This window comes from Hibiscus syriacus, unplaced genomic scaffold, assembly GCF_006381635.1.
Source record: "Hibiscus syriacus cultivar Baekdansim isolate YM2019G1 unplaced genomic scaffold, ASM638163v2 tig00112305_pilon, whole genome shotgun sequence".
Taxonomy (NCBI): domain Eukaryota; kingdom Viridiplantae; phylum Streptophyta; class Magnoliopsida; order Malvales; family Malvaceae; genus Hibiscus; species Hibiscus syriacus.
In genome coordinates this window covers 1513533-1585621 of record NW_024063299.1, presented here as the reverse complement: position 1 = coordinate 1585621, position 72089 = coordinate 1513533, and the positions used below count along the sequence as shown (strand labels likewise).

The window sequence follows — 72089 nt, the reverse complement described above, 5'->3', positions numbered from 1 at the left end:
GCAAGCCAACTATACCCTGTCCTTCAACGACTTACTTGCTCATTCATTCATGGTATCATATGACCATGTATTTAACATTAAGGAAGTTTATACCCAAAATAACAGCCATGGTAAAATATCACATTATCCGCGATCAATGTATTATAATTTCACACTGTGACATATCAATGTCATGTTGAAGTTATAGAAATGGCATAATATCATGCTGATATAAACAAGGTAGGCTTGTCGCAAGTCTGCCTGATGATATATAAAACATCTATGTACAATGTCATGCATGTATTGCACTCACCTCGACACTTTATATCTATCAAAATATGTGCCTCACTATGATCCACAATAAGTATTTTTTTATTTGGTTTGCTTCGATCACAAAATCAATCACAATCTGTACCAAATCACAAATCGGTCGATACATATGTTAGTATTGTACTAACATAACCACATCTCCAAAACAAAATCCATAATATATTTGAAACTTATTTTCTACCAAAATACTTAACACTTAATAATTACTTTTAATATTGGCACCATCTTTTCCAATTTACCCAAAATGGTTCATCACCATTTTATCACTTAAATTGTTAATACCAAAATTCCAGCATTGAAATTATTACCATAAAAGTGCTTTTACAAATGCACAATTACCTTTAAGCAACCTAACTATACGAATATTGCATTTAAAACACCAATCATTTCAAACTTCAATGGTCATCTTTTACTTTTAAACACTCTTTTCAATTATAAAACAGTAATTTTCAGCATAGTACATCAACTATTAAATAATTATACAACCAATCATAACTTTTTCAAAATTATTGAATTGGTCCCTCAACTTTTTAAAAATTCCAAAATGGTCCCTATATTTTTTAAGGCTTGTAGCATACTTCCTACATCATTTCCATCCCTTATATAATTTTTCCATAATTTTCTCACTGAAATACATCATGGCTGAATGTTTTATCCTTTAAAACTATGTTTTCATGATTTTGCTCGATTTTGATTCGATTCAAGCATGGAATCTACTTCCAATCAACCTTAGAACATCTCTACAATCAAAGCCCTAATAAACTCTCATCAAAACACCGAGTTCTATAATTTTTCATTTGACCGAAAACTATAAAATTATTTCTAGGAATTTTGAACAAGTTTTAATCATAAATCAAGCTTAAAAATGATCTACAACCTCAAAAACATCAATATTCATCATCAATTTCATGAACCTAGCATGAACATAAACCCTAAGATTTGGGATCTTTGAAATCAAGCAAGTTGAGCAAGCATAATTGGTACCAAAAGATAGTGTTTTTCGACTAGATCATTTTCCTATTTCACGACATAACTTGAAATCCATATGAAATGGCTTAAAATGGAAAACAAATATTTTTCCTTACCTTAAGCTAACTCACGACAATGGAGAAGATGATGAACACTTTTGGCACGAAGCTTTAGATTAATTTCATGCTTATCTACCTTTAATTTAACTTTAATGAATTTTAAATTCATTTAATTAGGAAAATACCAAATTACCCTTATTGAAACTTCATAATTACCATTAAACCAAGACACCTAAACCTTATCATCTTCCAAACCAATACACCTCAACCTTATCATCTTCAATAAGTCAAAGATGAACAAATAAGATCTTAGTTTACCGAATTGCCCTTGTATTTTTCCAAAAATCACAATCTTACCACTTTAATCCAACAGTCCAAAATAAACATGGAATTAAACCCTAAAATCTAAATATTTATATTATTTTCCAACATTTAAAAATGTGAAAATAATATTTTTATGTTTAATTTATCATCCTTTAAATTTTCCTAAATTTTCTATTTGATCTGATTTACTAATTTTTTCCTCAACTTCCTTGCTTTATAACTTTTATTACAAATCTTATATTAAAATTCTGATTCCCACAGAAACATTATTCTTTAGATAAACTATTTATTTACGAGGCCAAAATATTTTTTTAAAAATTACCATTTTGATACCTGAACTTTTCCAAAGTTTATACTTTGGTCACCAAACTTTCAAAATTTTTATTTTGGGCACTATCTAAATTTTGGGGTATTACAACTCTCCCCTCCTTAAGTAAAATTCGTCCTCAACTTTTTAAGACATACCTGATATGAAGAGGTGTGGATATTGATTCCTCATGTCCTCATCTCTTTCACAAGTAGCGTCCTCGACTTTATGATTTTGCCAAAGTACTTTAACTAGAGGAATCGTCTTGCTACACAGTTCTTTGATTTCTCGAGCCAAGATCCGTATTGGTTATTCTTCATAAGGCAAATCTGGTCGATTCTCAATTTCCTTTGATGTTATGACATGTGAAGGATCTGATCGATACTTTCTAAGCATCGACACATGAAAAACAATATGTACTTTTCCAAATCTGGAGGTAATGCTAAATGATAAGCCATTGGTCGACATTCTTTAAGATCTCATAAGGTCCAATGAATCTTGGACTTAGTTTTCCTTTGTGCCCAAAACACAAAATCTTTTTCCAAGGCAATACTTTAAGAAAAACTTTATCGCCTTCCTAAAATTCAATCTCTTTTCACTTCAAGTCTGCATAAGACTTCTGCCGATCATATGCCTTGAATTATCTTCACTTTATCCTTAAACTCTTTCAGTAAATCCACGCCAACAAGATTTTGATCTTTTAAATCAACCAATTTAATGGTGTCGACATTTTCTTCCACATAAATCATCATACGGAGCCATCCTGATGCTTGATTGATAGCTGTTTTTGTAGGTAAATTCTGCTAAAGGCAAATACTTTTCCCATAATACCTTGAACTCAATCACACATGCCCTCATCATATCTTCCAATATTTAATAGTATCATCTGACTAACCATTTATCTGCGGATGAAAGGTTGTACTGAAATTCAATCGAGTACCCAAAGCTTTATGCAAAGAATTCCAAAAACTTGAAGTAAACTTTGGATCTCTGTTGAATATGATAGATATTGGAACTCCATGCAATCGAACTATCATTTTTATATATAACTCTTCATATTTATCCAATGCATAGTCCATTCGCACTGAAATGAAATGTGTCGATTTAGTTAATCGGTCAACTATCACCCAAATGGAATCTTTCTTATTTGATGTCAAAGGTAGCCCTGTAACAAAATCCATAGTGACTCTCTCCCACTTCCACTTTGGAATAGTAATCAGTTGTAATAATCCCGAAGGCACTTGATACTCAGCTTTCACTTGTTGACACGTCAGACATGTAGCAACAAACTAAAAAATGGCTCTTTTCATACCCGCACACCAAAATCGACTCTTTACATCCAGATACATCCTGCTCCCGCCTGGATGCATAATCATGTACAATTATGTGCCTCAAAAAGAATATCTTTCTTCAATTCATCATCATATGGAATGCAAATTCTTCCTCGGTAATACAGACATCCATCAACTTGACTTCAAAGTCTTTAGTCTCACCTTGTTCCACAAGTGAAATCTTTTTCAAGCATCTCACTTCTTTCCTTTGTATCTCTTTTATCCTATCTAGAAGCATCGACTTTATTTTAATTCAGCCAGCAGTGCGTCCCATTTTCTTTCAACAATAGTCTCACATCCAAAGCTCGCAAAGTTGCAAAAGTTTTTCGACTAATTGCATCTGCTACAACATTAGCCTTCCCTGGCTTATAATCAATGATAAAATCATAGTCCTTTAGGAGTTCTATCCATATCCTCTGTCTCAAGTTTTAGCTCTTTTTGAGTCAACAGGCACTTCAGACTCTTATGATCCGTGTAGATGTAGCATCGTTCACCATACAAATAATGATGCCAAATCTTTAGAGCAAAAACCACCGCTGCTAACTCAAGATCATGAGTGGAATAATTTCCCTCATGCGTCTTTAGTTGTCGTAAAATATACGCTACCACCTTACCTTCTTGCATAATTACACAACCTAAACCATTATGAGATGCATCACTGTACACCACATACTCCTTACCAGATTTCGTTTTACCAACATTGGTGCTTCCGTTAAAATTTTCTTTAGAGCTTCAAAACTTTCTTGACATTTCTCAGTCCAAGCAAATGAAACATACTTTCTCAAAAGCTTGGTCAACGGAGAAGCAATCATTGAAATTTTTCACAAACCTTCGATAATAACCAGTAAGTTCTAAGAAACTTCAGACCTCTGTAATATTCTTTGGAGGTTTCCCTCCACTATTGCTTGAACTTTCTTTGGATTAACTCTTATGCCTTCTTCCGAGACAACATGAACAAGAAAACCAACTTCTGACAACTAAAACTCACACTTTGACAGTTTGGCATATAACTTTTTATCCTTAAGTATCTCAAGCATAGTACGAAGATGAGCATCATGTTTTATCTTTGTCTTTGAGTATACCAGAATGTCATCAATAAAGACCACCAAAAATTGATCCAAGTAAGGTTGAAATACTCGATTCATCAAATCCATGAATGTTGCCGGAGCATTTTTCAAACCAAATGACGTTACTACGAACTCGTAGTGTCCATACCGTGTTCTAAAAGTTTTTTTTGGAGCATCTTCCTCTTTAATCTTTAATTGGTGATATCCTGATCGAAGATCAATCTTAGAGAAAACTGTTGCTCCCTTAAGCTGATCAAACAAGTCATCAATCCTCGGAAGAGGATACTTGTTCTTGATAGTCACCTTGTTCAACTGTCGATAATTTATGCACAAACGCATTGATCCATCTTTCTTTTTCACGAACAACACCAATGCACCCCAAGGTGAAACACTCGTCTAACGAATCCTTGATCTAGTAGTTCTTTTTATTAAACCTTTACTCTCTTAACTCAATCGCATCCATCCAATACGAACCCATAGAATCAGAATCAACGCTCTGAGAACCAAAATTCTTGAATTTCACCTCTCAATCTGGAGGTAACCCAGATAATTAATCTAAAAAATCTAGAAATTCCTGAGTTGTGGGAATATCATACAATCTTATTTTAGATACTTGAGTATCTATTACCTTAGCTAGAAAAGCTATGCATCCATCTTAAATCATTTTAATCGTAACCATTGCTGATATCACGATAGTGATTATTTCACTTTTTTCAATCACTAAAATTTCCAATTCATCCGCTGTTAGAGTATGCCAAAGACCAATCATATGATGATTGTAATAATACATTTATTTACCGATTTTATTGAATAAAGGCATTGCTAATATTATTTTCAGTAATATGTTTGTGTTTAATATAAACTGAAAGATAATAAAGTCTATATAATGACATAATTGTTATTATTAAAAGATCTCTAGTTAAGTATTATTATGGGCATGGACAATAATAATACGCTTAAGACTAACATATTACTGATTGATGACAACGAGATGTCATTGACATAGAGATGTCAAAATTGATACATGATTACATTGTTAGAGAACAATGTATTGGATTGACCCACCATGACCATATGTCTTAAATTATTATGTGACAGTCATAACATTGCTCATGATGATAATTATATGTATGATCCTTAAACTTAAGATCAATATTATCCTAACATATATTTTTGTATGTTTTGATGCAGTAAAACAAGCGCTGTAACTGGTTTCTCTATAAAGATTATTATTGAATATATCTCAATATATGTAGTGGGTGTGTTTGATTAAGATATGATTTGTCCTTCCTACATAATAGGAAATATATCACAGGCCACTTGATAGAGTGAGACTAAAAACACATGGCCATGCTCGAATAAGTTGATATGAGATATCACAAACTATTCATTAATTAAAGTCTACTCTAGATATCAAGAAACAATAGATGGGCTAAACAAGTGTGACTATTCCTAGACTTGTGCCTATTCTAGATATAAAGGACATAAGGATGTAATACATAAAAGAGTTAATCACCAAGATGATATGTCGAATCATATTTTCTTTTAGCTTAGGTGACAATGATATATTGCTAGATGTCACTCATTGTGTAATTTTAGAATTGTTCTAATAATTACTGCTAACGTTACAAGAACCTTCAGGTCACACCCTAGGATTGAATTGAGCAAAGACGTACAATTTGTTGTACGTTACTAAAATATATCTAAAGTTAAGATATGTATATTTGATATACATATGAATTTAATTATCCCAAAAATATTAAGTAAGCATTAAAAGAATGTAATTTAGATTACAACTCTTTTAATTGATATATATAATTTGAAATAATTAAATAAATTTTTTATAATTAAACATTAAAGATTCTAATTCTGATTATAAATCTTTAATGTATATTTAAGTTGAATTAATTAAAAATATTTTACTTATTAATTCGAAACAACTTTAAAAACCCTAAGATGTCAGGGTAATGAATATAAAAAGGATGTGTTAGGTATAGCAGCCGTTTTTAACAACATACATAATCTTCAGCCGTTTTTCTCAAAAACGGTTTTGGGGAAAACAAATATTGCTCTCAATCGGGTGAACTGAGTAAAGGTCAAGACGTGATTTCGTTGAGGCTTACGATTTGAATCGATCGGCACCACCATCAGCCGCTGCCGTCCTTGCTATTTTTCAAGGAACCCGTTGTAAGTATTCGCATCTCTTCCTCTCGATTTCGGTTTTTACGAAATCCATATGTCAATCGTTGACATGATGATCCGTGGGAGTACGATAGCATATCGCTTTTGGCAGTGAACAATGGTTGTTCCGATGTAGAAAATCTTAGGGATTGAAAATCCCAAAAGCACGGTTCTGTTGATAAGTGTTATCAAATCGTGAAGTTTTTCCACAGAAACAGAAGTATTGTTTTTCAAAAAATTGAAGGCCCAAAAGCATATCACCCTTGACTCCTCATTAACAGTACAAATTGAAGGCCCATATTAATATTTTTTAACAAAGGCGTAAGAACGTGTATATATATGATATGTTTGTTTTGCACGGTGTTTGAAATGCATGGTTATAGCCCTTGTTCAATTTACAATGGTTTAATTTGAAATACGGTCTGTGAGCCGTGCCTTTCTATATCTCTGTTGTATTTCTCTTCTCATCTTACTCTCTCGTATGTAAAAAGAGTTTCTTTAAAAATTGTAAACATATGAAGATTCACAAGGAGAAGAAGAATGGCGAGAAGATACCTAGAGTGCAGTCTTAGGCTTTAGGGTTTTTGGTTCTCCCATTGGCTTGGGATAGGCCACCTTAGTCATTGTTTTGGGCTATAACCATTGCATCTTATTTATTGCTATATTTGTTATGTATGCAATGCATCAAATGATAAAATAAGAATAAATATTGATGAGATCAATAAGGGCCTAATATTAACACGAACAATGATGAGATAATTACGTAAATCCCTCTTTATAATCTAAGTTAACTTAACCGTCCAATATTTACCCTCGTTAAGGCTTCGATCGATATTGCGTGGGCTTTGCCAAAGCATTGGTACATAAATCTATTTTGGTTAAACGCAAAGAATAAGCAAGTGATATTCAACGATTGAGATATTGGTAATAATTTAGCTAGGTTTTTCTAAGAGGATTAGAAACCTAGAGGTTAAATATTTGGATAAGTCATGAGATGACTTGAACAAAAGTTGTTCACCAAAATGAGGAGTTACATGAGATGTAACTAGTAAAGTGTTACTTACCTAAATAATCATTATCCTAAAAGAAAAGCCAAAGCTGATTTAGGAAATTGATGTATTATGGATCCTCACCCACTAGAAAATTTTCCTTTGAATTTTTTTGAAATTAAAACATAGAGGGTTTTTAATTTTGAATAAAATAGTGGGAGTAATTTGTAAATAAAGTCCTATTTATAAATTTTAATTCGGCAAATTTACTTACGTTAATTTTTCCATTGTTGTAGATTTAATGGAAAATAACACTTTATCAATGTGATCACTCCTTGAGAAGGATAAACTTAATGGCATAAACTTCCTTGACTGGTTTCGTAATTTAAGAATTGTTCTCAAACAGGAAAAGAAGGAATATGTCATTGAGGAACCTGTTCCTGATGAACCGGCAGATAATGCTTCAAGAGCTGACAAAGACAAATTCAAGAAACATATGGATGATATATTAGATGTTGGATGTCTAATACTTGCCACCATGACTCCTGAGCTTCAGAAGCAACATGAGGACATGGTTGCATATGAGACGATTCAAAATCTCAAAGAAATATATGAAAGTCAAGCACGTCAAGAGATATATGAGACCTTTAAAGCTTTATTTCAATGCAAAATGGCAGAGGGAACTCCTGTAGGAGCTCATGTCATCAAGATGATGGGCTACATCCAAACTTTGGAAAAGTTAGGATTTCCTCTCAAAGATGAATTGGTTACCGATGTTATCCTGCAATCGTTGTCAGATAGCTTTAGCCAATTTGCCCTTAATTTCAACATTAATGAAATTAACAAGACTTTCCACAGTTACTTGGCATGTTACGAACTGCTGAAAGTAACATGAAAAAGTTTGGACCTAAGACCATTCTGATGGTCCACAAGGACAAAGGAAAGGGAAAGAAAAAGGTAGTGGAAAAATCTAAGGGTAATGGTATGGCCAAACCAAAAGGAAAAAATGCATTGAAACCCAAAGGGGGAGTTAGCAAGGAAGGAAAATGTTTCCATTGCGAGAAGACCGGACACTGGAAAAGAAACTGTCATGTTTACCTTGAAGAGATCAAGAAGGCAAAAGCAAACGGAACATTTGTTTTAGGTATTTATGTTATTGATGTTAATTTGTCAACATCTACTTCTTGGGTATTCGATACCGGATGTGGTTCTCATATTTGTACTTCTATATAGGGACTGCAAAAGAGAAGGAATATGGTTAAAGGAGATGTATACATACGAGTGGGAAATGGAGCAAGAGTTGTTGCATTAGCTATATGGACATATGTTTTATCTTTGCCTAGTGGACTTGATTTAAATTTAGAGGATTGTTATTTTGTGCCTACTTTGACTAAGAATATTATTTCTATTTCTTGTTTGGACAAGATTAGTTTTGAGATTATTATTAAGAATAATTGTTGTTCTTTTTATCTCAATAGTGTTTTTTATGCTTCAGCACAATTGGTTAATGGTCTCTATATTTTGGATCAAGAAAACACCATTTATAACATAAATACTAAGAGATCAAAAACAAATGACTCGAATCAAACTTATCTTTGGCATTGTCGTTTAGGCCATATAAGTGAGAAATGCATATCAAAACTCCATAAAGATGGATTCTTAGATTCATTTGTTCTCGAACAATATAATGTATGCGAATCTTGCTTGTTGGGAAAAATTACTAAAGCTCCTTTTAATAGTAAAGGTGAGCAAGCAAGTGATTTATTGAGGTTAATACATAGTGATGTATGTGAACCGATAAATACACAAGCCATAGGTGGATTCCATTACTTCATTACATTCACCGATGACTTCAGACGGTATGGGTATATTTATCTTATGCGCCATAAATCTGAAACCCTTGAAAAGTTTAAGGAATTTAAAAATGAAGTACAAAATCAACTAGGCAAGAGTATTAAGGAACTTTGATCAGATCGAGGTGTAGAATACTTAAGCATATAGTTTGATGAACTCCTGAAAGAATGTGGGATTGTCTCACAACTTACACTATTTGGTACACCATAGTGGAATGGAGTTTCTGAAGGAAAGAATCGAACACTGTTAGACATGGTTCGATCAATGATGAGTCATAGTGATCTTCCGACTTCTTTTTGGGGACATACACTTGAAACAACCACTTTCACACTAAATCACGTTCCATCTAAATCGGTTCAAAAGACACCATACGAGATATGGACTGGGAAGCATCTTAGTATGTCTTTTATGAAGATTTGGGGTTATAAAGCTTATGTAAAACATCAGATGTCTACAAATCTTGAACCTAAATCTCATAAGTGTATATTTGTTGGATATCTTAAAGAAACTAAGGGATACTATTTCTTCAACCTAATGAGAACAAAGTGTTTGTTGCTCAAACAGGAGTTTTTCTCGAAAGAGAATTTCTCTCAAAGAAAGGGAAGGGTAGAAATATTGAACTTGGAGAAGTTCAAGAACAACAGATCAATGAACCTGAAGTTGACCATGTTTCACAAGTTGTTGAGGAGCATTCAACAGATTTAGAAACACAACCACTACGCAGATTCACTAGAGAACGTCGTGCACCTGAGAGATTTGGATTTCTCATTACTGCACATAGAGATGTTGTTCTTATGGATCAAGAGAGACCATGACTTATCAAGAGGCAATGTCTATCCCAGACTCTGAGAAATGGCTTAAAGCCATTAAATCTAAGATGGATTCCATGTTAGTAAACCAAGTATGTACTTTGGTTGAACCACCTGAAGAGGTCAAACCTATAGGGTATAAATGGGTTTTCAATAAGAAAACCGACATGGATGGTAATGTACAAACATACAAGGGGCGATTAGTCGCTAAAGGTTTTCGACAAGTTTATGGTGTAGACTATGACGAAACATTCTCTCCTGTAGCTATGTTTAAGTCCATCAGGATCTTGCTTGCAATAGTTGCATTCCATGATTATGAAATCTGGCAAATGGACGTCAAAATCACTTTCCTTAATGGAAAACTTGAAGAGGATGTGTATATGACACAACCAGAATGTTTTGTCATTCCAGGAAATGCTGGAAAGGTTTGTAAGCTACAAAGGTCTATTTATGGACTAAAGCAAGCTTCTCAAAGCTAAAATCTTCGTTTCAATGATGCAATCAAAGAGTTTGGTTTTATCAGAAATAACGATGAGCCTTGTATTTATAAGAAGGCTAGTGGGAGCATTGTTTCTTTCCTAATCTTGTATGTAGACGACATACTCAGCATAGGAAATGATATACCTACTTTACAGTCTGTTAAGACTTGGTTAGGTAGTTGTATTTCTATGAAATATTTGGGTAAGGTAGCATAAATCTTAGGAGTTAAGATCTATAGAGATAGATCAAGACGACTTCTAGGTCTGATTCAAAGTACATATATAGATAAAGTGCTGAAAAGGTTCAGTATGGAAGAATCCAAGAAAGGATTTTTGCCTTTAAGACATGGCATTTCTCTTTCGAAGGAAATGTGTCCTTCAACTCCACAAGGGAGAGAACGGATGAATAAGATTCCATATGCTTCGGCTATTGGTTCTATCATGTATACCATGATATGTACTCGACCAGATGTATCGTATGCTTTAAGCATGATGAGTCGGTATCAAGCAAACCCTGGTGAAAATCACTGGGTTATGGTTAAAAATATCCTTAAGTACTTAAGAAGAACTAAGGATAAATTTCTTGTCTATGGAGGGGAGGAAGAGCTTAGTGTAAAAGGTTATACTTATGTCATCTTCCAAATTGACAAGGATGACTCACAATCATAATCGGGTTTTGTGTTTTGTCTTAATGGAGGTGTTGTGAGCTAGAAAAGTTCGAAGCAAGACACGATAGTTGATTCTACAACAGAGGTTGAATACATTGCAGCCAGTGAAGCAACAAAAGAGGTTGTTTGGATCAAGAAGTTCATATTGGAATTAGGGGTTGTTCCCAACATATCAGATGTTGTAAAACTTCTTTGTGACAATAATAGAGCCATTGCACAAGCAAAGGAACCCAGATCTCATCAACGATCCAAACATATTCTAAGGCGCTTTCATCTCATTCGAGATATCATAGACTGAGGAGATGTGGAAATATCCAGAGTACACATGGATGAAAACATTGTTGATCCCTTGATGAAACCTCTTACACAGCAGAGGCATGATCGTCACACTTAGTCACTCGGTATTAGACATGTGAGTGATTGGTCTTAGTGCTAGTGGGAGATTGTTAGAGTATGCCCAAAGACCTAATCATATGATGATTGTAATAATACATTTATTTACCAATTTTATTGAATAAAGGCATTGCCAATATTATTTTCAATTATATGTCTGTGTTTAACATAAACTGAAAGATAATAAAGTCCATATAATGACATAATTATTATTATTAAAAGATCCTTAATCAAGTATTATTATGGGCATGGACAATAATAATACGCTTAAGACTAACATGTTATTGATTGATGACAACAAGTTGTCATTGACATAGAGATGTCAGAATTGATACATGATTACATTGTTAGAGAACAATGTATTGGATTGACCCACCATGAGCATATGTCTTGGATTATTATGTGATAGTCATAACATTGCTCATGATGATAACTATATGTATGATCCTCAAACTTGAGATCAATACTATCCCAACATATATTGTTGTATGTTTTGATACAATTAAACAAGCTCCGTAACTGTTTGCTCTATAAAGACTGTTATTGAATATATCTCAATATATGTAGTGGGTGTGTATGATTAAGATATGATTTCTACTTCCTACATAATATGAAATATATCACAGGCCACTTGATTGAGTGAGACTAGAAACGCATGGCCATGCTCGAATAATTTGATATGAGATATCACAAACTATTCGTTAATTAAAGTCTACTCTAGATATCAAGAAACAAAGACTTGTGCCTATTCTAGATATAAATGACATAAGGATGTAATACATAAAAGAATTAATTACCAAGATGATATGTCAAATCATATTTTCTTGTAACTTAGGTGACAATGATATATTACTAGTTGTCACTCATTGTATGTAATTTTAGAATTGTTCTAATAATTACTACTAACGTTACAAAAACCTACAGGGTCACACCCTATGATTGAAATGAGAAAAGATGTACAATTTGTTGTACGTTACTAAAATATATCTAAAGTTAAGATATGTATATTTGATATACATATGAATTTAAATATCCCGAAAATATTAAGTAAGCATTAAAAGAATATAATTTAGATTACAACTCTTTTAATTGATGTATATATAATTTAGAATAATTAAATAAGTTTTTTTAAATAAACATTAAAGATTCTAATTCTAATTATAAGTCTTTAATGTATATTTAAGTTGAATTAATTAAATAATATTTTATTTATTAATTTGAAACAACTTTAAAAACCCTAAGATGTTAGGGTAATGGATATAAAAAGAGTGTGTCAGGTCTAGCAGCCATTTTTAACAACACACATAATCTTCAGTCGTTTTCTCAAAAATAGTTTTGAGGAAAACAAATATTACTCTCAATCGGGTGAACTGAGTAGAGGCCAAGACGTGATTTCGTGGAGGCTTACGATTCAAATCGATCGACACCACCATCAGCCGCTGTCATCCTTGTTATTTTTTTAAAGGAACCCGTTGTAAGTAATCGCATCTCTTCCTCCCGATTTCGGTTTTTACGTACTTGGGTCGCTGGTGAGACCGTCGAGTTTTGTTTTCGCTGCGCCGTGGGGTGCATCGACGGTCCCAATATCCGCATCTTTCTAAATTAATCGTTTCTTGCGACCATAAACCAACCATAGAGTAGAGACAACCAATCCTTACTCAATATGACCTAAAACTCATTAAATGATAATCTCATCAGATTCATCATGAACATAAGCTCCTGAATCTTTATCGGACATTTACTGTTTGTCCTACTCACACTTAGATCATGACCCATAGGTTTTCAGCAATAATATCACTTGGTATCAAGTCGAATTGAATATCTCTACTTCAGAATTTCCTTATTTCATTCTTAAAGTAATATGTATAACTTTTCCAGATCCAAAGAAAATATTCTCGAGTAATTGAAACATTTTCCATCTCAAATGAAAATCTAAATATCCACATCATTCAATAAGAAGACTTGACAAATTTTGTAGCAATAACTTCATAGCAGTTAAAATCACACTATTAAACAAATTTACTCTTTTTTCTATCATTACAAACTTGACACTTTTCAAGTTTTTGAGAATCAATCTCAATCTAAGCAATAATTCATTATAGCATGGAAATGGTAGACAATCCATTTCACAAATTTACCTTCTCAAGTTAACTCTATCAAGTCCACAAAACTTAACATCTACTCTCATTCAAACTAGTAATCAATTGATTCATTAATAACTATGTTTTCTTTAAACTTTTAGCGGATAACTTATTTACCTCTTATTTATTTCCTCTTACTCAAATCAGCAATGCTCTAAACAATTTAATGTTTAACTTAAATATTACTCAATTATTTAAGCTTACCAGAAGAAACCTCAGAGTCATCACTAGATTCAGTAATCTCCTCTAGATCCTTATTTGATTCAACTTCTCTTGTAATCCATTTAAACTTTTTAATGGATTCATCAAATGCATAAACTTCTTTAAATGTTGGGGGCATTTCTTCCATAGAATGGAGGAAAATCCCTAACAACATCCACCCTTTGTAACACCCATATCCCGTATACCTTAAGTACACGAAATACATATATCACATCACTTTATAAAATGTTTGTCATTTGAAAACCCATTAAAAAAAATTTCAAATTGATCATTACATAATAATTATCATAGTTTAATTACCTGCCAACTAAATTCTCAAAATGAATAAGATTTTCATAATATTACTGATGAGCCAACCTTAATTTATGATATTCGCTGCTACTACTGCACTCCTTATTTGATTTGTTTTCTTTTACCTACGCGTGGAAGCAACACATGTTAAGTATTTACTTAGTAAGGCAAAATATTTTATGTAATATTTATGAATACATAAGTATGTCATACTTATTTGGTTCATACTAAATCGTATATTCTTTAAGGATCTTATAAGCCTCCTCAATTAAACCGTATTACATTCACAATTGCCTTAATGATTTCTAGTACGCCTATCATATCTATCTTCTTTTATATTTTTCTTTTCTTTTCCATTTATCTCCTTAGACATTATTCTTTATTTTTATTGAAAACATCCATTCATGCTTATAATGCGTCATTATGCATTTTCATTTATGGTATCTTTTCATGCCAATAATGCACCCATATGCATTATTCTATTATGCTGACAATGTACCCATATACATTTCAGCTATGGCATCCTTTCATGCCAATAATGCATCCATATGTATTATTTTATGCTGACAGTTTACCCACATACATTTTAGCTATGGCATTCTTTCATGCCAATAATGCACCCATATGCATTATTATTTTATGTTAACAATGTAACCATATACATTTCAGCTATGGCATCATTTCATGCCAATAATGCACCCATATGCATTATTCTTTTATACTGACAATGTACCCATATACATTTCAGCTATGGCATCCTTTCATGCCAATAGTGTACCCATATGCATTATTCTTTTATTCAACGATACTCAACCGCTCATCTAACTAGCATAATTGACATCTTTCTGTCAAATACACAGTTAGGCCTCAAATGCACTTAGCCTTTCATCTAACTGGCATAATTGACACATTTTTTTCATATGCACAGTTAGGCCTCAAAGGCACTTAGCCTTTCATCTAACTGGCATAATTGACACCTTTCTGTCATATGCACAGTTAGGCCACAAAGACACTTAGCCTTTCATCTAACTGACATAATTGGCACATTTCTATCAAATGCACATTTAGGCCTCAAATCTTTTATTTGGAATAGTTTCTACTCAAATACTTACTTTTAATATCAATTAACTCTCTTTTTAATTTATTATAACCCTTATACATTTGTACCTTTAGTGCTCACATGGTAATTTACCAACTTCTTATTCTTGTCCATTTCATTATTATGAATTTCTTATGTTTATACACATATATTTCCCACATGGAAATTCATACACTTAGGAAAATTTCTTATCATTTTAGCACACAAGGTGCCCATCTGGAAATTCATACACTTAGTATGAATTCCTTCCCATGTTAGCACACAAAGTGCCCTACATGGAAATTCATATACTTAGTATGAATTCCTTCTCATATTAGCACACAAAGTGCCCTATATGGAAATTCATACACTTAGTATGAATTCCCTTAACATTTTGCACACTTAGTGCCATTTAGTAATCACCACATATACATTAATAATTTCTTGAACTATGACTATTGTAGCATGTACGTACAATAAAATGTACTCACCTGACTTTTCTCGCTAAGTATCCAAACCGTATGGCTGACTACTCCAGTACTTTGCCTTTAACCTTAATTTTGCTTGTTTCGAGAGCTTGGTTACGATCTACTCAAGCACCTATTAAAACATGTATCATACTCAATGTTAGTATATTTCATAATCATTATACTTAAATCATACTCAAAAGAACATATCATTAACTTTCCATACCAATATCAGCCTATTTTTAACATTTCTGGCTTCATAGTACCGATATTATTACCCTGGTGTCGATACTTCTATGCTATGGTACCGATACCCCCTTTTTGGTATCGATACCAATTTTAGGTTCGATGTTTCTTGGTATCGATACCCCTTATCATGGTATCGATACTACCTCATTGGTATCGATACTGATTGAATCAGTATCGGTACTACTCATCTAATTTATCAAATTTTAGCTTATAGTATCGGTAATGTTCTTAGAAGTGCTGATACCTTTACCCAGATTTTCCAGTTTTCAACCCGATTATTAGCCAAATGGAGCTAAATTTCTTTATATTTACCCAAAAATTCTACTTAACTCTTCTCTACTTATCCATGCAAACTATCCTTCATTTAATTACTTAAAACATCTAGTATCACTCAAGAGCATTTGATTCTAAGAATCACACCAAAATTTATAACTTGTTTTTACACTCGTCCAATGCTTCTAATCTTTCATTTATCTCTATGACAAGTCAATTCTACCAATAAACCTCAATAAACACTTTTATATTTTGAAATATCATTTCAAAACCCATTTTTTAAAATTTCCCATATTTATTTCATTTCATGTTTTAACCTTATTTAATCCTTCATTAAGCTTACAAATCACTTAATGTTACCAAAGCAACCCATAATTTAAAGAAAAAATAGCTAATGGAAGTTTACCTTATACCATGGAGGAGAGTATCATTCACGTGAAGGAGAAGAAGAATGAAAGAAATGCTTTACTTTTCTCCTTTCCCTATTTAAAATCCCTAACAAGGATATATATTTAAATTCATTTATCTTCTTAAAAGACCAAAATGCCCTCTTACTTTATCAATTGATACACTCTAGTCTAAACACTATTACAAATAATTCTCATCTTTTATTATTTACTCAATTACATCCTCATATTTTTAAATCATTTCAATGAAGTCCCTAATTCAATATTTGGGGCATTACACCCTTCTAAGGCGTGATATTGAAGTCATGTCGGATTCTTTTGGATCGATTTCAATCTCGACCTTCTTTTCAACATTATCAACTTTCTTACCTTTGTCTTTAGTTTCCAACATCTAAACATAGTCAGAATCATCTTACATTAGTAAAGAGTAACTTTACTCACTAATGAGCATCATTATAGTATATATACAACCATCAATAAACTTTTGACGTCCTAGTGGCATGTATACAATCTTAACTTAATAAGACTTATTCTATGTCCAGAGACAGCTAGACCGAAAGCTCTGATACCAATAAATGTAACACTTAAAACCTGTATAATTATACCCATACAGATTATAGATGTAACATGAATTTCTTAAAATATTTTCCCATTCAAAAATGATTTAAAGTTATTTTCTTAAAATGGTAACTGATAATATAAAAATATCATATCACATTAAACTATCACATACTATTTAAAACATATATTAATATGGATTTATGATATCCATATTGAAATGGAGTAAAACAATTTAGTTTAGTCATTACAAACCAGTTCCAAAATAGTTCAACAGAGCAATTAGGACATTGATAAGTACATGCCACTAACTAACTCAAAATTACATCATATAATATCTTACTGATATGGAAATATACTCATCGATGTTTGATGTCGCTCTGATCTCTTTACTCTACTACTAACATTTTACCTACGCATGAAAATCATCACACGCTAAGTACATACTTAGTGAGGCAATTTAAAAAAATAAATAGTGCAATACAATTCATTAATTAAATTTAATGTCATTTTCAAATACCATATGATCACGTTACCTACATGACCAATGTTTTTTATCATGATCAAATTAATATAAATATTATCATTTTTACCAATAACTATAGTCCATAAGTAAATCTATGAAGACCTTGGGTATTCGAGTAATATTTGCATCGTAGTGCTTACACATAAGATCTTGCCCACCATAGCATCGAAGTGCTATACATAAGGTCGTGCTCACCATATACACTTAGTGTCCTTACACACTATAGTGCTAATATAAACATGTAGCTGTTATATTCTATGACATGCCAACTATACCATGTCCTTCAACGACTTACTTGGCATATAGTCTAATTCATTCAGCCATGGTATCATATGACCATGTATTTAACATTAGAGCAGTTCATACCCAAAATAACATCCATGGTAAAATATCACATTATTTGCGATCAATGTATTATAATTTCACACTATGACATATAAATGTCATGTCGAAGTTATAAAAATGACATAATATCATGCTGATATGAACAAGATAGACTTGTCGCAAGTCTTTCTGATGATATATAAAACATCTATGTACAATGTCATGCATGTATTGCACTCACCTCGACACCTCGACACTTTATATCTATCAAAAGATGTTCTCACTATGATCCACAATAGGTCATTTTTTACTTGATTTGCTTCGATCACAAAATCAATCACAATCTATACCAAATCACAAATCGATCGATACATATGTTAGAATTATACTAACATAACCACATCTCCATAACAAAATCCATAGTGTACCTGAAACTTATTTTCTACCAAAATACTTAACACTTAATAATTCCTGTTAATATTGGCACTAACTTTTCCAATTTACCCAAAATGGTCTTTCACCATTTTATCACTTAAATTATTAATACCAAAATTTCAACATTGAAATTATTACCAAGCAAGTGCTTTACACATGCACAATTACCTTTAAGCAACCTAAATATACGAATATTGCATTTAAATCACCAATATTTTAAAAAATTACATAATGGTCCCCATATTCTAAGGCTTGTAACATACTTCCTAGATCATTTCCATCCCTTATATAGTTTTCCATAATTTTTCTCACTCAAATACATCATGGCCGAATGTTTTATCCTTTAAAACTATGTTTTCATTATTTTGCTCAATTTTGATTCGATTCAAGCATGGAATCAACTTCCAATCAACCTAACAACATCTCTACAATCAAAGTCCTAATCAACTCTCATCAAAACACCAAGTTCAATATTTTCTTCATTTGACCGAAAATTATAGAATCATTTCTAGGAAGTTTGAACATGTTTTAATCATAAATCAAGCTTGAAAATGAATCTACAACCTCAAAAACATCAATATTCATCATCAATTTCATGAACCCTATCATGAACATAACATCTAAGATTTGGGATCTTTGAAATCAAGCAAGTTGAGCAAGCATAATTGGTACCAAAAGATAGCGTTTTTCAACTATATCACTTTCATATTTCACGACATAACTTGAAATCCATAGGAAATGGCTTAAAATGGAAAAAAAATATTTTTCCTTACCTTAAGCTAACTCACGGCAATAGAGAAGACGATGAAAACTTTTGGCATGAAACTTTAGATTAATTTCATGCTTATCTACCTTTAATTTAGCTTTAATGAATTTTAAATTCAGTAAATTAGGAAGATACCAATTTACCCTTAATGAAACTTCATAATTACCATTAAACCAAGACACCTCAACCTTATCATATTCCATAAGTCAAAGATGAACAAATAAGATGTTAGTTTATCGAATTGCCCTTGCCTTTTTCCAAAAATCACAATCTTACCACTTTAATCCAACGATCCAGAATAAACATGGAATTAAACCCTTAAATATAAAGATTTATATTATTTTCCAACATTTCAAAATGTGAAAATAATATTTTTAGGTTTAATTTATCATCCTTCAGATTTTCCTAAATTTTCTATTCGATCTGATTTATCGATTTTTTCCTCAACTTCTTTGCTTTATAACTTTTATTACAAATCTCATATTAAAATTCCGATTCCCACATAAACGTTATTCTTGAGATAAACTATTTATTTACGAGGGAAAAATGTAAATTTTTAAAATTACCATTTTGGCCCCTAAACATTTTCAAAGTTTATACTTTAGTCATCAAACTTTCAAAATTTTCATTTTGGTCACTATCTAAATTTTGGGGTATTACAGCCGTTCTGGCTACAATCGTTGCATTGATTGCAAATCCTAAAATATCATTTAACAAGCAACTTATGAATGGCTTAATACACAAATGATGCAAAATGCATGCATTGGATCTCCTGATAAATTATGTTTAGTATCCACATTTGATTTATTGATAGATAATTTAGATTAAAATAATACACAAATTATTATAATAACTTTTAAATTTATTTTATTTTAACTATAATATCAAGATTTAAACCTCTAAATCTTTTTAAAATAATGATTTTGAATGGCTTAATACTCTTTTAAGTGCCTAAACTATACTTTTGATGCCTAAAGAATTTTTTTGCTAAAAATAGGCGCTTAACATTTTTTCTGTTACACTTTTAGGTACCTATCATCATAATTTTTTTATTATTTTTAATAATAATTTTTTTAAAAAAAAAGAAAAAAAATCAAAACCTCTTCACGTCGTCTCTCTCTCCCATCCCCGACCTCCGGCGATAACGAAAAGTCATCACCTTTTGGATTTTGTTTGGAGCAAGACAAGGAACTCAATGGTGGCTGTCGTGTAATGTACGACCAGTTGTAACTGCCGGAATCGTCAAAAAACAGTGAAGGAAAACTTAGAAATCTGATAATCCTTCAGGGCGCTTTTCATGACGATTGACGCAGTTTCACGGTATGTGGGGGACTGGGTTTTGGTCGCATAGCAAAACGATTCTGATTGTATCAACGGTGATGGTCACGGAGGTCACGGACCAACGGTGGCCGATCAGCGGTGAAAGCAAGTAAATTTTGGGTTTTTTTTAAATTATAGTAATAATTTTTTAAAAAAATATATTATTTAAAAATTTATTTGCATAACACATGATAGATAACGGTCAAATTTAACGGCCGTTATGGTCCAGGCTCCTAAAAGTGTAACATTAGTTACCTAATTTTTGGTGAAAAAAATTAGGTACCTAAAATCAATTTGAGGTATAATTTAGCACTTAAAAGTGTATTAAGCCAATATAACAGTACGTTAGTTAACTAGATCTTGCTCGTTACTTTAAACATGTATTATTTTTTACGTGTGTGAATGATGATGAGGTTTAAGTTTGGTCCCCACATCCAAAATCCAACATGGTCATAGAAACTCTCTTTTTCTCAACTTTAGCTGTGCAAATTGAAGCCCCAGAATCTAATTGTCGGCAATTTTTATATGTACTCTGGACATCACATTTTACTTTCTTTTGCTTTTATGTTTCAATATATAAAATGTATTCGGATTAAGGGTGTGAAAATGAATTAGAAAGTGCAATTCAAATCGTTAAGGTTTATATAATCACGTTTTTTTGTTATTTTTTATATTAATAGAATATATTCTCGTTATATTTTAAAAATTAAATTAATCTTTTAAGTCAGTTTTTTAATTTTTTATTTTGAATGAAAAGGAAAAGCTAAGATAATAGTTCAGCCTCTAATACATAAGTACGAGGATCCATGAACGTCTCTGTGAAGGATACAGCGAAGATCGAGATGGGGCTCCTCGTGGATGTAAAGGGAGTCATCAGCAATGGAGACACTTTTGGTCATATAATCAGCTGCTTTGTTTACTTCTCTTGCGATCCAATGGAAATCAACAAACCATGCTTTCCTACAGAGTTCGGCAATGGCTCTAACTTGGAAGAAGGGACTCTTATTGGATGGCTTCGAGAAGAGCTTGATTACATCTCTATTGTCCGATTGAACCGTCACTCGCTCAAAGCCATAATGCCAAGCTCTTTTAAGTAGACTTTCTTCTCCATGGTCTCTATTTGTACATATTTAACTCTAATAAAAAATGGATGTAGAATCTTATATTAAGGGTGAAATTATAACATTTTAGGAGTAACGGACTTATAAAATATTAGAAAGATGAAAACAAATTATCAATAAAAAAATCTAAAATATAAGAAAATTTAAAATTTTCAAGAAACGACCATCCTGTCAACCTCCCTCTATCTATCCATAACTTGAACACAACACTAAGTAATTTAGTTAAGCAACTGAGGTAATTAATAAGAGTTTTCATGACACAAACTTTAAAATTTAAAATTACATTGGTCATTTCTTTGCTAAATTCTTGCACCGTGGCAGCCAATTGTGATGTTTTCATGAGGTTGTTTAAGAGTTTCATAACTTGAGCACTCTTCGACAGATGACCAACAGTGCTGGCAATTGATTCAAATCAATTCAAATAAAAGAGCATTTAGAAATAAAGCACAGTAAAGGTCAGAAGAGATCTATGGCAAGCAGTTTCAGAAGATGTAAAAAAGAACACACAGAAGGCAGATGATTTTGATCGACAAAGAAGCTTACAGTGAAGGTGTTTTAAAATGCTAAAACAAAAGATAATTTTACACTGGAAGTTTATAATTAACTTGAAATAGCATAAATCTTTCATTAAGATTCAGCAATCAACCATCCTTGTCCTTCACACAGAAGCATAAACAATGTTCCATAATATGCACGAACCTGCTGATGTATTGAGTCTAATATTGGAAATCAGATTTTAGGTTGCAACCCAGAATTTTAAGTTGGAAACCAGATATTATGTTGCAATCCAGATTATATATTGGAAATCAGATTTTTCTTGTATGTCAGCTGTAATGATGTCTATTAGCCGTTTTGAGTCTGTTTTAAGTTTAAGTGTTTCTTTGACACTAATGTTTGACATATGTACATTTCAGACTATTGTGTTTCGTAATCCTAATGTTTGACATATGTACATTTCAGACTATTGTGTTTCGTAATCATGTTTAAAATGTGTTATAGATTGAGGAGAAATAGAGAAGAAATAGAGATAGTAGATGACGAGAGAATTTAGAGAAAAGGAAAGTTCAATCATTCATTTCATAACCATTTTCCATTACATTGATGTTTTATTTACATACAAGAAAATAGAGAATCTGTTATGCCAGCTGGTCTGTCCTTGCTAACCAATTCTGTTATCTCCTTAGGACTTGGGCTTTACTGGGCCACCCGTGTATCACCTGGATCTCCTGGACCAAGCATCTGAATCTGCTGGATCAACTGTTTTGGTGTTTTAATAATTCCCGTGCACCTCACACTCTCAGGTAATTGCTTCCCAACTCAATCTCAATCCCTAACCCTTGTTTCTCCATTTCCCCCAATTCTCCCCATTCTTCTTCGATACCCTTCTCTCGCCCTTCGTCTTCTCCCTCTCACCTTCCAACTGTGACAATACCCGCCCCATGAGTCGATCCTTGTCCCCAAGGATCAAACAATGAAAACTGTCCTCGAAGCACTGAATAATCTTCCCAGGTGTCGTGCGTCTCGTCCAGGTTAGTCTAGCGAACCAATAACTGTGTAATTGGTTTATTCTGTCTATTAATAATCCTTCTGCCTAATATTCTACTGGGTTCAATTTTGAACTGACCTTCATCATCAATAACAGGAGGATCAGTAGAAGTTGCTGATGTGTCTCCAACATGCTTCTTCAATAGGCTAACATGAAAGACTGGGTGCAAACACGAGGTATCTGGTAAATCCAATTTATAGGCTACTTCTCCAATTTTTTTAATAATTTTATAAGGACCATAAAACCTTGCTGCCAGTTTCAAATGTTTTCGCAAGGCAAGAGAAGATTGTCGATATGGTTGCAACTTCAAGTAAACTAAATCTCCTACCTGAAAAACTCATTCTGACCTATTTTTGTCTACTCTCTGTTTCATTTTATTATTGGCTTGCTCTAACTGGACTTTGACCAATTGTTTGATTTCTTCCCTGCTACACATTAATTCTGCTACTGCATGTACATTAGTCTCTGTATGCCAAACCATTGTAGGAGCTTTGTAGCCATAGAGAGCCTGAAAAGGTGTTAACTTTAAGGCTGTGTGGTAGGTGGTATTGTACCACCACTCAGCATGTGGCAACCATTTAGCCCATTGCTTGGGTTGATAAAAACAAAGACCCCTTAGGTACTATTCTAAATATTGGTTCACCCTCTCTGTTTGTCCATCAGTTTCAGGATGGTAGGCAGTGCTAAATAGGTCTTAGTTCCTAAGAGTTTCATTAGTTCTCTCCAAAAGAGACTAGTGAAAGTCTTATATCTGTCTGAAATGGCCATTTTAGGCTGTCCATGAAGCTTATAAATATGGTCCAAATATAATCTAGCCACCTCAGCTGCTGAGTAAGGATGTGACAGAGCCAAAAAATGACTATACTTAGTAAACTTATCAACCACTACTAAAATACAGTTTTTCCTCAATAATGTAGGCAACCCCTCTATAAAATCCATAGTGATGACCTCCCAAGCTTGTTGAGGAATAGGTAGTGGTTGTAGCAGTCCTGGTTTAGCAACATGTTCCACCTTAGTTTGCTGACAAACTGTACAAGCTCTGACATAGGTTGCCACCATAGCCTTAAGTCTAGGCCAATAAAAATAGGATCTAATTCTTTGATAAGTGGCTTGACTTCCAGAATGACCACCATAAGGTGAATCATGTAATGTCTGAGAATTTGTAGTCTTAAGGTTCCAGCAGTTCCAATATAAACTTTATCCTTAAATCTAAGGATGCCCTTTGAATATCTCCATTAATATCAATGGTAGGATTCACAGTTAACTTAGAAATCCAATCAGCAGCCAATAGATCTTCTTTATAACTAGCCTCCACATCTTGAACCCAGCTAGGAATGATTATAGTTGTACTCATAGCAAAACTCTGACCCTGATCCTCCCATTGCCTAGATAAGGCATCTACCACAACATTGGATCTTCCTTTTCTATACTGAATAGTATAATCCAAACCCAAGAGTTTAGTAAGGTCTTTCTTTTGGATTGTAGTAGTTAACTTCTGTTCCAAGAGATACTTTAGAGGTTCATGGTCAGTTTTAATGATAAAAGGATTTCCCTCTAAGTAATGTCTCTATTTAGAAACTGCCAGGAGAATAGCAAGATATTCTCTTTCATAAATAGAGAGGCTAGAATTTCTAGGACTGAGAGCCTTGCTTAAATAAGCAATAGGTCTGCCATTTTGAGATAAGACAGCACCTATACCCCCTGAACTTGCATCTGTTTCCAAGCAAATATTCTTGGAAAAATCTGAGAGAGCTAAAACTAGAGCACTGCTCATAGCTCTTTTAAGTTCTTCAAAGGCAGTCACAGTTGCACTAGTCCACTGAAAGTTGTCTGTTTTAAGCATTTGTGTCAGTGGCTTGCTGATAGCAACATAGTCTTTAATAAATCTCCTGTAATAGCCTGTTAATCCTAAAAATCCCCTCAAAGATTTTAAAGATTTAGGAAGAGACGAATTCTTCATTGCTTCCACTTTAGTAGGATCAGTAGCAAATCCTGCAGCTGAAATAATATGTCCCAAGTATTCCACTTGGTTTTGTCCAAAAAAACATTTGGAGAACTTTGCAAATAATTGATTAGTCTGTAATACCTCTAAAACTTTCTGTAAATGAGCAATATGAGCTGCCATAGAACTGTTGTATACTATAATATCATCAAAAAACACCAACACAAATTTTATAAGGAATGAACTAAATAATTCATTCATTAATGCCTGAAAAGTAGCAGGGGCGTTAGTAAGGCCAAAAGGCATTACCTTAAATTAATAGTGGCCTTGATGAGTTCTGAATGTAGTTTTGTGTATGTCTGCATTTTTAATTCTGATTTGCCAATACCCTGATCTGAGGTCAATCTTTGAAAAATAAACAGCACCATGTAGCTCATCTAATAAATCCTCCACAACAGGAATAGGAAATTTATCTTTAATAGTCATGTTGTTAAGTTGTCTATAATCCACACAGAACCTCCAAGATCCATCTTTCTTCTTAATTAATAGGCATGGAGATACAAATAGGCTCCTACTAGGCTGAATAATAGAGAAAGACAACATAGTAGCAATTTGCCTTTCCACCTCTGCCTTCTGGTTATGTGGAAATCTGTAGGGCCTGAGATTGACAAGAATTGAATCTGGCTTAAGAGGAATACCATGGTCATGATTTCTTTCTGGTGGAAGGCCTTTTGGTTCCTCAAAAATAGTCTTGTATTTTTCTAAGAGAGGCTGAATAGCTGCAGGAATAGGTTTAGAACCTTCTGTCATAGATAATAACACCACATGTCCCAAAATAACAGAGTCTAAAGCTGTCATTTTCAATAAAGAAGCCTCTGAAATTTGATGCAAAAATTGAGATGGTTGCTAATCATGTATAACAATTTGTTCATTCTGATGAACAAAACTAAGAGTCATTTTATTAAAGTCCATCAAGATTGGACTAAATAGTTTCATCCAATCTACTCCCAACACCATATCACTCCCTCCCAATTGTAAAAGTCTGAAATCATGAACAAAAGAGTGTCCTTGCCTTTGCCATTCAACCTTATTACACCTTGCTGAACTATAAAGTTGTTGTCCATTAGCCACTTTAATAGCTAAAGAGTAAGGTGTATTCACCTGTATACCAGCTTCAGCCCACTGTGGTGTTAGAAAAATGTGGGTACTGCCACTGTCAATTAGAATGTTCAATGGTTTGCCTTGGATACTGCCTTGAATTCTTAGTGTATTATATCCAATACACCCAGTGATAGCATTCATAGATATTTCTAGGCTCTCTTCTTCCTGTAGGACTGGCTGTTCTGAATCAGTAGGTACAACATCTGAAGGAAGAACAATCTCATCTTCAATCATCATGTTTAATTGTTTTATTTTACACTGGTGGCCTGGGACAAATTTCTCACCACACATAAAGCACAAATTATTTTTCCTTCTGTACTCTAGTAAATTCTGTTTTGGTTGCAAAGTGGTTGAACTTTTTTGTGGAATTGGTAACTGATTTGGCTTAGAATTAGGTAGGGAATTTGAGTATGATGGGTTTCTAAAGATTGGCCATAATATTTTACTTTCAAATTCAACAGACAATTCATACAGTTTAGCTTGCCTATATGCTTCAGACAGTGTCTTAGGATCTAGGGCTTTGACCCTATGTTTAATGTCATCCCTTAATCCATTAATAAATAAAGAGACAAAGAATTCCTCACCCAGAGTAGGGTTCTTCAAAAGCATGTGAGGATGTAATTCTTCAAATCTGTCTTGATACTCCTCTACAGACCCTTTCTGTACTAGTTTAGTAAACTCTTCCACTATATCAGCAAAGGCCTTATCACAAACCTATGATATAGGTCTACCTCAAACTCATGCCATGTAACATGGTGTTTTTGCATAATATAGCCATCAAACCAAATTTTTTCTTTTCCTGTTAAGTACATTGTAGCTACTTGTACTCTTTGTTCCTCAGCAATATTACATAGTGAAAAGTACTTAAGACATTTATGTATCCAACCTCTTGGATTACTACCTTCAAACAAAGGTAGCTCGATTTTAGGCCTGTGCAACATATTCCCTGAAGTATTAAAAAAAAACCCTTGTGCCTCTTCCATCCACATCTAAGCCCATTGTATTGTTCTTAACAGCATTGTTCTCGCCTATTTGATTATCATTTTTAAAGCTAATTATATGAGCAGACAAATCATTCGGTTTAGACTTAAGAATTCCAGGTTCATCTTGTTTATAAGTAAATCGAGTCTTATCATTAATTACTGTCACCATAACAGGTTGTTTACTACTCATATTAGATGAGTCAGGGGTCTGTACCTGATCCTCCTCAGACTGGTTTTGGTCCTCCTTCCTACCAGTCAGAATCTTCAAGATTTCTGTAATATATCCATGATTCGTAGCCATCCTAGACTCCAATGCAGAAATTCTATTTTCCTGAGTCTCCCACCATTTAGGAGGATTAGACTCAACCTTTCCTTGTTTCACCAGTGTTGTCAATTCCTCCATTTGTTTCTGCAACCCAATTAAATCTTCTGCCATGATCTAATTCTTCTTGGGTATGCCACCAATCTTGGCCAGAAACCGAGGCTCTCGATACCAATTGTTATAGATTGAGGAGAAATAGAGAAGAAATAGAGATAGTAGATGCCGAGAGAATTTAGAGAATTTAGAGAAAAGGAAAGTTCATCATTCATTTCATAACCATTTTTCGTTACATTGTTGTTTTATTTATATACAAGCAAATAGAGAATCTGTTATGCCAGTTGGCCAGTCCTTGCTAACCAATTTTTTTATCTCCTCAGGACTTGGGCTTTACTGGGCCACCCGTGTATCACCTGGATCTCCTGGACCAAGCATTTGAATCTGCTGGATCAACTGTTTTGGTGTTTTAATAATTCCCGTGCGCCTCACGTGCTCCTCTCTCAGGTAATTGCTTCCCAACTCAATCTCAATCCCTAACCTTTATTTCTTCATTTCCCCCAATTCTCCCCATTCTTCTTCGATACCTTTCTCTCACCCTTCGTCTTCTCCCTCTCACCTTCCAACTGTGACAAAATGATTTTATTAGAATGGAAGAGAGTATGTTGAAGTCTCTCAATCTTATTTTGATCTTTTGAATTCCTTTCGCTTTTGTTTTATGCTCCTTCTCTCCTTTTTTTTCTCAAGCTTATTTCCTTAACTTAACGTTAATAGTCGTAATTAGAGCTTCTTCTTGAGGGCTATAAGGTTCTATTGCTGTTTGTGATTGATTAAAACACTTTAAGAGTTTGAGTTTTTTTAGTGTTTTCTAAAATGGCTTCTTCGAATGCTCCTTCAACACATGTTCCTATTTTTACAAGAACCCATTACCATATTTGGGCAATTAAGATGAAAGTCTATTTGAGATCTCTTGGCTTGTGGAGAGTTGTAAAAACTGATGAAGAGCCACCAGAATTGAGACCAAATCCCACTCTTGCTTAACTCAAAGTTCATGGTGAAGAATTATTGAAGAAAGATAGAGTGTTTGGGATAAACTCAAGGAAACTTATGAGGGAGGTGATAGAGTAAAGAAAACTAAGCCCCTAACACTAAAGAGAGAATTTTCTATGTTGCAAATGAAAGAGGATGAGTTAATCAAAGATTTTTCAATGAGGTTGATGGACATTGTAAATCAAATATTTCTTTATGGTGAAGACTTATCGGATGAAAATGTGGTGGAGAAAGTCATGATGAGTTTTATTCAAAGGTTTGAAGCAAAATTTTCAGCTATTGAGGAATCTTGTGACATGTCAAGATTGACCATTGCTGATCTTGTTAGCAAGTTAGAAGCACAAGAACAATGAGTTTCTATGCGAGCTCATGAGGCAAGTGAAGGTTCTTTTCTTGCTGGTCATAAAGGAGTAAAGTTTAACAACTCTGGGAAGAAATCTAAAAGTTCAAACAATAGTAAGGCTTTTGTTTCTCATGTTGGTCAGAATGGAAAGTTCTTGATATGTACTATTTGTAAGAAGAAAAATCACGTTGAAAAGGATTGTCGATTTAAGGATAAGGGCAAGACCACATTTTAGTGTACCTTTTGTGATAAGATTGGCCACACTGAAAAATTCTATTGGACTAAAAAGAAGCAAGCAAAGAAGCAGTCTCAACAGCAAGCAAAGAAACAACCTCAAAAATAAGCAAATAACAATGAAGAGAAGCAAGAGCAAGGCGAGCACTTGTTCATGGTTTCTCATGTTGTTAAACCAGGTCACAATTCCATTTGGCTTATGGATAGTGAGTGCACTAGTCATATGCCACTTATGGTAGCATACTTCAATTCACTTGATCAGTCTTTGAAGAAAAGTTTGAAGTTGGGAAATGGTGCTACGGTTCAAGTTCAAGGCAAAGGTTTGATTTGTGTCAATACTCCTCAAGGTAAAAGAACTATTCACAATGTTCTTTTTATTCTTGATTTAGATCAAAGTTTTTTGAGTATTCCTCGAATGATTAAAAATGGTTGTAGTGTTCAGTTTAAGGGTGATATCTATAACATATTTGATGGTTGTGGTTCTAAGCTTGCTAAGATGAAAATTAAGAATAACAATTTCTATTTGAAGCTTGGTTTTGTTTGTGAACATGTTTACTTAGCAAATGACGGATTTACTCCTCTTTGGCATAAAAGGATGGGCCATTTTAATCTTAGAACTTGTACATGCAATCGAATGACTTTGTAACTAACTTGCCTAAGTTGAATATTTATGATGATAAATGTGAAACTTGTCAACACATAGGTTGTCATTTTCTCATGATGATGTGCAGAGAGCAAATATGAAATTAGAGTTAATTAACTCTGATTTGTGCGGTCCAATAAAGACTTCTTCTATGAATAGCAGCAAGTATTTTGTGTTGTTTATAGATGATTTGACAAGAATGTGCTGGGTTTATTTCTTGAAGTCTAAGCTGAATGTATTGTCAACTTTCAAAGAATTCAAAAAATTTGGTGAAAATCAAAGTATGAAGGTTGGAGGTCTTAAGAACGAAAAATGGTGGAGAATATGTGTCCAAGGAGTTTAATGATTTTTGCAAAGACGTTGGGATTCATCATCAATTCATTGTTCCTCACACTCCTAAATGGAATGGAGTTTGTCAAATGAGGAATAAAATTGTTTTGAATATGTCAAGATGCATGTTGTTTGAAAAAAAATCTTCCCAAATCGTTTTGGGCAGAAACTTATGTTACTTTTGTATATTTGATGAACAGGATAGCAACCAAGGCTATGAATGGGAACATTCCTCTTGAAGTATGGTCTGGGTTTAGACCATTTGTGGAATACCTTAAAGTGTTTGCTTCAATCTACTTCAGCTATATACCTACCAATATGAGGTCTAAGTTAAATTAGAGGGCTTAAAAATGAATTTTTATTAGTTATTCTTCTCAATCCATGGGATATAGAGTCTTCAATTTGGAAAGCAATAAAGTTGTAGTAGCTAAAGATATCACTTTTGATGAAGGTTCTTATTGGAATTGGGAGAAAGAATGATGTGTAGGAACATGATACACTAATGGCTGAAGAAGTTGTTACAATTAATGATATTGAGAATGATGTAACTAGTGATGGTTTCGATACAATAGATACGACTGACGCTAAGGTTATGAAAACTAAATCATTAGCTGATGTGTATGAAATGTGTAATTTTATCTTTGTTAAACCAACAAGTTTTATTGAAGCTTCAAAGGTACCTGAATAGATTAATGCAATAAAGGTAGAAATTTTTGCAATTGAGAAAAATGGTAAATGGTTCTTGACTGATCGACCTAACAACAAGAATGTTAAATGTATGAAGTGGGTTTATAGGACCAAGTTCAATCATGATGGAACTGTGTTCAAGCATAAGGTGAGGTTGGTTTTAAAGGGGTATGCACAGATAGGTGGAGTTGACTATGGTGACACATTCACTGATTACTAGACTTGATACCATAAGATTACTCATTATTATTGCATGTCACTTGGTTTAGAATGTATTCCATTTGGATATAAAATCAACCTTCTTGAATGGAGAGCTTGAAGAAGACATATGTGAATCAAATTAAGGCTTTTTAGTTACTGGAAAGGAACATCAAGTGTATAAGCTCAAGAAAGCCCCTTTATGGCCTAAAACAAGCACCAAGGGCTTGGTATTTTCAAATTGATTCTTACTTGCAGAAGTTAGGTTTTCAAATGAGTGTTCATGAAGCTACTTTGTATCTTAAGAAAGATAAGAATACTAATTTTCTTGTTGTTTCTCTTTGTGTTGATGATTTGTTGGTAATGGAAATCAATATTGAAGATGTTTCAACATTCAAGTTGAGTATGCAAGAGGAATTTGAGATGTCTAGTCTTGGCTTAATGAGCTTGTAATGCCCTAAATATCGAATCAGAGACTTTATCGAAATGATTTAAAATTTGAGGATTTATTTGAGTAAATGATAAAAGATGAGAAATGTTTTGGATTAGTGGTTTAGACTAAATTATAGCAATGGAAGATTAAAAGGATGTTTTAGTCATTTGGAATAAAATGAATTTAAAATTCATTGTTATTAAGGTATTAAAGTAAGGAAATAAAGGGAAAAAGTAAGTTAACTAAAAGTCATCCTTTTTTTTTCTTCTTTCCCTTGGATAGTCTCTCCATCGCCAAAGGCAAGATTTTAATTGGTTAGTTTATTCTTTCATTTTTGGTCAGTTTTTGAAGCATTGAGTATGATAGAAGCTTAATGAAAGATTTCATAGGATCAAAACTAAGAAATGGATGAAATATTGGAGACTTAAGGAAATGGGTTTTTAAATGATATGTTAGAATATGAATTTTTACACACGTTTATTAGTATATTTAACTTGACAAAGAAGTAAATGAGAGATTATAAACATTGGATGGGTTTAAAAACAAGTTAGAAAAATGGTGTGATTCTTAGATTTGAATGTTCTTGTGAGATTTTAGATGTTTAAAGAAGCTAGATGAAGGAAAATTAGTAAGGATAAGTAAAGAAGAGTTTAATAGTATTATTGGGTGTAAACATAAGGAAATTTGACCAAATTTCGGTAAGAATCAGGCTGAGAAATAGAAAATCTTGGTAAGGGTATCAGTACTGATAGAACAGTACCGATAATATAGGCTTAAAATTGGAAGAATCAACAGATTAGTATCGATACTGATGCAAGCAGTATCAATGCCAAAAATGGGTATCGATACTATGATGAAGGTATCGATACCATTGATAACAGAATGCAAAAATGGTATCGATACCGTAATAGAGTATCGGTACCATAATATAGTAGTATCGATACCATGGTAGAAGTATCGATATTATGGAACCAAATTTTAAGATAGGTTGATATTGTTATAAAAAATTAATAATATGTACTCTTGAGTATTATTTAAGTATAATTATTAGTAAATTACTAACAACTGATATTGTACGTGTCTTTAATGGATGCTTGAGTAGATCGAAATCAAGCTCCCGAGTCAAGCAAAATGAAAGGCAAAGGTAAAGTACCTGAGTAATTAGCTTTGCATTTTGGATACAATAGAGAGGCAAGCCAGGTGAGTGCATTTATTATGTAACTATATGTTATACTAGTCATAGATGTATGATTGCTTAATATTTGTAATGGTGATTACCAAATGGGCACTAAATGTGCAATTCACGGAATTCATCATATGATGATGAGCAACCATTTCAGCACTAAATGTGCAATTCATCATATGTTGAAGAACCACAGTTTCAGCACTAAATGTGCAATTCACGGAATTCATCATATGTTGATGAACAATCGTTTCGACAATAAGTGTGCAATTCACTGAATTTATCATATGTTGATGAATAACTATTTCGGCACTAAATGTGCAATTCATGGAATTCATCATATATTAATGAACAACCGTTTTGGCACTAAATGTGCAGTTCACGAAATTCATCATATGTTGATGAACAACTATTTCGGCACTGAATGTACAATTCACGGAATTCATCATATGTTGATGAACAACCGTTTCGGCACTAAGTGTGTAATTAACAGAATTCATCATATGTTGATGAACAACCATTTCGAGACTAGGTGTGCAACCCATGGAATTCATAATATGTTTATGAATGATCATATAGGCACTACATGTACATCACAACGAAATGAACATAACTTGAAAACAATAAATTGGTATTTGATAGATATGAAATAATGATATGATGATTTTATTCTACTATTAGTCTTGCCTCACTAAGTAAATACTTAATGTTTGTTTATTTCACGCGTAGGTCATAATTCAAGCGAAGTAAGGAGATCATCGGACATCAAAGCAATTGTCGCTCGTCAGTAATAGTATGACATTCATGTCTAGTTTTGATATATTAAGTTGGCATGTGATAGATTTAGTAAAAACGCTATGAAAAACATTTGATTTACCATGATGTAAAATGGTGAAATGTTTGAACATTACTTTTTGTTTATCTACTTGAGTGTAATGTATGTTTTATTACTAGTAAATTAAAATGTTTTATAAAAACACAAAAATTTACGAGTTTTCAAATGAAGAACTGCTTTAAAAGTGATGTGACATTTGTATCTCGTGTATGGAAAGGTATACAGGAGATGGATGTTACATTTATTGGTATCAGAGCTACAGGTTTAGATGATTCTTAGCCGAAATCAATTGTATTTTAATGTAAAAAGGGTTTACATGTCACTAAGATGTCAAGGTTACTGATAGGGTATAGAAACAATATGATAGAAGTCTCTCCTTACTAACTTAAGTATTATCTTTATGTATGATATACTAGATGTCGGATTCTATAAATTCGAGAAAATCGGTTGAATGAGAGAATAGAGATGGATTGGGTAATAGAAGTTATGAAGAGAATAGTGAACATCCGATTCCGTCTGAGAAAGCCAACGCATCGACACATTAGGGCATGCTCGTACCAGAGTTTAGAGCTTTTATTAAAGTTCTCGATGCTATTTTGATAAGGTTCCAACCTCCTCCGCCTCCCCTACTCCTCTAGCACCACGAATGTTAATCCTTAAGGAGTTAAGAAGTTTGGGAGCTCCTGAGTTCAGGGGAGAAGAAAGTGAAGGTCCGATGGACATGATTTATGGTTGAATGATGTTATGGTGATGTTAGAAAGTCTACAGTGCTCCGATCATGAAAAATTGGGCGGAGATGTATCGTTACTCCGAGGATCAGCTCGGATGTGGTGGACAAATACGACGATGTGTGCATTGCCTAAACAAGTGAACTGGTAATTCTTCCAAGATGAGTTCAAGAACAAGTATATCGAGGAGTAGTTTATGAGGTCAATGTTATTGAAGTTTCTTAACTTGAAATAAGGTGATCGAGCAGTGCATGAGTATGAGGCTGAATATAATAAGTTTAGTCGTTATGCTACTGAGGTAGTTCCTAATGATAAAGCTCAATGAGATTGGTTTATTGAGGGTCTGAGGCCTAAGTTGAAAGAGATAATGTTGGCCTTAAACTTTCCTAGCCTACAAGAAGTTATAAACAGAGTTAAGGCTATTGATAGAGCTCAAGAGGAGACTCTAGCAGCGGAGCTGAGTATACAGTCAGGAAAAAGGATTGGGATGTCTTCATTTACACATCATGCTAAGAGAGGCAAGGGCACAAATTCCCAATATACTGACAGAGCCGATTTTGCTGCAGCTTCACAAAAAACTAAGCAGTCTCATTCTTTTGCTGCTAGCTCGGGTACAGTCTATGGAGAAAGAGGTAACCCATGTCAGACATGTGGCAAATTTCATTGGGGAGTATGTAGAGTGCTCTATGGTGCTTGTTTTATTTGTGGAGAAATTAGTCATTATGTTTGAAACTGTCCACAGAGATCCGGGGATAGATCAGTGGAAACTAAGAGATCAGTAGAAACACCTAGTAAAGCGGAGGAAAAGGAAGATCAGGCGGTCAATCTGAGGCTAGCCAGTGGCAATAGACTCAGGGAGTGACCCAAATTTATAATATAAATACCAGTGAGAATCGAGATGATCCGGAGATCATAACAGGTACATTCCACCTTTTTTATGAACCTTTTTTTTTGTTCTAGTTGACTCTGATTCTACGCACTCTTATATTTGTACAAAGTTTGTTAGAACTAGATAAATTCCTTTAGAACCAATTTCTAGTGAAATGATAGCGGTAAACCCTATGGGTCATAGTGCAAGGGTTGCTTGTGTGTGTAGAAAATGTCCAATTAAGATTCAAGGGGTTGTGTTCTCGGCAAACTAGATGAGTTGCCCTTTGATGAGTTTGAAATCATTTTGGGCATGGATTGGTTGTCTCCACATTATGGATGGGTAGATTATCACTGGAAGCGATTATTCTTAAAGAATATGGAAAGCTCTGAAATTGTAGTGATAGGTGATAAAGCGAAATTACCGTCCAATGTGATATCAGCTTTGACTGCAAAGAAAATGATGTCAAAAGGATGCGTAGCTTTTCTACCTAATGTGATAGACACTCGAGTGTCAGAAGTGAGATTACACGATATTCCAACAGTTAAGGAGTTTCTAGAGGTTTTTTCGGAAGATTTACCGGGTTTACCTCCATATCGTGAAGTAGAATTCAAGATTAAGGTTTACCCAGGCACCGAACTTATTTCTATGGCTCCGTATCGAATGGCTCCAATGGAGTTAAGGTAATTAAAAGCATAGTTGCAAGACCTACTTGATAAAGAATTTATCAGACCCAGTGTTTCTCCTTGGGGAGCACCTGTGCTATTTGTGAAAAAGAAGGATATGTATATGCGATTATGTATTGACTATCGTAAATTAAATAAAGTAACGATAAAGAACAAGTATCCTCTTCTGAGGATTGATGACATGTTTGATCAATTGAAAGGCCCAATAGTGTTCTCTAAGATAGACCTGAGGTCAGGGTACCATGAGTTAAAGATTGATAAGGATGATATTTCAAAGACAGTTTTTCAGACTCGGTACGGACACTATGAATTTGTGGTAATGCCATTTGGATTAACTAATGCTCCGGTAGCATTTATGGACTTAATGAACAGATTATTACAACCTTACTTTGATCAATTTGTTATGGTATTTATAGATGATATATTAGTGTACTCCAAGTTAAGAGTGGAACACGATGCTCATCTTCGAGTGGTTCTCCAGTTACTGCGTGAAAATAAGTTGTATGTAAAATTGTCTAAATGCGAATTTGGTTGGTGGAGATTGCTTTCCTTGGTCATATAGTCTCTGCAGAAGGCATAAGAGTGGATCCTAAAAAGATTCAAGTCATAGTGGATTGGTAATCCCAAAAGAATATTTCTGAAGTTCAAAGTTTCTTGGGGCTTGCTGGGTATTATGAACAATTTGTGAAGAACTTCTGAATGTTAGCTCTGCTTCTAACTAAGTTATTATGAAAAGATGTGCCTTTTGTTTGGACGGGAAATGCCAAGAAAGTTTTTAAATGCTAAAGAGAATAGTAACCGAAGCCCAGTGCTCGTGTAACCTGAGTCGGGTAAAGATTATATCGTTTACAGTGATGCATCCCATAATGGGTTGGGATGTGTGCTGATACAAGAAAGGAAAGTTATGACTTGTGCCTCAAGAAAGCTGAAGAATCATGAGAGAAATTACCCAACACATGATTTGGAATTGGAAGCAGTAGTGTTTGCTTTGAAAATTTGGCACCATTATTTGTACGGTGATTGTTTCCATGTTTACACGGATCATAAAAGTCTAAAGTATTTGCTGACTCAGAAAGAGCTGAATTTGAGACAGAGAATATGGATTGAGCTTTTAAAATATTATGATTTGGTTATTGATTGTCATTCGGGAAAGGCTAATGTGGTAGTCGATGCACTCAGTCGAAAGACTTTTGCAACTTTAAGGGCTTTATATACATGTATGTCTTTAAAGAAAGATGGTGCTTTGATTGCTGAATTAAAGTTAAAGTCGATTATTTTCGATCGGGTAAAAGAGTTGCAAGGTCGAGATGAGAAATACTTGATGAAATTGGCGTAAGTCGAAAAAGAAGATGCCAAAGATTTCGAAATGAAAGATAATGGATGTTTATATTATCGTGGAAGACTTTGCATTCCCAATGATGATGAATTGAGGAAAGATATTATTTGCAATGGACGTTATATCCCTTTGACGATGCACCCAGGCGGGAATAAGATGTATCAGGACTTGAAGAGTCGTTACTGGTGGCCAAGTATGAAAAGAGCTGTAATGGAGTTTGTGTCAAAATGTTTAACATGTCAGTAAGTGAAACCTGAACATCAAGTGCCTTCTGGATTACTACAACCAATATGCATCCCTGAACAAAAGTGGGAGCGAGTTACAATGGATTTTGTTTCAGGGCTACCTTTGTCACCGAGTAAAAAGGACTCGATATGGGTAATTGTGGACCGATTAACCAAGATATCTCATTTTATTCCAGTTTGAGTAGATTACTCGATGGATAAGTATGTGGAGTTATATATAAAAGAAATAGTTAGACTGCATGGAATTCCTATATTGATAGTGTCCGATCGAGACCCAAGGTTTACTTCAAGATTCTAGAAGTCTTTACATGAGTTATTGGGTACTCGATTGAACTTCAGTACAGCTTTTCATCCGCAGACAGATGGGCAGTCAGAACAAGCTATTCAGATGGGAAATGTATTTACCTTTAGCGGAATTTACGTATAACAATAGTTATCAATCAAGTATTAAGATGGCTCCGTATGAAGCTTTGTATGGGAGGAAGTTTAGAACACCATTAAATTGGTTTGAACTAAAAGATCAAGACCTGTTTGGCCCGGATTTGATGAAAGATATGGAGGAAAAAATGAAAATTATCCAGAGCAATCTAAAGATGCCCTCAGATCGCCAAAAGTCTTATACTAATTTGAAAATAAAGGAAATCGAATTTCAAGATGGAGATAAAGTATTTTTGAAAATATCGCCTTGGAAGAAGGTATTATGTTTTGGGCGAAAAGGAAAGCTGATTCCAAGATTCAATGGACCTTATGAGATAATAAAAAGAGTTGGACCCGTAGCTTATCAATTAGTTTTGCCTCCAGATATAGACAAGATCCACAATGTTTTCCACGTATCGATGCTTAGAAGGTACATATCAGATCCATCCCATGTCATCACCCCTGAAGAAGTAAAAATCCGACCAAATTTGAATTATGATGAAGAACCAGTACAGACCTTAGCTAAAAAAAATAAGGAATTGCGTAATAAAAGGATTCCGATAGTAAAAGTACTTTGGCAGAATCATAGGGTAGAAGAAGTTAATTGGGAAATAGAGGAGGACATGAGGAAGCAGTTTCCACATTTCTTTGTTTCATGTACTTCTTTAAATTCGGGGATAAATTTTCTAAAGGGCGAGAATTGTAATGCCCTAAATATCGAATCAAGGACTTTATTGAAATGATTTAAAATTTGAGGATTTATTTGAGTAAATGATAAAAGATGAGAAATGTTTTGGATTACTGGTTTAGACTAAATTGTAGCAATGGAGGATTAAAAGGACATTTTGGTCATTTGGAATAAAATGAATTTAAAATTCATTATTATTAAGGTATTAAAGTAAGGAAATAAGGGGGAAAAGTAAGTTAGCTAAAAGTCGTCTTTTTTCTTCTTCTTTCCCTTGGATAGCTCTCCTCATCGACAAAGGTAAGATTTTAATTGGTTAGTTTATTCTTTCATTTTTGGTGGGTTTTTGAAGCATTGAGTATGATAGAAGTTTAATGAAAGATTTTATAGGATCAAAACTAAGAAATGGATGAAATATTGGAGATTTAAGGAAATGGGTTCTTGAATGATATGTTAGAATATAAGTTTTTACTCATGTTTTATTAGTATATTTGACTTGTCAAAAAAGTATATGAGAGATTAGAAGCATTGGATGGGTTTAAAAACAAGTTAGAAAAAGTGGTGTGATTCTTAGATTTGAATGTTCTTGGGAGATTTTAGATGTTTTAAGAAGCTTAATGAAAAAAATTAGTAGGGATAAGTAAAAAAGAGTTTAATAGTATTGTTGGGTGTAAACATAAGGAAAGTTGACCAAATTTGGGTAAGAATTGGGCTGAGAAATGGAAAATCTGGGTAAGGGTATCGGTACTGATAGAACAATACCAATATTATAGGCTTAAAATTGGAAGAATCAACTAAACATCATCGATACTAATGCAAGCAGTATCGATACTGAAAGAGGGTATCGATACTATGAGGAAGGTATCGATACCATTGATAACAAAATGAAAAAATGGTATCGATACCGTAATAGAGTATCGGTACCATAAAATAGTAGTATTGATATCATGGTAGGAGTATTGATACTATGGAGCCAAAAATTTTAAGATAGGTTGATATTGTTATAGAAAATTTAATAATATGTACTCTTGAGTATTATTTAAGTATAATTGTTAGAAAATATACAAACAATTGATATTGTATGTGTCTTTAATGGATGCTTGAGTAGATTGAAATCAAGCTCCTGAGTCAAGCAAAACGAAAGGCAAAGGCAAAGTACCTGAGTAATCAGCTTTGCGTTTTGGATACAATAGCGAGGCAAGCCATGTGAGTGCATTTATTATGTAACTATATGTTATACTAGTCATAGATGTATGATTGTTTAATATTTGTAATGGTGAATACCAAATGGGTACTAAATATGCAATTCACAGAATTCATCATATGTTGATGAACAATATTTCGGCACTAAATGTATAATTCACGGAATTCATCATATGTTGATGAACAACCGTTTCGGCACTAAATATGAAATTCACAGAATTCATCATATGTTGATGAACAGCCGTTTCGGCACTATGTGTGCAATTAACGGAATTCATCGTATGTTGATGAACAACCGTTTCGGCACTAAATGTGCAATTCACGAAATTCAACATATGTTGATGAATAACCGTTTCGGCACTAAATGTGCATTTCATGGAATTCATCATATGTTGATGAACAACCGTTCTGGCACTGAATATGCAATTCACGGAATTCATCATATATTGATGAACAACCGTTTCGGCACTAAGTGTGCAATTCACAGGACTCATAATTTATTGATGAACAATCGTTTTGGCACTAGTTTGCAACCCACGGAATTCATAATTTATTTATTGTAATACCCCAAATAATAGGTCAGTGATTAATTTGAAATGAATTAAAAATTTAGAGGACTAAATTGAGTAACTGGTAAAGTATAAGAAATGACTTAAGTAAGTCCAATTTATAAGAGGTAGTTTATTGAAAGGGCATTTTGGTCTTTTAGGAGAAATGAATTTAAAACCCATTTAAATTAGGGATTTAAGAAAAAAAAGGAAAGTAAAATACTTATTTCTCTTCTTCTTCTTCTTCCTGTAGGTGAGAGTGTTCCTCCATAACTTAAGGTAAGATTCATCTAGATCATGTTTTCGGTTGATTTTGGTTGGTCTTTGTAACCTTAAGTAATAGGTAAGCTTAAGGAAAGGTTATATGCGATTAAAGCTATGAAATAGAGGAAATATTAGAGATTTAAGGAAATGGGTTTTTAAATGATATGTTGATATATGAGTGTTTATTGATGATTATTGGTAGAATTGACTTGTCAAAATAGTAAATAAGATATTAGAAGCATTGGATGAGTTTAAAAACAAGTTAGAAATTTAGGTGTAATTCTTAGAATCTAATGATCTTGAGGGGTACTAGATGTTTTAAGTATTAAAATGAAGGAATGTTAGTATGGATAGTTAAAGAGTAGTTTGATAGTATTGTATGGTGTAAATATAACAAAATTTGACCCCATTTAATGTAATAATCGGGTTAAAAACTGGAAATTCTGGGCAAGGGTATCGGTATTGATAGAACAGTACCGATACTATAGGCTAAAATGGGATAAATTAGTGAGTAGTATTGATATTGATTCAATCAATATCGATAATGACGAGGTAGTATCGATACAATGGTAAGGGTATCGATACCAGGCAACTTCAAATCTAAAATTGGTATCGTACCGGAAGGGGGTATCGGTACCATAGTATAGAAGTATCGTTACCAGGGTAGTAGTATCGATACTATTGATCTTGGAATAGCCAATTAGGTTAAAATTGTTATAGAAGGTTAATAATATATACTTTTGAATAATGTTTGAGTATAATTGTTAGGAAATATACTAAAAATTGATATTGTATGTATCGTTATTTGGATGTTTGAATAGATCAAATCAAGCTCCTGAGTCAAGTAAAGCTAAAGACGAAGGTAAAGTACCGGAGTGAGCAACTTTGTATTTTGGGATATAATAGCGAGGCAATACAGTGAGTGCACTTAATTGTGTAACTATATGTTGTACTAATCATATATGTATGATTGCTTAATATGTATGTGGTGATTACCAAATAGGCATTAAGTGTGCATTTCACGGAATTCATCCTACATGGATGAATAACCGTATTTGCACTAAGTTTGCAAATCTGCGGAATTCATCATGAGTTGATGAATAACCGTACGGGCACTATGTGTTCAAATCGACAGAATTCATCATGAGTTGATGAACTATCGTATAGGCACTACGTGTGCATCTCAATAAATTAACATTAATGGGAAGTTGGTAAATTACCATGTTAGCACTAAGGGTGCAAATGTATAAGTTTATAATAAATGGAAAGAGTTAAGTGATATTATGAATAATTATTAGAGTAAAAATAGTTAAAAAAAATAAAAGATTAATGGCCTAACTGTGCATTTGGCAAAAAAATGTCAATTATGCCAGTTATATGAATAGTTAAATACCATTGAGTAAAAGAATATGGCCTAATTGTGCATTTGGCAGAAAGGAGTCAATTATGCCAGTTAGATTAACGGTAAATACCGTTGAGTAAAAGAACAATGGCCTAGTTGTGAATTTGGCAGAAATGTGTCAATTATGCCAGTTAGATGAACAGTTAAAGACCGTAGTAAAAGATAAATGGCCTAACTGTGCATTTGGCAAAAAGGTATCAATTATGCCAGTTAGATGAACGGTTAAATACCGTTGAGTAAAAGAATAATAGACTAGTTGTGCATTTGACATAAAAGTGTAAAATATGCAAGTTAGATTAAAAGCTAAATACCTTTGGGTAAAAGAATAAAGGAATTATAATGTATTGTGATAGGAATGGTGCATAAGTGATATGAAGGGATTATATAAATATATATAGATAATGTACAACAATGCATGATTAGTATGAATAGATGTTATAAAGAAAAGTGTAAACAGAACATAATGGGCATGAAAGGACGCCCAAATGAAAATTTAAAACGGTGTATTAATAGTATTTAAGGTGTTACCATAATGAACAATATTTAAGGTGCCACCATAGTGATTATAAAAGATACATGATCAATTGGCACCTTGGTGAAATACATGTATAGTATATTCACAATTAATGTACACAAGGCAAATAAAGAATAATGGGGAAAATATACATAAGGATAGGTATGATGGCCATACTAGGAATAATTTCCATGATGGTATGAAAAAAATTATGGTTTAACTGAGAAGGGCTTAAATGGTCCTTATGAATGATGCAATTTAATTCTTCATTCAGTATTCATAAGATATTGTCGTATAATTGTAATAACTTTATAGTATTATGTTTAACTAAGTAAATATTTAATGTGTGTTGATTTCACGCGTAAGTAAAGGCAAAGATTAGTTGCGTAAGGAGTGCAGCAGTAACAGTAGCTTTTATCAATTAAATGTTGACCCATCAGTAACGTTAGGACAATCTTATTTTTTTGAAAACTTAGTTGGCATATAATGGAACAAAATTAAATATTTTGCAATGTATCTAAATTAGTAGTTTTAGTATTTTATTTATATGAATATCATACTTTGAAGTTTTTAAAAATTGAAACAAAATTCTACGGTTTTTCAAATGCCAAAATAATTTTAAAGTGATGTGACATTTGTATCTCGAGTACGGAAGAGTATACGGGAGATGGTTGTTACATTTATTGGTATCATAGCTACAGGTTTAGCTGATTCGTAGCCGAAACTGAGTTCATTTGAAATGAGAAAAAGGGATTACATGCCACTAAGATTGTCAAGGTTACTGATATGGTGTCATTAGAGTGTAATTGATGACACTCCTTACTAACAGTAATGTTGTTACTATGTATGTTCTAATAGATGTCAGAATCCTCGAACTCGCATAGAGAAGGGAGAATAAGAGATGAGAGAAGGGACTGATAGGGAAAGTTACGAAGCTAATAGTGAGCAACCGATCCATCTGAAAATGCTAGTGCGTCTACACATCAAGGGATGTACTAGAGTATGGAGCTTTTATGCAAGCTCTTAATGCTATGTTGACTCGTATTCAACCTCCTCTACCTCCCCTGCTCCTCCAACACCGTGAATGTTGATCCCAAAAGTGCTAAAGAGCTTGGGAGCCTCCAGAAGGTCCTATGGAGGCCGACTTATAGTTAAATGATGTTATAATAATGCTCGAAAATCTTCACTGTTCGGATCCGGAAAAGTTGGGTGGAGTTATATATTTACTTAGAGGATCAGCTTGAGTTTGGTGGTCAAATACTACGATGTATGTACCACCGGAGCAAGTGACCTGTCAATTCTTCCTGAAAGAATTTAAGAACAAGTATGTGGGTGAACAGTTCAAACGGGCAATGCTATTAAAGTTCCTAAATTTGAAACAAGGTGATCGAGCAGTACAAGAGTACGAGGCTGAGTATAATAAGTTGAGTCGTTTTGCTACGGAGGTAGCTCCAAATGATAAGGCCCGATGTGATTGGTTTATTGAGGGGTTGAGGCCAAGATAAAAAGAAATGATGTTGGCTTTGAGTTTTCCTAACTTGTAAGAAGTTATTAACTGAGCCAAAGCTATCGAGAGAGCTCAAGAGGAGACATTAGAAGTGGAACATAGTTTGCAGATGGGGAAAATGGTTGGAACGCCTTCAACTCCCCATTTTGTTAAGAGAGGCAAGGGCTCAAGTTTGAGAAATTCAAACAAAGAGGATTCTGTTGTAATTTCACAAAAAACAAAACAGTCATAGTTGGTTGCTGCTGGCTCAGGTAGAGCAGTTGGAGAAAGAATTGTATGTCAAACATGTGGAAGAATGCATCGTGGAGTATGCAGACTTCTTAATGGAGTTTGCTTCCAATGTGGTGAGACCAATCACTTTGCCCGAAATTGCTCAAAGAAATCTGGGGGCAATGTAGTGTAATATGAAAGATATGTGGCAACCTCTAATAGAAACAACGGAAGTGGAAGATCAAGGGGACAAGATAAAATCATTACAGTGACAAGAGACTCGAGGAGTCTCCTGAATCTATAATATTACGACCAATGAGGATAAGGATGATCTGAAAATTTTAACATGTGCTTTTCATCTTTTGATGAGCCTATATTGGTATTAGTTGACTCTTGATCTATACACTCATACATTAGTACAAGGTTGGTTAGAGCTAGAGGAATTCCTGTAGAACCAATCTTAAGTAAAATGATAGTCATAAACCTTAATCGGTCATGGTACAAGTGTGAATGGAAAGGTAGTATACCATTAATAAAGATTGCAGGGGCTATGTTCTTGGTGAATCTTATGGAATTAGAAATTGATGAGTTAAGATCATTGCTTAAAGTGACATTGATAATGATGTCTGGTTAATATGATATATACTCAAATAAGAAAAGTAGGATTGTCTGATAATTTCATCAAATTGGGAAATTAGAGATGTCTTTTTAGATTAATATTTTGGGTTACCTCCAGAGCAAGAGGTGGAATTCAAGGTTTTTGGTTATTAAAGTATTGAGCATGTTTTTATGATTTAATATCAAATGAATCAAGAGGAATTATCTACGTATGATTTAGAATTGGCAGTAGTAGAGTTTCCCTAAAAGATTTGACATTTATGAATGACTGTATAGGCACTACGTGTGCATCACAACGAAATGAATATAGCTTGAAAAAAATGAATTGATATTTGATAGATATGAAATAATGATATGATGATTTCATTGTACTATTAGTCTTGCCTCACTAAGTAAATACTTAATGTGTGTTTATTTCACGCGTTGGTCATAATTCAAGCGGAGTAAGGAGATCATCAGACATTAAAGCAATAGTCGCCTCATCAGTAACAGTATTACATTCATGTCTCCTTTTGATGTATTTAGTTGGCATGTAATAGATTTAGTAAAAACGATCTGAAAAGCATTTGATTTACCATGATGTAAAATGGTGACTTCTGTGTATCCTTCTCTTCAGGTTTCCTCTTCTTAAATTTAGTCGGGTCTTACGTTTATGTCTATATGCAGAGATTTTTACGTAGGGATTTATTTGCAGGGATTACTTCCCATTACAAACGCAAATACGAAGACTGCATATGATGGTTGTTCAACTATGTATTTATTTATGTATATATACATGCATTGCATTTTATCTTTATTTTTAATTTTCTGACTACCGAAGGTCTTCCCCAGAAGCTGCTCTAAATCGTTGGGGTTGGGGCAGCCTACTACCCTACCTCCCCCTTACCCCATTGCATATGGGAATAGGGTTTTGTTGTTGTTGTTATTGTAAAATGGTGAAATGTTTGAACATTGCTTTTGGTTTATCTACTTAAGTGTAATGTATGTTTTTTATTAGTAAATTAAATTTTTATAAAAAAAAAAACAAAATTACGGTTTTTCAAATGAGAAACTGCTTTAAAAGTGATGTGACATATGTATCTCGTTTACGAAAAGGTATAAGGGAGATAGGTGTTACAGAGCTACTTTCTCGGCATGGAAATATATCAAAATGAGGCTGGCTACTTTCACCATTGCCTTTAAACTTGAAGCTGTCAAAGAACAATAGTGAGAAACTTTGCGATCCTTATTTTTTATAAACATAGTTGGAAGCTTGCTTTATTTGACAGCAACAATACTAGATTTAATGTTCCCTACAACATTGTTATCTAGATTCCATAGTTCACCAACTGATGTTTATTTGGGTGTTACTAAGAGAGTTCTCAGGTATGTGAAAAGCACAATGTGTGAATGTCTGAATTATTTAAAGACCGATAGTGTATTGTTGAATGGATACTCTAACAGTGACTAGGCCGGAAGTTTGGATGATATGAAAAGTACATCCATATATGTTTTCGACCTTGGCTCAGTTGCAATTTGCTGGAGTTAAAAAAACAACAAATTATGGCTCAATCAATTACTGAAGTTGAATACTTGTTGTTGTTGCTGTAAATCAAGCAATTTGATTGTGAAATTTACTTCTGATCTTGGATTTGAGCAAGAAGGTGCTACTGTTCTACTTTGTGACAACAAGTCTGCTATAGGAATTGTTGAAAATCTAGTTCAAGGAATAGAATTTCTTTTCTCATACATGAGTTTGATATGTCCAATATCAACCTCAAGGTGGAGTTTTGATGTATTGAGTTTGATATTGGAAATCATATTTTAGGTGCAACCCATAATTTTTAAGTTGGAAACTAGAATTTAGGTTGCAACTCAGATTCTATATTGGAAATCAGATTTGTCTTGTATGTCAGCTGTAATGATGTCTATTAGTTGTTTCTAGTTTATTTAAGTTAAGTGTTTCTTTTACATTAATGTTTAACAGTTGTACATTTTAGACTGTGTTTTGTAATCATGTTTAAAATGACTTTATTAGAATGGTAGAGAGTATACTAAAGTCTCTCAATCTTGTTTTGATATTTTGCGTTCCCTTCTCTTTTATTTTATGTTCACTATCTTCTTTTTGCTTTCAAGCTTGTTTTCTTAGCTTAAAGTTAACAGTAAAAAGGAAACAAGCTTGAAAGCAAAAAGTAGAGGGGGAACATAAAATAAAAGGGAAAGGAATGCAAAATATCAAAAAAGATTGAAAGACTTCAACATACTCTCTTCCATTCTAATAAAGTCATTTTAAACATGATTACAAAAAACAATATTGTGAAATGTACAACTTTCAAACATTAAAGTAAAATAAACACTTAACTTAAAACAGATTCAAAAACAACTAATAGGCACCATTACAGTTGACGTACAAGACAAATCTAATTTCCAATATAGAATCTAGGTTGCAACCTAAAATTTAGTTTCCAGCTTAAAATTTTTGGTTGCAACCTAAAATATGCTTTCCAATATCAAACTCAATACACCAACAGAACTAAGCGACTTCGGTGGTTTTGAGGTATCAGGTTTGAGCACCATGTATGTCAGGGGTGTGAACATTCAATGTCAAATAATTGAGAGTTATCTTTGAACAGATATTGTTCCACTGGCAAGAAAAGTGTAGACTATGAAAAAGAAAGCCTACAAAATATTAGTTAAGATAAATGTTTATTTTAATATATTTTTTTATAAAAAGACGAATTATGGCTCAAAGGATTGTAAAAAAATCAAAATTGATGTTTTAATTACAGTTTATGGACTAAACTTGATATGTATTTCCTCTTTGTTAAAATGTCATATTAAATTATTATTTTATTATTTTGAGTAAACAATGTATTTAGTTATCTAACATTGCGATTTGGTTAACCATCGTTAAAAAATTAACAGTGAAATTGACGTGTCATCATAAGGTATTGTCATGTTATCATTGAGAAAAATAAAAATTTACTATGTCAGTAGTTCTGTGTACTTTTAACAACGAGTGACCAGAACGGAACCAAAACGTAACATTATGTATGATTTTAACGATTTACGGCTCAATGGTATAATCGAAACGAAAATCAAAATTCATTTCTATAATTGGTAAAATTGAAAGTTCAGTGATATAAACAATACAATACCTAAAGTTCGATGGTATCTGATGTAGTTTACCCTAAATATTTTATAGTTTATACGTAATTATTCATAAAATAAATTTTTATATATATTTCATATATAAATATCATCTTCCACTCATATTATAAGTACAAACTAATTTAATTATTTTATTATTATTTATGTTTTTTCTTTTCGTTTATTAACAGAGAAGATAAGAAAAATCAAAATATGGGCTTTGAGTTGCACATTACTTGGCCCTTATATTTTTTATGGAATATTTTAATCTTCAACGTTTTATTTTAAAGCAAAATATCATCTGATTGGATGTATATTATTAATTGACTAATGGTTAATATTTCATGTAGACGTGATAAGTTTATGTGCGATGTCACACTAGTAAAAAATACTTTTAAAGTAAACTATAATGGTAATTGATTACATATACGCTTATAAAAATAATTTAAAAGTAATTTTTTGATGACGTAACATCACACGTGAATCTATCATGTCAATAGAAAGTATTGACCATTAGTCAACTAGCTATTTTTATCTAATTATGAGACATTTCACTCTCAAATAAAACATTGAAGAATAAAATGTTCTAAAAAAATAAGGAATAAAGTGACTTTGTGCAAAGGTTGGGTAATTTTGTTATTATGAAGAAAAAAAGCGACGTTTACAATATTATTTTCTTGTTTTCTCAATATAATACTATATTAACCAGAAAGAAAATGAAGGCCGGATAGGGAAGAGAAGGCAGAGCAAGGCGAATGCATAACTGCCTGTTGATTGTGGCCTCAGATATGATCTATAAGCCAAGCATTGATTCTGGCTCTGTTGCAGATTTCATTCTCGCTTTCTTCCTTTCTCATTGGTCCGTTTCTCAATTCTCTTGTCAATCTTTTCTTCACCTCTTGTTGCTCAATTTTGCATTCAATTTCAATTCCCTTTTTTTGTATGTATCATCAATCTTGTTGGATTCTTGTTGCTCAGTTTTGCAATCAGAATTGGAATTGAAGTTCTTGGTTTTCCTTGATTACTGTATCTCCATCATAATGTATCTCGTACGGACTGCTCCGTTGTTTGGATTAATGCAGCTTTACTAATACCGATTACTATACGATCATTAGGGCTTGGATAATTGCTTGACAAAAGAATTGTAAAAAATAGTTTCTAAATTTCTGCATTCTTGATTATTGTTTTACAGCTAGCTATATTCTTCGGCATTCGATCACGCCGACGTGCATGGTTATTGGTGGCATTTTTATTTTGCAAGATTTCTTTTAGAATCTTGCTCTCTTTGTGTCTGCTGCTAAACTACTATAACCAATTCTTGAATTGGTGGAGGCGACCTTTTTTAATCATTGTCTTCCACTTACACATGACTTCAACCCCACTCTCCACCTCTTCTTTCAAGGTCTTCCATCGAACCTACTCAATCCCCCGTTTCCGATGATCCGTCATCCTCTATGCAGTCCCAGGATGCCCCTGATATTGATCAAGTGGAGTTACTCTCTCTATTCTGGAACCAGGATTATGGTTGCTTTGCTGCTGGCACATCCCAAGGTTCCGTATTTACAATTGCCAACCCTTTAAGGAAACCTTCAACCGCAATCTCAAAACTGGGAGTTTCAAAATTGTTGAAATGCTCTTCCGTTGCAACATTTTGGCACTTGTTGGTGGAGACTCCAATTCCCACTACCCTCCAACCAAAGTTATAATCAGGGATGATTCTCAAAGTCGCTGCATTGGTGAATTTGGATTTAGGTATGAGGTTCGAGCTGTCAAATTAAGGCGAGATCGCATTGTTGTGGTTCTGGAGCACAAGATATATGTCCACAGTTTTTTGACTCTGGAGCTTCTTCATCAAATTGTGACTTTGGCCAATCCTAGGGGGCTCTGTTGCCTTTCTTACCATTCTAATACGTCTGTATTGGCTTGTCCCGGTCTTTACCGAGGACAAGTTCGAGTTGAACACTTTGGCCTCAATGTGGTGAAACTAATTAATGCTCATGATTCTGATATTGCCTGCTTGACCTTGACATTTGATGGTCTACTTCTTGTAACTGCTAGTACCAAAGGCACCTTGATCAGAATATTTGACACAATGGATGGAACTTGCTTACAAGAGGTACACTGCTGGAGTATGGTTTAATTTTATTCTGAACTTAAACTTGTTATATTTGAGGGGAAGTTGATCAATAATTATATGCTTTCATCTTTATATGTTTAGTAATGTTGATTCAATGGAAAAAATTACTAGCTTTTCCCCTAAACTTGGCCTGCCAAACCAGTGGAGTAGTGATCTCAAGTGTTGATTGGAGGTGTCATGCCTCTTATATCAGCAATTAGCATGCTGGACTCTTCAACATTATTCTCATCTCCACTTTCTCAGCAATTTAGGCACTCAAAGTTAGTCCATGTAGGTGCGAAGAGGATTGGACAGAGCAGATATCTATAGCCTTGCCCTCTCACCAAATGCCCAATGGTTGGCTGTGTAGAGTAATAAGGGCACTATTCATATATTTCACCTACGAGTTAGAATTTTTGGGGAGGATTCTTCTTCTCGACAACCTTCTGTCCAAGGTCCGTCATTATTTCATCAAAATTCTTCAACTTCACTTGATGCACTTATCTCTCCAAGCACTGGTGCCAATCCTGGTTCATCGTTGTCTTTTATGGGAGGTAATAAATATAGTAAGCCTTTGTAGTTTGTAGTTTATGTACAGTTTTTTTTTACTTTGTCAAAACAGAACTGCATGGTAACTCATCTCATGAAATTTCCAATAAAAGTCAATTTTTTATGTTATAAGCAATTTAAGTCAACGAATCAGTAGGTATGGAAAATTTTATAAATCTGATGTATACTGATGATGATGGGTGAGAAACTGAGAATGAGTTGGTTGGTGTTACATTATTTAAAAGCTGAGTATTTGCTTCTCTAAACATATCAACATTCTGACATTTTTCAGGGGTTTTACCAAAATAATTTAGCTCAGAATGGTCATAAAAGTCAATTTTTTATGTTATAAGCAATTAAGTCAACGAATCAGTAGGTATGGAAAATTTATAAATCTGATGTATACTGATGATGATGGGTGAGAAACTGAGAATGAGTTGGTTGGTGTTACATTATTTAAAAGCTGAGTATTTGCTTCTCTAAACATATCAACATTCTGACATTTTTCAGGGGTTTTACCAAAATAATTTAGCTCAGAATGGTCATTTGCCCAGTTTCGCTTACTTGTAGATACCCACCAATTCATTGCAGCATTTGGATCTGAAAACACTGTTATTATTGTTGGCATGAATGGGAGGTATTTGCTTCTCCTTGTTCTCTTGAATACCATTCTAATGTTATTTTGTCATTGAAGAGGAATTATGCATTGATGAAATAAAAAGTTTTAGTTGGTTTATTTAATTGTTTTAAGGTGCAGAAATGCCTTGGATATGTTTACCCACCTCTTATTATATCTTTTTTATACCTTATTCAAAACTATATATTTACATAATTGCATTCCTAAGTATTAGTTCTCTCATCAAACAATTCTGCTTCTTCTCTGTTCTGATAATCAGAAGACGTGTAACAATCCATTTCAAGGGGGCTTATTTTCCCCGTTTCTTGTCAACTTCATCTGTGTACTGCTTTATTGAAGCATTTTACTTCTTTTATGTTGTATGACATCCAATTTCTTGTCAAGTTGTGAATATGCTGTATATTTCATTCTTAGCTTGGGTACTGAACTTAAGAAATATACCAAACTGTAGAACATACAAGTACTTGTACAAACGTGGGTATTTGTGTTTTTCTGAGAAACGATCTGAACTTCACCATCAGAAGATTATCTCCTCCTACCCCACTCTGCCTTCTTATTTTGGTACAATTTTGAGAATTCCACTGTCTTATACCTTTTCTTATTGTCAGTTTCTACAGGTGCAGTTTTGATCCTGTTAATGGTGGAGAGATGTCGCGGCAGGAATATGTCAAGTTTTTGAAAACTGATAGCCGGCCTAGGTAGAACTGAATCTGGACAGATGCTTCTGATATTGTATAAATGAACCCTATATCTTTCACATGCACATATGCTAAATTCTTTCATGAAATAATGCATGCTTCTTAGTTCTTACTATATAATGTCCAAGATTTGGAGCATATTTTTGCACACCGAGGATTGAAGCAGTAGCCCTTTAATATCTTACACCTTATCATCAACAATAACATTGAAACGTGGTCTTTTCCTTTTGGCAAATGATGTATTTATAGGCTAACAAATTCAAACAATTGGTACTATTTGGTAGTCTGAATCTGGTAAACGTGTGCGATACATACGGTTCACTCTAGGTTGCTCATTCTCTTAGAATTAATCACTTTGTTTATAGGTAATTTCATTTCTCTACAAAGTATAAACAACTCCAGAGAGTTAATCTGTTGTATACTAGTCTATAACAAATACTAATTACGCAAGTACAGAACTGAAAGTAAACAAAGTGCCAACAGGCATCAGAGACAAATCTAGTTTCAATTCAAGCAAAAGGTAAATCGGAATCACTTAAAGCTTAGACCTTCCCTTATCATCAAATGCAATCATCACTTTCCCAATTGCTTTTCTATCTTTAATTGCCGAGAATGCAAGGTTGGCCTGTCAAAGACATACATAGAATCAAATAAGCTGAAATGACCAAAAGTAAGAAGTAGAAACTACACAAGGCTACACGAAACTACACCTACAAGGCTGCAACAGTAGATTTTTTTAACATTATCTCCTACATGGGAAGGAAAATATAAAACCAATCTAAGAAATCAATAATTTCTCATCAGTGACTATCACAGGATCATGTATGATATGACAATCGACAGACTATAGACTTCCATCCTGAAATGGAACTGGCCTTTTCCCTCCGAAAGGCAATAACATCATGAGTAATATAGAAATGGATCGATAACAAACACAAACTTCATCCTTTTGGTGAGTCCTATAAAGAAGAATGCACCAAAAGTAAATTGTGCATGTCAAATCTCACCAAGCATCATCAATTTGCCTATTATCTGTGTCAGGTCTTAAGATTTATGATAGTCCTGGGAAATTAGGACTGGACACAACATAATTCACCAGTTCCAAAACGAGGAATGCAGATGGGAAAACTTGCAAATCTAATGAGAGAGATAGGATTTGGTCTTGCTGCAATTCCAAGCATGGTCTAACCTGGCTTTCAGCAGAGCCACTCTGCTTGTGTTAAAGAAATTTGAGGTTTGAGACATCAATTTTCAAATACTTTCTCTATATCTTTCACTTATAGTTTTCCTTCATAAATAAGAGCTTCACATGATAAAAGAACAATGTGGAGAAATGGGAAGACTGGTAGGAGGAGCTCGGTACCTCCGATAGGCTGTAAGTATGAGAAACGTGAATGGTTATCAAGCCCTTTTGCATCCAGGAGAGCAACTCCCGGATGGAATCCTCAAGCACAGCTGGTCGATGTATTCTGTAGCTACCCCAGTAGAGTCCATGCACAGTCCAGTTCTGCAAAAGTTATATAAGTGAGAAGGCTATTCAAGACAAACAACTTACAACAATTCATAGTGACTATACTAACTAGTTTAACATGACATTAACTAATGAGCTTCATTAGAGCAGGTCTAGAACCAATCACTGCCACATTAAAGTTATAGTTGATTCTTTGGCTTACAAATCTTTTATTTGTTCGTCATATTATCATATATATTTTCAGAAAGTTCCATTCATTTATGCCAAAGAGGCCGCCACATTCCAGTTCTACACAAGATAGATGTCTGAGAAGGCTACCGAAGACAAACAACTACATACTAATAATGAGTAAGTGTTCTATCAAAAAAATAATAATGAGTAAGTGGACTGGATAATGTTAGAGTTGACTAGTGAGCTTCCTTACAAATCTTTTATTTGTTGAACATAAAAATATTGAGAAACTTTTATTTGACAGGATAACAAAAGTCCTAGAATCCTGATAATTATACAAAGAAAACAGAGTTCATACTACAAATAGATAGATTTATACTAATTTGCATGTTTTATTTTCATGTAGTGTCTATTCTATGTAGCACGGGTACGGCATATGTCCCCAACATGGCTACAAGACGGGTACAGTCTGGGTACATACCAGGGACATCTCATTTATTTTATAGAAATTGGCGGCCTCATTAAAAACCTCCCTCATAGTGGTTCCTTTCCCGAAAGAAAGAACCAACCAGCGGAAGGAGGAAAAGAGTGCCTTAATTTATTAATATAACAGCATTACATAAGACTTAACAATTACACAAGAAAACAGAAACTACAAAAACAAATAAAACAGCCTAAAACCAAAACCTTACATTCACCCAATCCCTTCCTTTTCTAAACTATCTGCCTCACAATTACAAGCCCTTGGAATCCACCTAACTAAAGACACCTTATCAGAAAAAAGAGACAAAATCTCCTTAACTAGAGAGTTAAAGAAGACAGGAGCCGAAGACGGAGACTGAATCCACTCCACTGCCGACTTACAATCACTTTCAACAATCAACCTACCAACAGAAACCCACACTGAAGAAAGAAAAATTTCAATGTCTCTTTTAATAGCTCTTAATTCAGCAACTGGAGGGGGCCCTTGACCAATACTTTCCGAAAAAGTCATTAGAGTGCAAGAATTCCAATATCTTAAAATACCACCTATACCTTCGACTAACCCATCAAACCTTATAGCTCCATCAACATTCATCTTAAGAAAATCTCGTAGAGGGGGTAGCCAGCAAAGCACAAGATAGCTCTTAGATTTAGGAACAGAGACACTATCTGCGAGGGAAGGATCTCCAATCAGCACATCCATCACCACTTGCAGACCAAGATAGGAAATCTTCCACTGAATCAGTCAAGTTTATGCTATTCAATTTAAACAACAAATCCACCCATTGGTCCAATTCCCAATCACACAAATACCGGGGACATCTCATGTTTAAGGGGTACAACTGAAATTAGTTGAGTAGGTCAAGAAATTTTTGGGACGTTTCAGAGACAACATTTGATCTTCACGTGCGAACCCATGATTATTTTTAAGATTTAAATAATAAAAAAGGATATAGATGAATTAGGATATGATTTTATAATAAAAAAGGATATAGATGAATTTGGATATGATTTTATTTTTTAATTAAGATTTAATTTCCCTTACAAATAAGTATTCTTCGGACCCAAAAAGTAGTCAAACTACCTTTGGTGTCGAAACTTTATTGCTCTAATCTTTGACTTTCAAAGCGCTTGGACAACCTATTTCATCCTCTTGTTATAAAAGAAATTGCGGTACTTATTCTTTCATCCACTCACTTAGGAGAAACAAGTTAAATCCAAGTCGTGCTGAAGATTTTGTTTACATCCACTACAATCACCGTCTTTTATCAAAGAATTCTAGTCACTACGGTACCTTGTACCCTATAATTTTAGAAATTTTCATTTCTCGTACCCACCCGTATCAGTGCAACATAGTGTCTATTTATGGTATTCTATAACCTCAACTGAACATATTGACAAAAGAAACCGCAAACACAGGTGAAACTCTACAGATACATCTAATCTTATATCAAACATAACCATCTTGGTTCCGAGGAATGAATATCACAAAACAATGCATTCAAAAAGCAATATCAGGATCGGGGACATGAGGTACATAAATAAAAGCAGGCTACACTATTCCTTGGTTCTTTGCCATTGCCAATACCCACAAATGAAGTATGATGGTGTATTTAGTGAGGTAGTCTTCATAATAACCCAACAGGGACAGAAAGGAAAGCTAACTAATGTGAGCACAAGGAAATTTGGAGAGAAAGAGAAAAAAGGTGGAGGTACCTTAACAAGAGCGATATTAGCAGGGATGACAGGGATTTCACCACTGGCAAATCCAATGACAAGAATTTGTGCACTCCAATTCAAGAGCTTCATAGCATCTTTAGTAAGCTTGCCACCAACAGGATCATAGAGAACATCAACCCCTTTGAGGTTCCTTGACTTGAGGAATTCCTTCACACTGGCAATTAGATTTTGATTGGTCAAGTCTACCACGTGATCAACACCCAAGGACTTCAAAAACTTCACCTTTTCAACTCCCCTGAAATTGTTTGAAATTAATAGTTGAATACAAAAGTCACTAAGATATTGCTCAGAGAAAGAAGCAGCACCTGGCCACAGCAATGACAACTGCGCCACAAACCTTGCCAATTTGAACAGCAGAAACGCCAACGCCTCCAGCGGCACCAAGAACTAGCAATACCTGTATGTAATAATTACTATTTATCTCCTTTACAATTACCAGTATTAATTAGAAACAGTAGATGAGTAAATAAAAGGGACAAGTGCAGGCCTGAGAGGAGGCCAAGTTAGCCCTGTGAACAAGAGCTACATGAGAGGTCCCAAAGGCAACAGGGAGTGCAGCAGCTGCCACCAGATCACACCCTTTGGGCAACCCAAACCTAATGAATCAGAAACATTGATTAATTAATTAATCCTTGAGACTGGGTGGTATTAAATAATTTAATTTAAGCCGGTGTGGCACGGACAAGAGCGATTGGTCTTGGACGATGAAGGAGGCGTAGGAGCCTAAGGAAGCGAAGGAGCAGACGGGGTCGCCGACCTTGAACTTAGTGACGGAGGGGCCCACAGCTTCGACGGTTCCGGCATAATCGGAGCCGGGAATGAAAGGGAGAGGAGGCTTCTCTTGGTACTTGCCCAATATCTGAAGGTAATTGGCGTAGTTCAAGCTGGTGGCTTTAACCTTGACTCTCACTGCGGTTGGAGAGTCCAATTCAGGGACGGGGATGGTTTCTGATGATCTGAATGGGCGATTCTGAATGATCGGCCACCGAGGCTGATGATGGATCGCCCAATCTCTTGCACAACAGAGCTTCCATGTTCTTTCTTTCTATCTTTTTCCACCTACTTTTCTTATAATAGGGTAAGTTTACTTTTAAATATTTTCATGATTTTCTATTATTAATATTTTATCAAATTTATTATTATGTTATATTTTAATTTTATAAATTATGTATACTAAATTAAAGATAAACTATGTATTTAATCATTTAACTATCACTTTGATTTTGTTTTAGTCGCCAACTATTGTTTCTCTAAAATTATCATTAATATTATATTTTTAGTTTTATTTTTATCACAAGCCGTTAAAATATTAATATAACTTTTGACGTGATGTTTTTGTTGAACTATGTTTTGATATAAAAATTTAAGGCAAAATGGTTTTGGACTTGAATTGAATTTACAAAAATGTTTTTGGACTTAATTGAATTTATTCAAAGTTTTAAAAGGTTTAAAAAATAATTCAAAGTCCATTAAATTCGAATTTGAGCCAAAATGCTAAAGGGTGTCAAAGTGCATCCATGCACCCCTGCAGTGCATCCATGCACCCCTGCAGTGCATCCATGCACCTGCACTAGTGCATCGATGCACCATGCAGTGTATCCATGCACTCAAACACCGAATGCAATTAGTGCATCGATGCATCAAGGCTGTGCATCGATGCATCCTGTTGTGCATCCATGCACGAAGGCTGCAACGGCTAGTAACGACTAGTTTATTTGAATTTAACGAAGGGGTATCGATGCACCATGATAGTGCACCGATGCACCATGTTATGGGCAGCCTTTTTGAGTAGAAAAATCATCCCCAAACGGCTCCAAAACATCCCCAACGGCTATATACAACATCAAACACATTCCAAGCTATAAATACAAGCTAAGGACACTTGAAGAAGTAAGAGAATAACTATCCAAACAATCAAACACAAGAGAAGAGTTTTTCATTCTTATTTCATCTTTCTCTTGTAAATATTTTATTCTTGTGAGCTCAATCTTGTAAACACCTACCTTAGAGAGGTTTTCTTGTTTACTTATTTATCCTTTTGTAAGGGGAAAGGTTCTAGCTTATCTTGTGTAAAAGCTAGGGAAAGGTTCTAGTTTAGCTCGAAAAAACTAGGGAGTTGTAAGGTTATCTCTTTGTCCTCAAAAGAAAGAACAAATTAGTAAATTTGTTGGAAAATCCTTGGTGAGGAGCTAAGGTAGTGGATGTAGACTTGGTTGAGAAGTTGAACCACTCTAAATCGCTGTGCAATTCTCTATCTTTTAATCTCCTTACTCCCTAAACACAAAAACCGATCCCGACCCTCTTTACAAGCAATTCCGGTTATCGATTCGAGCTTCCGAAAATCCCAACAATTGGTATCAGAGCCTAACTCATTAAGAAGGTTTAACCACCTTGAGACGATCCTCGAAGAAGCTCTACCAATTCCCGACACAACCGAGAAGATGGCTTCCACCTCCGACTCGTTCCACATGAAAGATTCCCTACCAACCGACAAATCTTCATACTTCAATGGAGTCAACTATCATCATTGGAAGAAATTAATGAAGGTATTCATCCAATCCAATGATCTTGATGCATGGGAGATAATCGAGAACGGTTACTCTTCTCCAAAGAAGAAGGAGAAGAAGATGAGTGACAAAGAACGGAAGAAAGCTCAACTTAATGCCAAGGCCATGCACATGCTGTTTTGTGCATTGGTCATGAAGCTCAACTTAATGCCAAGGCCATGCACATGCTGTTTTGTTCATTTGGTCATGAAATCTATGAAGGGGTTTCTTCATGTTCAAGTGCCAAGGAGCTTTGGAATAAGCTCGAGGAAATCCATGGAAACAAGAAAGAAGAACCAACAAAGGTGGTGTCTCTAATGGCTCGTGAAGAGCCCGAGGTATCTTCTAACTCAAATGAATTTAATTCATATATGTTTGATGAGTTACAAGATGCTTTTAATAGGTTATATTAGGAGTTTGAGACCATGAACTCCAAATATAAGAAATGATTTCAAAATTTAAAATCGAAAATGATTTTCTTTTAAAAGCCAAAATGAAATTTTGAAAAAGGATTTAGAGCTTTCAAAAATAAAAATTGAAAGTTTTAGAAAAGAAAATATTGATTTAAAAGTTAAGCTTGAATGCTTAACAAAAGAAAAAGAAATCATTTTAAATAATTCATTTAGTTCAATAATGACAATATGCTCACATTGTCATTATCATGGTCATAAGGAACATATTTGTCCTTTGAAGAAAGGAAATCGTTTTAAAATTAGACAAGTATGGATTCCAAAAGGAACAAGGGGAATTGAACCTAATATCCAAGGATCCAAAGCAATTTGGATACCAAAATCAAAATAAATGTCTCTTGTAGGTGTGTAGGAGCAATGGTGATGAAAGTGATGATATTCAAGATGCTCTAGCCACACATGAAAAAAGAATGGGTAACCTCTAAGCTTAATGTTTTTAATTTTTGTTATTTGGTTGCTCATTTGATTTTAAGCATGCATGAGTTTTGGTTTTAAATGATTATGCATCATCGTTTTAATCTCATGTATGTTGAAAAGATGATTATGATGAACATTTTAAATTTATATTAATTTTTAAGAATTTTTAGTTCATCATAATAAAATTTTGGTCAAAATTGGTTTTAATGCAAATGATATCTCTCTAACAATTGATATCAAATTTTCAAATACTTTTATTTTACAAATTTTAAATTTTTGACCTAAATTTGAATGTTTATGCATGTGGTTTAAATGAAAATGATATCTCTCTATCAATTGATATCAAAATTTTCAAAATGCATAACATTTTTGGAAAACTTTATGCATATGCACTTAATTTTAACAAATGGTATTGATATCAAATTTCAACAATTGGTATTGCATAAAGTATTTTAGTCTTTGATATATTGAATTTCATGTGTTACTAACACATTTGTTATTCTTTGTAGAAATTCAATTTCTTTATAAGTGTCAAGTTCTTAAAGCTAAATTTTGATTGGAATGCATTTATTGAGGGGGAGCTTTGATTTTTCAAATGATTTTTAAATGTCAAATTTACCACTTACTCTCCAAAGTTATTTTGAACTTCAAAGATCGAATTATGTTTGATATAACAAAAAGGGGGAGAAGTTTGGTTTGAAAAATTCAATTTCTAAATGAAAAAGGGGGAGCTTAACATTTTAATATATTTTCCAACAATTGTTAACAATTAATATCTTTTTCATTAAACAATTTATTAAGGGGGAGTTTTGCCAAAAACAATTTTTCAAATATTTTGTTATATCAAAAAGGGGGAGATTGTTGAACTATGTTTTGATATAACAATCTAAGGCAAAATGGTTTTGGACTTGAATTGAATTTACAAAATATTTTTGAACTTAATTGAATTTATTCAAAGTTTTAAAAGGTTTAAAAAATAATTCAAAGTCCATTAAATTCGAATTTGAGCCAAAATGCTAAAGGGTGTCAAAGTGCATCCATGCACCCTGCAGTGCATCCATGCACCTGCACTAGTGCATCGATGCACCATGCAGTGCATCCATGCACTCAAACACAGAATGCAATTAGTGCATCGATGCATACTTATGTGCATTGATGCATCAAGGTTGTGCATCGATGCATCCTCCTGTGCATCCACGCACGAAGGCTGCAACGGCTAGTAACGACTAGTTTATTTGAATTTAATGGAGGGGTATCGATGCACCATGATAGTGCACCGATGCACCATATTATGGGCAGCCTTTTAGAGTAGAAAAATCATCCCCAAACGGCTCCAAAACATCCCCAACGGCTATATACAACATCAAACACATTCCAAGCTATAAATACAAGCTAAGGATACTTGAAGAAGTAAGAGAACAACTATCCAAGCAATCAAACATAAGAGAAGAGTTTTTCATTCTTATTTCATCTTTCTCTTGTAAATATTTTGTTCTTGTGAGCTCAATCTTGTAAACACCTACCTTAGAGAGGTTTTCTTGTTTACTTATTTTATCCTTTTGTAAAGGGGAAAGGTTCTAGCTTATCCCGTGTAAAAGCTAGGGAAAGGTTCTAGTTTAGCCCGTAAAAACTAGGGAGTTGTAAGGTTATCTCTTTGTCCTCAAAAGAAAGAACAAATTAGTGAATTTGTTCGAAAATCCTTGGTGAGGAGCTAAGGTAGTGGATGTAGACTTGGTTGAGAAGTTGAACTACTCTAAATCGCTGTGCAATTCTCTATCTTTTAATCTCCTTACTCCCTAAACACAAAAACAGATCCCGACCCTCTTTGCAAGCAATTTCGGTTATCGATTCAAGCTTTCAAAAATCCCAACAGATTTTTATTTTTTTCAATGATGATATGACTAGATATGAAAACTAGTCAGATTTTTTACCAACCCGACTCAACCAGAAAATATATATCCTCCACCCGAACTTGACTTGATTTGAAAAATATATACATTCCACCTGACCTGACATGAAAAATATATACCCGCCACCTGAGGTCGACCAAACACGATTTTTTGGACTATAAATCTGACCCGACCCAACATAAATTAAGGACCTGATTAAAAAAATTATATATAGAGGGTATTATAGTAATTATTCATAAATTTACATGAAAAATTATTCTATTACCCTGAGTAGAGTCGGGTCGGAGGTTGTTTACTCTCTACTCGTACCCAACCCAAACCCGACTCGAACCCTATATTTTAAAAAAACTGACCCTGTCGATTAGATCGAGTCGAAACCCATCAATTTCGTATAAAACTATCATCCCTAAATCTGACATTACCTTATAGTAACACATCAACATCACAATTATTTTTTTAACGTTGAGACCATGGTTTAAAATAGTGGGATGAAAATGCAATAGCGTCCTCTATTTCACGATAGCGCCACCGTCCGAAACCGAAATTCGGGAAAATAATGGTGGGCAACGGATTCACGCCAAAATCAGTCGATCGCGTTCGCATTCTAACGGGTAACGGTAAATAGTGCCGATAATGGGACGCTATTACCGTTATCTACCGTTAATGTAACAGAGGGATCATTCTCTCTCTCTTTTCTTTTCGAATCAATACCAAAGCAACAGTGAGTTTTTCCTTGAAATTTTTTATTATCCCAGCAACATTCGAACCAAAATTAGTAAAGAGGTGAGTCGTTTACCTTTCATTAGTGGTCTCAGTCAACGGTGGTTTGGGAACCATTTCAGGTTTTGTTTGGCTTCAGATTGGGTATAATTTGGTTGGACCGACGGTGGTCGTAGGAATGAGTGGCCACCGGTTCTCTGTGGCCGACGATCGAGAGGCTTGGACCCTTCATGGTGAGTGTCGTTCGTGAGATGGTGATTTTTAAAATGTTTTCTAAGCGAAATTGACATATATATAATATATTTTAACCAAATAGAAGATTTTAAAAATCATTATAATGATTCATTATTATTATAATTATTTTTATTATGTTTTAAGATAAGTTGTGCAAAATTTTAAAAAAAATCAAGACCGCGACAACCGCAATGAACGCGATGGCATTCGTTATGTCCGCAACCGCGATAAGCGCGACGCGACCGAAAACGCGATCTCAAACGCTATTTAAAACCCTATTTGAGGCCAAAATAAAACCAAATTAACAATGATTTTGAAAATAAAAAGTTGAGTGACCAAAACGGAATTAAAGTGATACTTAAGTGACCAAATATGTGATTTATCCTTAAATTAAAATTATTTAACTATTCGTTTGACCTGAGATTCTTTCAATTAATAAAATTACAATTTCCATCAACATTGGAGATTCTTATTATTGCAGAAAACTATAGTCACATAAATCATACATACATCAAATTCAATCCTGACAGGAAAACACAAGGGAATTTCTTCAAAGATAAAAGAGTAACTGAAGCTTGAATGCACAAAGAAATGGGAAAGAGAAGTTTCTTCCCTTTCTAATATCAAAGGCAACCATGTTGTTCAACTTTGTGGTTTAGTTGTCTTGGAAGATGCAAGCTGAAATAAGCTTATAAACATCATGCTTTTGAAGAAGAATTAATACAAACCATTTATCAAAATGACCGGCCAAAAGTGACCTCATGCACACACACACATATATATATACATATTGCAATCCCAATCTTCCACTTGATTCTCTCAGGTTTGCACATAATTTATTTGCAATAAATCTATACCGTGGTGTTCATTTAATGAGATACTATGCAGTTCAATGAAAGAATGAAGCGCCTATCTAATCGAATTTTAAGCCACTTTTATTTGTTCTGGTTTAGTGCCAGATGGAGGTGGCAGAAATGAGCAACCGAGCCAGATAACATAAAATGCAGCCAGTGAGATGCTGCAAATTCAGGAGAAAAAATAATTCCCCTTAAGCTGTAAAGCTAATTGTAATACACTTGGCTGGCCTCTTTTAGAATGACATTGCAACATTTTTCAAAGCAATAAAGAGAGGCTGCATACTGGTAAAACCAATAAAACCAGGGCAAATGAAACAGATACTTACTGAGAAAACTTAGGTTGTGAAATTTTAGCATAATGACAAGAATTACCTCTCCTTTGTGGAACAAGGAGCAGCTATGTCATAAATATCTCTACTTGTGAGTATCCTGGAAGCAAAATTACTACTACATATAACTTCAGTAACTACCGGCGTACATTTCGTTTCAAAACTGCAGGTTACGAATAAGGATATAACAAGATACTTTAATCTCCATTGTGCAGTTCCTGAGGCAATTATTGTGAATTTGACAGCTAAACTTGAAATCCTAGAATAAGTAGAATTTTCCAGCCACTCAATTATAACAACTACAATTCTGAAGCAGGGAAGCAGGTGACATGACGCCATTTCCAGAGCCGAGTATGCATGCACTGGGTCTTGTTCAAAAGAAGACAAGATTACAGTTGCATGCTTACATAGAGCAGGCATGCATGTTTAGGGAAATTTTGATAACACAACTACTTAATCCTGTTAAAATTTTTCAAAATTAGTAGAAACAGGAGTAACTGAGTAACAAACCTTACAATCCTTTTAACTATTATCGTCCCAATTCCCAAGCCCTGTAAAGAAGGAGCGACCTGGAAAGCACTAAGCCACAATTGTAAGAACATGAAGAGTAATTAAGTATCAAATTAGAATTAGAGGTGTCCAAGCAACCGCACCGACAAATAAAATGAGGATTATATAATCCAAAAGCCATATTACAGTCAATAACTTAGCCCTTTACCACTTTAATCTTCAAGAGTTGAAAACTTGATAATGATATCAACTAGTTTAAGTAGGTTGTGGGATTGGCTTACATCAAAGAACAAATATTCAAACAATGCTCGAAATATATGTGCTATTAGCATGATGTTTTAAAGTCTGTGTGGGAGAGAGCAGAGACAGAGAGGGAGGCTATTTTGTATAACCATTGCATTCTTCTACAAAGGAAAAAAAGGCCCAAACAGGTTGGCTATTAATGTATTTTTGGATGCTAATTCAACCCATACCAAAGGAGACAGATGAAAGATAGGAAGACAAGCTGGCCAAAGCCAACAAGCTGGCCGTTGGAAGGGTTGAGTGGCCGCACACTCTCTAATAAATCTCCAACAAAAACCCTTTCTTCTTCTTCTTTGGTTTTGGATTTGCCTGGTGGTGTTAGTCACCTCTACAGGCTGAGGTTTACAGAAGACTGAAACAATCACACAACTGTGGGAGAGAGCAATCTGGAGCTTGTCCAAGTCCAAGGCTTCTTCAACTATGTCGGTGTTTGGGTCCACCTTAGGGAACCGGTGGCAGAAGTGGTTGCAACTAGTGTACAGTTCGCTAAGCTCTTCAAGATTAATGTGGGATTGATCCGTTGATATGTAAATTGGCATCGTCAGTGGCGGTGGTACTGATTTTAAGCTGCCAAACTCCTTTGAACTTGGATTCGGGATCTTTCTTCTACTGTTGCTGCGTATCCATCGCAATTCCATGAATTTGGATGGAAAAGCAGCAGCAGCAGCCCGTATCATCGTCATCTGTGTCGAAGCGGTGCTAGGAATAGCAGTACCCACCATCTCTTGTGTTGTGTTAGATTAAATGATCTTATTCTTCGTCTATTCATATGCATATACATATAAATGAAACAAGAACAAGTTAAAAGAGTGTGGAGGCCTAACTGCTGGTGGTAGTGGTAGGTACCTGGCAACAGCAATGACTAGTGCGACGCATTGGCTCTCACATATTTTTCTCGGAATCTTATTCTTATGATTGATCTTTCCTTATTCTCACTGGATGGAGAAATAATACTCCAAACAATATTTTTTGATAAAATTTTGAAGATGTACAATTTCTTAATTTTTTTTATCATTTTAAATAAAAATAATAATCATAAAATGATGGATTGTATTTCTATGGATACATTTATTATCTTTTATCTAATTATCACCTAATAAAAAATTACAACACACAGTTTCAATTAATTTTTGAATTAATATATTTTTTATCGTATAAGATAAAGTCATACTTCGATTACAAGTATTTTTATGTTAAGTGTCTTATGTTAATGTGACATTAATATATCAAAACTTTAAATATTACATTAAAATTAATGAAAAAATAAATAAAATTTTATCAATGTATAGCATGTGTCTTCGATTTATAATTACACTTATACAAGTATGAGTAAAGATGGAATACATATATTAACGTTAAGATATTAGGGATTTCAGAAGCCTTAAAAAACTCTACGAACTTCTCAAATCCTACATTATTTATATATTAAATTTTTAAACATGTAATTATTGAGTTATTGAAGATAATGTTAATATATGTGTATTGTCGCAATTGTTCAGTTTGTACTTATACAATTATGTTGTATATTTATTCTTTTTGACAAAATTCATAACTCTTTAATTTAATAAATTTAATATTCTAATTAACTTAAAATTAGAAGCAAATTGATAAAATGAGTAAATAATAATAATTAAATATATAAGTATATTAATTTTATTAACTACCACATCAGTTGACATCTTCTTTTACGAATATATCACCTACATATCATAAAAAGTAAAAAATAATTATGAAAATAACATCAAATTAAAAGTCAATGAAAATAGCACACATTTTAGATATTTTTCAGATTGACACTCTTCTTTCACGTATAGAAAATGTTTTACGTGAAAAATCATATGTCCTCAAATTATGATCTTTTTAAATTGATCCTTAAACTTTTAAATGTTTTAATTTTATCCTTAAATTATAATTATAATTTTAAATTAGTCCTTAAATTTTTGAATATTTTATTTTCATCCCCAAACTATATCATTTATTTTAAATTAGTCCCCAAATTTTTTTCAACATTTCAATTTCATCCCAAAGTATATGTATATACTAATCACATTTCATGTTAATTAAATTGTTAGGTGAAGCTATATTATCATATGTTTGAAAAAAAATTAGGTTAAACTATGGTTAAAATTAATAACATATTTGGATGAGTTTGGAGATGAAATTGAAAGATTTAGAAGTTTGGAGACAAATTTAGAATGAGAGTCGGTTAAAATTAATAACATATTTGGATGAGTTTGGAGATGAAATTGAAAGATTTAGAAGTTTGGAGACAAATTTAGAATGAGAGTCATAGTTTGAGGAAGAAATTGGAATATTCATAAGTTTAAAGACTAATTTAAAATGAGTGCTAATTTGGGGATGAAATTAAAATATTCAAAAGTTTAAAGATCAATTTAAAATAGTAATCATAATTTAAGGACATGTGATTCAATTAACTCTAAATTAAATTAATAGAATGTGAAAATAATAAGGACTAAATGTATAATTATGAATCTTAGATTTTATGATCATCAAACTCAAAAAATCAAACGAAAAATTAAAGATGTTACATTCTCAATCCCTTTTTTATTATTATTAATTTGAGATAAATACAAGATAATATATATTCAAAGATAACTCTTAATCATTTGACATTAAATGCTCACAAATCCAACATTCATTGTACTCGAACCCGATACATCAAGAAACAATAACAATTCCTTTATCACCGAAATCATTTGGTTTGTGCTACATTCTCAATCTTTGATTGTCACCGAAGGGGGAGAAACAGGCTGAATTTAAGAAGTGAGATAGATATCAAGTGTCATCTGCATCCATTGTAATCTCTGTCTAAACTATCAGACATTGCCATAAGCTTATCTGCTATGTGACATTATGTTATTAGTTTTTGGTGTTGAGCCAGTGGCTTTATTTATCTAAAGTTATATATCAATTGTTTGCTGCTGCTGTTCGTTTCATGTTCAAGTAAGAGCTTGTCGAAGCCTACATCTTCCTCGTCGATACGATTCGAAACCCGAACTCCCATTGAATTTAAAGTAACAGGAGTAAATCATATTCTATATCTAAACAGGACATGGAATGAATGAGAGACAAACAGTGGACTGTTCAATTTTACAACACAAAACTGACTCGTACAGGCTTTCACTATGTACCATGCAAATACAATACAATTTCACATATCTAATATTAATGGATGTACTCAGTGGTTACTTACAATACAAAGCGGTCTGACAACACTATACAGCTGCGGGCGGAGCAGGGCATGTTTAACTTCTTTTGTCTACCGCTTTACGGTCCCGTCCGGTTAACTCCAAGTAGTCTACGAGAGTAGATCAGGCCGAGGCTGCGGAGTTTGGTTCGATCAACTTGCTGGCTGTGCTTTCTCTTGTCTTTCTACATAAGCAGAGGGAAACCATCCAGCCTTGCCCTTGCATTCTCCTTCCGACCACCCACTGGGGCCCACCTTAATTGTCCGAATCACAATACAACCAAACTTATGATTATCGTAGCCTAAAACACCAACGTTAAACATTCAACCTAGCTAGATAACTAGAACTGTAGTTAAAAACAGTCCGCACCTGGCGAACCACAACATAATCACCAACTGCTAAGCTTAACTCCCCATCTGCTTCAGCATCAAATGGGTGTACAACCTGTTGAAAACAAACAACACCTCAATCGTGTTCACAATGATAAACTAAAAACAATGAACAAAAAGAAATTGTAAATTAAGAACACTTCAGCCTTAAATGAAAGGTTCCGATCAATACTCTGGGCACCTTTTAGTAAAATGTATCAGCTGCCGACGTACACTTGTTTCAAAAGTTTCTGAAACTTTTATATTTACTTTATTCAGAGAATACATTCCTAATGTTAATTTAGTTACCGAGGGGGACAAAAGAGAAAATAAAAAGAAGAGTCCAAGAGCTAAACCTTTGCTATGAAATATACATCGCTTTGTTTGTTTCCCTGAGCTTCAGATCTATTTGAACTAAAATTATCGTCTGCAATGGAGACATTCACCTCTCTCTCGGATGTCACCGAGTTCAATGATTCATTCTTCTGCTCTTCCAGAGTCATCTATTCAGTAGTAAACTTTGATCACAACCTTTTGGATATGCAATAAATAAGAGAAAAGTAACAGCAGTTTGGCACCCCAAAAATTCCATTGCACTTGGATGGTGATGCCTATAGATGTCATGAGAAAAATAACACAGCCAAGGGAGATTAAGTACAAACCTCAGCATATAGCTTCTCTAAAATAGCAAGAATATGTTGATGATAAGATTTTTCGGCATCAACCTGCAAAACGATTCTGGTGAGGACCAAGGACCTGAGCATTACAAGTAGGGGTAATGAGCATTGAAATCAGAATTCACTCAAGAATCGAGAATAAGTCGACTCTCACAAACAAGTTTTAAACATCAGAATCAGACTTACAATGCCCTTGTGATGCAGCCACAGAAGGAAATACCTTTGCTACTTCCACATTACACACACACACACACAAGCATATATACATATATTATATAGGATTATCATTTGATACATTGGAAGTGCAGTTTTTTCCCTCCACAAGCAGCTTCAATCCACAGCCATGTGTTCTTAATTGATACTCCATTTAAATAGACAATTAAGGACACTTAGTGCTGGACTAAAGCCGTATGTGAAGAAAAAAACACCACCGTCGGTGCATCAAATAATTATCTTATTACATGATATATATACTCACACTGTATGAGAACAAAAATTCATGCAGGGGAGTGTCCTCATGTCAAACATGAACATGATTTTGACACAATAGAGTACAGGTTGGTCACATGAGAGAGCGTTCGAAAAGTTAAAATTAAAAACGGAGAACATATTTGGACACTCAGAAACTACAAGACACTTAAAAAAACTGAACCTATTTCTTGTTAATTTTTAATTGAGAATTATCAAGTATTTCAAGTTAACAATTTTTTTTGGTGTCTTGCAGTTGAATGTTGTAATTTTTTACAAGTGCCAGTCATTGAAACATTATAACGTATCCATTTTCCTATCCTTTCTGAGCTTCCTAATTTTCACTCAAAATGAGCAAAGTGAAAAGAAAAAGACTCTTAATATCTTCAATTATGTTGTCAGGTTTCCTCCACGCTTGGATAGGTATGTCCATAAAGTTAAGACTACTCTAGTTCTAGGAGTTGGGTTTTTCTCCTCTTAGTCTAACTTGTTCATTACTACCTTAACAGTTGGTTTTCTACCTTAAAAAAAAGAGTTGGTTTTATAGGGAATTTGAAATTTTCACCTTGATCTACCATAGTTAATAGTTTCAATCTTCCCCTGCCTAAGACACTTTTGTACTGGAGTACAAGTCAAACAAAGCATCCGTATAATTTGTTAAACCAAACTTCGATCTACCAATGTACACTCTCATGGAATCCTCAAGAAAATATCATTCTTTTAGTCTAAGTAACAGTGGCAAACTTCCTTCAGTTGAAAATCAATCTCATGTAGCAGTACACATAGTACTACTGAGTACCAGAAAAACAGTTTCGTTTTCTGAACCAAAGAAAAAAAAAGCTTATTAAAGGCATTGCACAAACAAATAAATTAAAATTAGCAATACCATTGCACGAAGCACTTGCAAAGTAATCTTTTGCTGTTGATCCTCAGCTAACAACATGGCAGCAGTTGCTTCTCTTCCTAGTGCCATCATTGAGGATTTAAGTTCATTCAATCTTTCTTCTGCATGCTTAAGCTTCATGTAGCTTTCCGCAGATATATCAGATTCCCTGGTTTTCGATCTACGTCTCTAAACATCTGCTGCCTGTTTGTGAAAAAAAAATAGATGGCTGACAATAAATCTATATTAAAAAAACTAAGAATAAAACTGAAAGCTATAGAAAAGATAAGAAACATTTTTTATAGCTTGCATACTTAAGAGTCAAAAATGCATTTAACTCGTTACATATTTCTTTTGGGATAACTGGATAAGTAGGAAGTATGAGTCATTTTTCTTATTAACACGTTGATGGAAAAATACTATGCATATCCTGTCGATGAACGCAAAACTTCTTTTTATAATAATTAACTATATAAACTTTTCATGAATTAACTGGTTCAGGTAAATACAATAGTTCGGGAAATTAGAGTAAACTGCAGTCAGCAGAGTCCATGCCACATTTCTGACACCTTTTCTGGTCATTGGTCTAACCAACCAAAATTTACAGAGGCCTAGATTCCAACAGTTGACATTGGTTCTCCAAATGTTAAAACAAAGAAATACCTGATCTTCAACCTCTTGACGGAATCTGTCATAACGGTGGGTCAAATGCCTAGCATCCTCTAAAGGAGCTCCAATAATTAATTCCCGTAGTGGCTCAGAAACCTACATATTTGAAACCTGTAACACAATTAGAAACATGAACATAAAAAATAAACATATAAGAGGGAAAATATCAAAGCTCGGCTACAAAAAATGTTTCTTAAATTTCTAGCACTATTCATGGCAATCCTTGTCATCAAGTGCATCCTTGACATGTTTTAAACTAGAAGAACGGAACAGAATGACGAATAATATATTAGCATATGGTCAAAATCAAAATATCCATTTTTTGGAAAACCACATCAAGTTTGCAAGCAACAGCGAGCACTATAATAATTCTAAATATCCATTTTTTGGAAAACCACATCAAGTTTGCAAGCAACAGCGAGCACTATAATAATTCTAAAAGTAATAACATAACAGTCCTCGCAAATGAACTTTAAAAATTTTATTCATTATCTATCCTTATTTATTTATAGAACAAAACAGCTTCACATAGAACTTGTTCATGACAGCAAACTATACGCATAATATTGAAAGAATGTTTAGTTTCATTAATTGGAGATAATGCCTAAGGGGGTCATAAGCTGGATAAATTAGTGATAAAACTGCCGAACAAGACAAACTCAGAATGCATTCGCACATGCATTGCAGTCTCTAAATGTCTCATTTATTATCATTAAAATACCTATAATTTCCTCTCTACAAAAGACTCCTATGAACAATTAGTATATAGTAATAAAGTTAAGAAATTACCCTCTCACCAAGGATCCCAAGCAAGGCCTCCCTTTCATCTTCCATTGATTTATGTGACTTACCAAAGTAAAGGGCAGCTCTTGCAAGGGGTGAACCACTACTTTGATTTTCATCTCCGTACTTGCAACAATCATCAGCCAACTTCCTAGCTAAAATAGTAGAAGTGAAACAGTGCAAATCAGCTTTGTACAGGGATCAACATGCAATAAATGACCCTACCGCGCATTACCTATTTCTATCAACTTCGTGCTTGTTGCAATAAAACCTTCTATGCCACGCACAATGTTCCGCTGCAAATGCTGCAAGCATAGTTTAGAAGTGTAAGTTGATATGCATTTACTCATAAGTTAAAAGTTAAACCACTTCATCAGAAGTAGAACTGATTGAGAAAGGACTGAAGAATGTACCTTAGCCGCCTTAGTAGAAATGTAAAGGTCTTGAAGCTTTTGATGATATTGAAGTTCAGCTTCATCAACAGTGATGTCTTCATTACTAAAATGCCCAAGATGCCTTAGTACCGCCTACATGATAGAGAAGATTTGAACCATATATTATTGAAAAATACCTTAGTCCATTATGTATGAAACTACAGACAATCAGTGATGAGAAACAGAATGGTACTGATTTTAACCTTCACATTTCTATGACATGTATACCATGAAAAAACCTTTGACATCCTAGCTTTCTATTAAACTTGGAATTGG

At 33.9% G+C, this 72089-nt stretch overlaps 2 protein-coding genes and 2 pseudogenes across 2 annotated transcripts; 1 reads left to right on the top strand and 3 right to left on the bottom strand.

Annotated features, from left to right (window-relative positions):
- Positions 1-24631: 24631 nt before the first annotated feature.
- LOC120177719 lies at positions 24632-27985 on the bottom strand. Its single transcript, XM_039183762.1, has 5 exons — positions 27533-27985; positions 26411-27280; positions 25794-26311; positions 25046-25592; positions 24632-24958 (listed from the first exon to the last, which is right to left on the bottom strand). The coding sequence occupies exons 1-5, from the start codon at positions 27983-27985 to the stop codon at positions 24632-24634; spliced, it is 2715 nt and encodes a 904-aa protein (XP_039039693.1).
- A 21561-nt stretch (positions 27986-49546) lies between these two features.
- LOC120177728 lies at positions 49547-52284 on the top strand (annotated as a pseudogene).
- A 343-nt stretch (positions 52285-52627) lies between these two features.
- On the bottom strand, positions 52628-57089 carry LOC120177689 (quinone oxidoreductase-like protein 2 homolog). The gene is given in 7 exon segments (XM_039183750.1): positions 52628-52786; positions 53525-53668; positions 56003-56261; positions 56332-56423; positions 56514-56622; positions 56710-56966; positions 56968-57089. Coding segments are annotated over 7 exon segments (1044 nt in total). The 5' UTR covers positions 57061-57089; the 3' UTR covers positions 52628-52696.
- A 10550-nt stretch (positions 57090-67639) lies between these two features.
- Positions 67640-72089, bottom strand: part of LOC120177696 — a 5091-nt pseudogene continuing 641 nt past the window's right edge.

Excerpts from the sequence above, each read along its gene's own strand:
- LOC120177719 (XM_039183762.1), bottom strand. The coding sequence starts at position 27,985 with ATGGCAGAAGATTTAATTGGGTTGCAGAAACAAATGGAGGAATTGACA. Across the intron at positions 25,593-25,793 it reads AAGATTGACCTCAGATCAGG|TTCTATGGCAGCTCATATTG; the intron begins GTATTGGCAAAT and ends AGTATACAACAG. Across the intron at positions 24,959-25,045 it reads AATATCTTGCTATTCTCCTG|AAGTTAACTACTACAATCCA; the intron begins GCAGTTTCTAAA and ends CTCTTGGAACAG.